The sequence below is a fragment of the Manis pentadactyla genome, chromosome 2 (genome assembly GCF_030020395.1).
Source record: "Manis pentadactyla isolate mManPen7 chromosome 2, mManPen7.hap1, whole genome shotgun sequence".
NCBI lineage: Eukaryota > Metazoa > Chordata > Mammalia > Pholidota > Manidae > Manis > Manis pentadactyla.
Window position 1 is genome coordinate 65,432,763 of NC_080020.1, and position 72,089 is coordinate 65,504,851.

Consider the following 72,089-nt stretch of genomic DNA (forward strand, 5'->3'; position numbering starts at 1 on the left):
CAACTCTAAATAATAAGTAATTTTAAAGGATTTTAACTCTAATATAGATTATATTTATATTATTTTGCCTAAATTAACTAATTCAACATTGATATTTACTTTGAAATGTTGAATGGTAATAAAATGCGTGAACTGTAGGAAGGATAATATTCAGGATGGGAAAATATAGGTTATTATTATTATATTAAGAATATGGTAATGCCTATTCTTTACTTGCTTTTTGCCAGCAGAGTGATTGTTATTTATGTTTCTAAACATTTTTCTTCCTTTATTTTGGGGAGCTTTACCCCATCGTTCCTTTGGAGAATTGCACTTTCCTTACTGAAAACACTGAAATAATGATATGGCTACAGGTCATAGTAAAGCTGATAATCTTCCACTTTCAAACAAAGGTTGGCCACATACCGTGCATCTGGCCAATCACAATACTAAACTTCCTGGCTATAGTAATTGGTCCAGGGTGACTATATTGGCCAAGCCCAGCACCTAGAGTTTTTTCTGGGACTTTCATATTGCGCATGGAAAGGAGGTTGCCTTTTTCTCCTTGTATTATGCACTGGAAAGCTGTAGTCCAAGAAGTACAGATAGCCATGTATTTCACATTGTGAAAAAGACTGAGAAATGAGAGGTACAAAGATACAGAAACTGAGAAGTGAGGGGAGAGACAGAGAGACAGAGAGAACATTCACTAATGCTGTTTAAGTCTCTGGGTCCAGTGTCCTTGGTCAGCTCTCTATTTTTTTTTTCATGCTTTAGTTACATAAGCAAATGAATTTCCTGTTTCTTGCTGAAGCTGGTTTTAGTTAAGATACAGCTTGCTGTCTTTTGAAAGCAAAATAATTTTGATTCATCAAAGAGTTCAGCTTTGATAGATGAAAAGGTCATGTATCAGATGATAATGTTTATACCACTATTACTTGGGGCTGATTCAAGAGGAGAGGACAGGTAATATGGATAAAATCCAATTTAAGAATAAATTCATTCTAAAAAAAAAGGAACAGCTGAACCCATATCAAATATCATGAGCATTAGAAAGTAGAACCAAGGACCACTGCGGCAAAACTGGAGACAGCAAAGAACTCTCAGTTCCAAGAACGAAGAGAAGGTAAGTTCTATGAACTAAATGAGTGTACTGCCATCAATGTCAGAACAAATTATTAAAAATGTGGTATTACTCACAAAGTAAATATTGGTACCCAGCATGACATAGAGCAAGTCATAGTAAAGCCTGTGAAATTCAGCACTGTAGCCACTATATGTCTGAACTTCCATGTATCATGTAACTAGTTCTTTCTGCTTTCCCTTTGAATAGTCATTGGTATGGTAAATTAGTAACTAATTTCTAATGCATAATGATTATTAAATAAATTAACTTGTAGTGAAGTTTCTGGTAGATCTATCTTCTGTTCTTTGTAAATCTTTTTATTAATATCTTGAATATTAATTGAATATCTTGAATAATTAATTCAACAAAATGAATTAATAATATCTTGAAAATTAATTAATTTAATTAATTAATTAAAAATAATTAATTAACTGAATGAAACTCAGCCCCCTGCCTCCATACACATAGATAACAAAACATAAAAACTGTACAAGTCAGGATAGAAATGTGACTTAATAGCAGCATATAGGATTATAAATAGAGAATCTAGTAGACTCTTAGTTCAATAAAAGACAGCTAACTCATATTTAGGCTATCGTGGCAGAAGGATAGCTTCTAAGAAGAGGTGAATTTTTTTATCTAATCAGTGCTGGTTTGACAACTACACTACATTTAATTGTGGGTGCCATATTTTTTAAAGTATGTTTAAAGAACCTTTCTAACTACATGCAAAAGAATGAAACTGAATCACTGTCTTACACCATACACTATACACAAAATCAACTCAAAATGGATTAATGACCTGAATATAAGACATGAAACCATAAAATTCCTTAAAGAAAACAGGCAGCAAACTCTTGAACATCAACATTAGTAAATTTTTTTCTAGATATGTCTTCCCAGGCAAGGGAAACAAAAGCAAAAATAAGTGAGACTACATTAAACTAAAAAGCTTCTACACAACAAAGGAAACCATCAACAAAGTGAAAAGATAACCTACTGAATAGAAAAATACATTTGTAAATCTGATAAGGAGCTAATATCCAAAATATATAAAGAACTTATACAACTCAATAAAAACAACAAAAACAAAAAGTACAATTAAAAAATGGGCAAAGGACCTGAACAAACATTTTTCCAAAGACATACAGATGGCCAACAGATACATGAAAAGATGTTCAACATCATTAATCATAAGGGAAATGCAAATCAAAACCACAATGAGATATCAGCTCACATTAGTCAGAATGGCTAGTCTCAAAAAACCAAGAAATAACAACTGTTCGCAAGGATGTGGAGAAAAGGGAACACTTGTAAACTGCTGGTGGGAATGTAAATTGGTGCAGCCACTATGGAAAGCAGTATGGAAGATTCCCAAAAATCTAAAACTAGAAATACGTACAATCTGGCCATTCCATTTTTGGGAATTTACTCAAAGAAAATCAAATCACTAATTTGAAATGTTTATTACAGCATTATTTACAATAGCTAAGATATGGAAGCAACCTAAGTGTCCATTGATGGATGAACAAATAAAGATGCAGTAAATATACACAATGGAATATTACTCAGCCATAAAAGAGAATGAACTCTTGTCATTTGCAACAACATGGATGGACCTACAGGGTATTGTGATAAGTGAAATAGACAGAGAAAGACAAATACCATATGATTTCACTTATATATGAAATCTAAAAAACAAAACAAACGAAACAGAAATAGACTCATAAAAACCAACAACGGACTGTTGGTTACCATGGGATTGGGGGAATAGGTGAAATTGATAAAGGGGATAAAGAGGTACAAATTTAAGATTATAAAATAAATTAGTCATAGGGATGGAAATGCAACATAGAGAATATAGCCAATAATAATGTAATAACTTGTTATAGTGACAGATGGTAACTATATTTATCATAATGAGCATTTAGTTAATGTATATAATTGTCTAACCACTATGGTGTACATATGAAACCAATAAAATATTACATATCCACTATGTTTCAATTAAAAATTTTAAAAATATATATTGACCAGACCAGAATAACCAGAATACAAAATCATTAAAGATCGGATGTTTACCCTAGAGAAAAAAGTTAGGCAAGACCTAATAGGTATCTGTCATCAAACTGTGAAGAGCTCATATAGAAAAAAGATTGAGACATCAGTATGGTGCCACAGGGCAAAATTAGCATGCTTGACTGGGGGTAGGTAATGAGGGATGATTTGCATCAATATAAGGAAGTCTTTGTAACCATTTGAACAAATGCAAAGAAGCTGGCTATTTTGGGAGACCATGAAATACCTAACCATTTGATAAGAATATTTTAGAGGCATGTCATGTACTTAGGGGGGTGTTAAGTAGATCAATGCCTCTCAAACTTCAATTACATGTGAATAACCAGGAACTGCTGGGAGCCATGCTACTCAAGCTATGTAGCAAAGCTCAGGCTGGAGGAAGACCCCCACAAAGCAGGGGCCTTCGCAGCTGACTCTCTCTATTACCCACCTTGATTTTGTTTTTCTCCATTATACTACTGGTTTTGTTTTTTGCTTGCATTGTTGCCAAAGACTAAGCTAACCTTTGCTAAGCAGCATGGAAAAGATGAGAACATAAACTTCCTAAAAGCTTTTCAGGACAGTGCTCCTGAAGAATAGAACACGCAGGGGCCAAATGGCGATCTTAGCATAAAGTACCGAAACCTGCTGTTAGTTAGTCAAACATTGACCACCCTATTTCCACTGAGAATGCCCCCCTTGTTTACAATGCTAGTGAAACTAGTGTTGGAAAGTTTTATAGAGATAGAGTCATGAGAAAATATTGAATAGAATAACCCTGTTGACACTTAATTAATCATCTCATGTTTTCTTCCCTCTACTACTTCTATAGTTTGTTTTTCTTCTTTCCTAATCACAGCCCTTTACTAGAATTTGTGCCTCATACGTGAAATTACCAAGTACCATATTCCAGGAAGTAAAGATACCTCAAAAACAAGTGCTGGGCATAGAAGCCATGAAGCATAAATCTGCAAAGAAGTGAAAAACTAACCTTTTCAAAGAATATTACTTCTCTCTCACTTACCAGCTTTACTTCTCCCTGTATGGCTCTGTAAGATGGCTGGTTAGCCAGAGACGGGTAAGATTCCTCAAGGGAGGAACAACCTAAGACAGGCACAGTCGCAGGGGGGCCATCAGGTGAGAAAAAGGGGGCCAACAGAGGTGAGGCTTAGAACCTCACACCCCCAGTTTTGAGAGAAATCTTCTACACCTGTGGATGTTTTGTTGCCCTTGTTCAGCTTGGATTAAGACCTGGTCTGTAGGCACAAACCTGATCATCTACACCTGCCTTCTTACAGTTCTAAATCATGCTTTCTATCTCTATCTTGCATTTACCTCCTACATTAATATTTTATTAGATTCACATATAAAGTATAAAAATCAAATGAATAATCATACATTATATTTGATGTGATTGTTTATAGTTTATGGTTTGTAGTTAAAACAAAAACAGTTTCTATGATATGAATGCCCTTGCATTGTTCACCATGTAAGAACTTGTTTAGCCCCTGCAGTAGTGGAGTCTTGGAGACCTGTGTAGCATATGTCAAGGAGATTTTGGTATCCACATTGAAGAAAGAGAAATGTAGATAAAAAGGGGAAATTTAGTTTGCTGCCTACTGTGCCCTATAAAGGAGTATAAGATGAAGATATGAGTTTATGATTTTAGATTGATTATAAATTTATTAAAGCCTCTAAGAATATTTTTGTGGGAAAGAATCCTAGCTAACTGTAGCACTAGGTGACCTGTATTTCACCCTGAGCTGATAGACTCCATAGTCTCTGCTACATACTGCACGCTCCTATGGTCACATGCAATACTTAGAAACTGCGTTACATAGAAACATAAAACACAATAGAGTACATGTTAATAAGAAAAGTTACGGTCAAGGAACAGAAAAACAATCACCTGTCTAACGTTTGACCAACCATGAATAGATTAGAAAGTAAAAGAAAGAAAAAAGCTTGCCTATACTTATTAACCAACTGCCTATACTAATTAATAATTAGAATAATAAAAAATAATCATATCCTTGTGCAAAATGGTATAAATAAAGCCGTCATCGGCACTTTGTTGAGAGACCACCTCCATCTGACTCCGTGTCCTGTCTCTCCATACGCCGACTCCGTCCTCCACCTTCGGGCATCCCAACCCTAGGCTGGAGCTGGACTCCCGCAAGGAACTAATGCAGATTCTGATTCAGAAGTTCTGTGGTAGGGGCTGAGAAACTGAATTTCTAACAAGCTCCAAAGTGGTATCCATCATGCTGTTGTGTGGACCACACTCTGAGAAGCAAATAACTAGATAACTTTTAAGGTAACTTTTCAATACTGAGAGCCTAAATTCTCATAGAAAAATGGACTTCAGAAGCAGAGAAAGCAATAATGTACTAGTAGGTACTAGGTCTTCCATATGAAAACAACAGTGTTTGAGAGCAAAGAGGAAGCATGAGCACTGCCTGGAGACAGAAGCAGAGAAACTAAAACTCACTCCAAAAATGCATATTTTAAAATATCCTGCTCTAAGAAAAGAAAAATTGTTAATAACTATTTATATATGACTACTTTTAATTATCCACTTCCATTAGTAATCATCATTTTCAATAATTGCAATAGCACTGATTTCTTCAAGTTAAATAATTCAATTCTACAATAAATTCAAGACTTTAAGTGTTTTTCTAGTTCACTCAACAAAAGTCTTTCATAATTATTCATCTACTTCACAGCCTTTCTGTGCACAGACTATGCTTTCTTATTCTCTTACCTCCATTTCTATAGGACAGAACTTCCCAATTGATAGAATTACAGATATTCCCTCATGATACTCAGTCTTCTTAGCCTTTAAGAAGGCCAGGCAAGCAGCTTGATCCTGGACTTCTGGGAAGAAGACCCAACCAGATTGGCAATTGGTGAATCAGTGAGCTCAACCAAGCTGTGTCTATCACCTTGATATCTACTTCAGCAACTTGTTACAAGTTCATCCCTTTCCATCATGAGAAAAGGATTTGTGGATCTGCTGGAGGAGATCCTTTTCTAAGTGCTTAATTAGCATAGCATGCCTACCAAAATTCGGCAATGCGAGGACATAATGAGAAAGTGTATTTTTAGGTGGTGGCCCCAATATCAGTCTTCCCACACATTAAATACTTTTATCCATTTGTGGCAAAGTAGGTGCACGGTAACCTCTCTAAAAGTCATGTGTATTTTCCAATTTAGAATTTCAGTATTATTTTGTAATATATAATATAAAAGTTTTAAGTAAATTCCAAACCTATAGCATCCTCTTACGAAATTTCAACTGAAAAAAATTGGCAAGAAAATAATAGGAAGAGTTGCTATATTTAAAGTCAAGTGTTGCAAAATTTTTAATGGTTGCAAAAGTTGTTTGAAAGTTTTTATTCTCTACTTATGCAAATAAATTTTTCATTGATAGCAGCTCTCAAGAATTTGAAAAAATCATCAAAATGTTTTTATTAGAAATGATATATAGGATTTCAAGCATAAAACCTGAGATAAAGTTATATTGATATAAGTCTATTCATATTTCTTAATTTAAAGTTGTCTATATTTGATTTTAATATATTGCCTCAAATATTTATTTCCTTTCCAAAACTATATAGTATAAAGAAAATACAATGGATTTCTTTACCAAGTCTCATACAGGTATCTCCAAATATCTTCCAGTTTACCCAACTGTCCCATAATAAATAGTTTTCTAGTTGGGAAACACTGCTACAGGTAGATTTGCCTCTTTAATATGTTCTGTTACTCAATATCTTCTAGTTCAATTATAGACTAACTACAGACTATAATATATATTATATATAATATGCTATATATATAACACATTATATTATTATATATATTAAGAGAAGTCTTAATATGTATTACTGTTTTCCAAAAGAAACAAGGTAAGTCTAGACAACAAACGTTATCTGGAAAATGTTAAAACTAAGTTATTTCCTTACTCCTCCTCTGCCTCTTGAAAATCTTGGACTATTATTCTAGAGGACTAACACTGTTCTTTCTCTAGACCTGAATGGTTACACAGTATCCCCTTTGTGATAAATCATTGAGCACATTGTTTTGTGTACTTCAGTGTGCATATTTTCACAGTAACAAAAGGTTTTAAAAGATTGTTTTCTAAAACTAAAGAGATATGGCAAGCTACAGATCTTTGAACATATTCTTACTTCCTGCTAGTACTAGCCTTGCTCTTATTACTCATCAAGAAAACTTAATAAATGATTAACTGGGCAGTTGGGAGCAGTCATGAAAGGTCTAACACCCACTTGATAATTTATAATAGAAACATAGTCTTCTTCAGCTTCTGAATTATCTTGTTTTCTATATAAATTATTCAGATGAATCAAATACTATTTAAACTTAAAGGTGAGAATTGGCACTTCTAATTCATGATATAAAGTATGTCACTAATAGGCCTGGAGATTATTACTCTGATCCACGTAACAGGTTAGGGCTAGCCCTTGAAATGACAGAGTTAAGATGGATTTTACATCTATTTGTACCCCTCGCTTTGGCAAACATTCGTTTCTTCTGCAAATGAATTGTGAAATTGTGGCAAATAAGCTCCCTTAGATAAAATTCAGATAATTTCAGAATAAATTCGTGAATATATGTATTTCAAAGTTTAGATGGTGAGATCATCTTCTTACTGTGAGAATTCAGTTTGTTTTATTAAGCTCATCAACCAAATGTTTATTCTGGGCTTGTAGGGTGCTGTGTTTAAGACAAATGCCTCATTAATGAGACAATGGCTTCAATGCCAACGGTGCTAAACTGATTTAATTGAACAATAATAAGAAAGGGGGAAACATATTCCTGCTCTAACCATACGTACCATTATTAAATATTTGCCACAGGTTTCTTATGCTTTGTTAGCACACAGATAGCATCTGTCTGCTGTGATAATGAAATACCATAGGGAGTTTAAGGCCACAACTCAGGCTGAGGCACGTAGGGAAAAGAAGACTGCGCACTCAGCCATCAACACACATTTGAATTTACAGAAGAGCTGTCAGTCTGAGCTGGTTTCACAACATGTCATGAGAGAGTCACTTACATTATCGTAATACAGTTAACTGCATCACAAGGCTTACTAACACTGGCATTTGTTTTTGTTAAGAAATTTTATGTTTAAAGAAATTATCAGCCTAGTCAACCTTTTTGCAAACATGGAGAATTTTGCAAAAATGAAGAATTAGCACTACTCAGTCTCAACCTCCACAAAGTCTCCTCTCATTTGCGTCCTGTAAGGACTGTCTCTGGCTTCCTTTCTCAACAAGCTCATATGCCCTCTCGATTTTAACCTTTTTCTTATCTCTTTCTCTAGAATAGGCTGCGCCCCCCGGCGGTTGGGAGTTAAAAAAAAAAAAACCTTTCGAAGATGAGACTTTAAAGCCACTACAATTTTACTTTTGGTCTGAGTCCAACGCGTTCCCACCAGCTCGACATAAGTAGTCACGATCATAAACCTAATTACATTTCCTCCCTGAGGTCAGTTTCCTATTTTTTTATTTAAAAGACAGGAAAGGCACAAGTCAACAGAGAAACAGCTCGGGTCTGGCTAGATGCAGAAGAGCGGCAGTCCTTAGGACTCAGGAGTAAGGACAACTCCCGCCACAGGCGCCTGTGGCGCTGTCCACTCCTCGGTGCTGAACACCCCCCACACCGGCGTTTCCCGCCAGGTTCAAGCCCTCGGGATCAGAACAGGCTCAGCCATGGCAGACCAAACTCACTACCCTCACGCGGTGGGCGGGGGCGGGTGGAAGGGTTCATTTAGATGTTGCTTAATCTCTTTCCAGGGAAAATATTCTAACGCACAGACATTGTGTATTTCATGGGAAAGTAATGGCACAGCTTCAGTTCAATACCATAGTGAAGAGCTCTACTGAAGGAAAAATGGAAAGTTCAGAGTTGACGAAACCTGCTCTTTCTCTCTCTGAATTAACACAACAGCCTTTGGGTCCCCAGACCCCCTGTTGATGAATAGAGAATATAATTTTCTGTTTTAAAAATCATGTGATTAACAATTTTTCTGATAAGCACTGGGTGATACTGGGTTCTGAATTGTCTGGAATAGAATTACAGATATTGTTTTACTGAGACTGAGAAACAGAAAAGAAGTAAACTTGTTAATTAAAGTGGTTTGAATTAAATACATTTTAAGAAGTATTCTTAAAATTGTCTTCCAGACATGCTCATTTTCTTAGGCAATTTAGATCAGAAACGGGCAATAGAACCTTCCCTCTTCTCTGCTCTACCAGACTGTCCGATTTGAAGGACTTAAGACGCCTGTTCTTAAGACACCTGTTCACAGCAGGTGCTGATATCCACAGGACCATTATTAGAAGACCCTCCTCCGTCCCTCCCTCCACTGACACACGAGATAATCAAGTAAATATAAAGAAAACGGACAGAAGGGAGGGAAAGTATGCTGCACTACCAGCCTCGGATTCTTGGGAGTTACATTCAAAAGAAGCACTTTCTTACAGCTACAGAATTTATGGTCACACAGGGAGCAGACTTAACGGATCCCAGCAAACCCTTCTATCCTTTTCATAAACCCTTGCTTCTTATTTTAGCGGCTTCTCCACCCCGCCGGGAATACCATCCAGATCTTCGTCCAGGTAGATCTGACGTCAAGAGATGGCTTTCGTCGATTTGACGTGTAAACACTCATTTCCATTCCGGCTCGGAAGGGCTGGGGCTCTCTACTCAGCCTGGAGACCGAAGCATTGCACTGAGCGCTCGTCGCCGCCCAGCCTCTCCTCGCAGTGCAGTCCAGAGTGAGGAGTGGTCGCGAGCCGGAGGGTGAAAAGGGAGAGTCTTTCTGGCTTTTCTCTTAGCTTGCTGCTTTTCTGTCTCTCCTCCTACTTTCGCGCGAGCGAGTGTATAAGCCATGGAGCGAAGAGCCTGGACTCTACAGTGCACTGTTTTCGCTCTCTTTTGCGCTTGGTGTGCACTGAATGGTGTAAAAGCGAAGAGGCAATTTGTGAATGAATGGGCGGCAGAGATCCCTGGGGGACCAGAGGCAGCCTCGGCCATAGCCGAGGAGCTGGGCTATGACCTTCTGGGTCAGGTAAGAGTTTGCACTTTCAAGAAACTTTCTGGGGCCCGAGGGGACAGGCGGGACTGAACGCGATATCCCAAGTGGGAGCTCCCCCAGCTTGCACTCTCCAGAGCTCAGGGGCAAAGAGCAGGTGCTTCTCCATCTCCCCGCCTCTGGCGCGCTTGTACAGAGAAAAGGCTTGCATTATTTATTGTTTGGGCTGGGCGCAGCCAGGCAGAACGAAGCCGCTGCAGCTGGGTAGAGCCTGTTCTTGCTGTTGTCCGCTCTGGCATTGAAATCAGTTCCCGCGCGGTTTGGAAGAAAAATCCCTCCACGCTTGTTCACGGAACTTGTGATGCTCGCAGGCTCTTACCAGCCGAGCGCCCCCGGGAGAGGTAGTGCGCTCTGTCCCCTGGGACCTAGTGGGTCTGCGTCAGGCGCCCGCTGTTTCCTTCATTTCAATATGGCAGCATCAGCTCCAAGACCTGCTTCAAGGGCCAAACGGGCCCGGAGAGGTCAGCAGGCAGCCTTTGCGGCCACGCCCATGACTTTGGGAGAGCGCCAGCGGCCAAAGTCTGGACCCAGAGGCTGGGGGTCGGCGGAGTGCCTAGGGAGCTGGTGGAAGAAGAGGTGGGCGACAGAGGGAGCAGCTCTACACGCCTCTACCGGGAGCTCCAGGTTTTCAACCGGAACTTAGAAAGTGCGAGCTTCACAACTTTGCTGGGTCAGTCGCCCTGAAGGGTCAAGCTGAACTGACTGTGAAGATGGGATTTCTTTCTTGCTCCTCAGCTAAATGCGTAATAGCTTCCCTGGGGGTTTCAGCTTGTAATGGCAATTGCTGCCTGTGCGAGCGAGGATTGGGTTAATATATAGACTGTTTTGCTGTGAGATTCCAGCGGAACCACAGCGGGTGTGAATTCAAATCTAAGCTTTTCCTTTCTTTAGCTTAGAATTGAGCTCCCGCCCCTTGCCTTGGAAGTTGGTGTGCACTGGAGCGGGGGAAGAAGGAGTTGTAAAACGTTTTGGCGCGTTTTTTTCTGGAGGTGGTGGTAGAGATGTTGCTGAAGTCACGAATGAGTAATCGGCGTGGGCGTTAGCGATTCCACAGATTCAGTCCCCTGGGAAATACGCCTTTGCTTGCCAGAGGCTTCATTCTCCAACTTTTTGAGCCAAACTGTCTTTGAAACGCTCAGCAGAAAATTCAGTACACAGACTGACTTCTCCGTGTCCCAGTAGCAGACCAAGACTTTTGCTTTTGCCCAGACCTTATTTTGAGCCAGGCTCCGTGTTAGTCTCAGGAATAAGAGGAAGAAAACTTTCAAGGAATCAAGAATCTAGGGGATACTGGTTTAGAAACAAATTACTGCAATTGCACATAATAAATGTAGTAATAGAAGTTATGCCTGGAGTCTCAATACTTTTGATTGAAGGATTGATGATGAAAGGGAACTGGGGAGAGGTGAAAAGACAGCGCAGTAGACAAATCATCTGTGCAGGGTTTAGGAAGAAGAATCAAATATTATCAGAAGAACATGATGAGACTGGAGAAGGCACTCCAGGCTTAGAAAACAGATTGTGGGAAACCAAGAAGATACAATGAAGACAATTTAGTAGGAAATCTGGGAACTACAAGGAATTTTTGGGATCTAAGGAGACAGTGAGTGGAATTGTACTGGTGGGTACTATGTGCATCATGGAAATTGTATGTATTCTATATAGGGGGGAAAAATTGGGGAGCTTATTCTTGCATACGTTGGGCAGCTAAATAACACTGGTAGCTGTGTGAAAGGAGATTGGATGGGAGAGCAAAAAATAAATCCCTTTTTCTTCTCTCATCTATTAGCCCCAGATATACATCCAAACATGGACCATTCAGTATGGCAATTGCTTTTCAAAATCATAAATCCCCAAGCTAAAAAACAATACATCAGTATTCTTGGGGGATGGAATGGGATAGGATCCCTTTGAGAAAGGGATGTCATAGGCACAAGAAGCTTTAATAGTAACACCATCTATGTATCTATGTATCTATCTATCTATCTATATACATATATATGATTTGTATATTTTTACTAGCCATTTCCAATTAAAATGGCATTATTAACAAGTGTTTTAAAAATACTTTTTTATAAAAGACTGATAATGCTTTCCTGATTCTGCTTATTTCTTCCTTTGTTTAAACATTTAGCATCACTATCCTGAGCTCCTTAAAGGTCAGAATAAAGCTAGGATTAAGCAGGGGTGTTCAGAGCAAAACCAGTTGATAATAGAAGCAGAGCTAAGCATCTTTTCTTATGGCTACTGATCTCTCTCCCCAACTGCATCTATAGCTTACAGCAGATTCACTCCTTGAGGTTCAGGCTTGGAGCAGGCCCTAAGCATCTCTATTAAAAAATTATCTAGGTTATGAGAACCACCAACTTAAAGAATGTAATTCTTCTGAAATAACTCATTGCAATAGTTTGTCTCTTAATTTAAAAAAAAATACAGGAATCTAGAGAATTTGGTAGCTTCAAATTAAGTGCTATTTTGAATAAAGGGACACAAGCTTAAAAAATAATGAAGTTCTAAATAATCAAAGGTGTTGATAGTCACTCTTAGGAAGAACAACTATCCTGTATGGGGCATACTAATTATTTCCCCAAAGCCTTGAACTAGTGGAAAGTCAAATGGTCAGTACTAATCGCTTATAACAATTATCAATATGGATCCAATGGCTATATTTTATGACAACAAAATGTTTTAACTGAATTGTGGCACTGACCATATATATAGCCCAAAGGATTTACCTGCTTTCCACAAATTACTGTTCTCTGACAGAATGTGTTTGATAAAATGGGTAATTTTTTTAAGAAACATCTACCTATACCACACTGTCACATAGAAAACAAATGTAGTTCATGAATCCAAGTGATAATATGGTGAGGCTCATCTCACTCAAAACACAGAGAATAGTGGAAAGGATTCTATCAGTGTCTTCCTCATGAAGAAAAAAGTTAACTTCAAGTACAATGAATGGGCTTAAAGTTTCCTTTCTCTAAGTTGGTTGGGTTTCAATCTAATTCTTATTTTGGAAAGTGAACTTCAATTTTAATTTTTTTTCTTTCATAGATTGGATCACTTGAAAATCATTACTTACTCAGACATAAAAACCACCCTCAAAGGTCTCGAAGAAGTGCCCTTCATATCACTAAGAGATTGTCTGATGATGATCGTGTAAGTGTTGTGGATTTATCTTTAAACTAGTAGCCTGGCTTATCTGCTTTCTTTATGATTGTCAACAAGAGCAAAAGCAATCAACTGCAAATATGGTTTTTTATTGTGATCACAATTATTTATCTGTAGTGTTTTTGTTGTTTCCATAGGGTTAGAATCACACATAATAATCTAGTCTAAGAACATGCAAATATTGAAAATCAAGTGACAGCACTAATAAAAATGTGACAATACAACTAATTAACAACTTTCATTACATGTATAGTATGTACCAAGCACTTTAATATCCAATGTGGGGGTATCAAAGAAATACAATATACGTACCTTGCTCTTAGTGACATTTTGGTATAACTGAGAAAACATTCTGTCATTTCTATTTGCTTTGTGTATATATATAGGAAGTTTGCATTTAGGCAGAGCTTTAAATCCATGTCTTCGTGAAGCAAATGTTTCCATTAACTATTGTATTGTTTGATCTAAAGCATTTGATCTCTTTTTATCCTGTTTGTATACATATTCAATGATTAGGCCACAGCATGAAATGTCTAGAATGAATATAGGTAAATAGTGTTGGGACAATTTGAATGTATATCTAATGTACCTGTTGATTTTGGGAGTCTGTTTTGAAGGTTAGTAAATACATCAATAGAAATGTTGACTATTTTGGGAGTATTGAGATTTGCATACACAATGTTGCATTTTCTCAAGAATGTGCCATATACTGGTGGAGATTTATCTTGGCTGGCTTGATACCTGTATGTGTGATCTCTGTTGCCTAGGACACTAGAGAATTATGGAAGCTTTGTGAGACATAGAACATATCCTTTCAACTTCCCAGAAAGAAAAGTGTGACAGAAAGGTGATAAAACTTTTCAGAGTATATGAAATTCATTAACCATTTGAAATAATCTGCTATTTTGTTTGTTCTGCATCTGGTATAACTTTTAAAATAAAGACAACAAATTATGAAGGTAGGAAATGACTGGGCCTGGGTTACTAGTGTTCAAACGTAAAAGCAGCAAGCACACCCTGACAAAGAAAGTTGTTTCAGGACCACAGACAGCAACTGGCCAAAAGACATGGATCCACAGCTCACACACACCTATTGCTAGCTTTTACTCAAGTTAATGGCTATTTTTGGGAGATCAAAGCAGAGACCCTGAAGATTACTTTAAGTTTTTGTCCAGTTATGTCTTCCTTTTGCCATTCCAAGGCAGATGGCTGATTGTATGGGGTCTGAAAAGTAGGACAACTTCCAGCACTCTGGCTAGGCTTAGTCCTTGGGCAAAGCAAGAGAGAGATTTCCTTCTCTGCCTAAATGCATGCTTGACATTAATACATGAGGAAGTCAAACTGACTTCCCCTCTCATCTTCATAGAAGAAAACTGGACAGAGTGGAGCATACTTGTTACTACCCTAAGTATCTCCCTAAAATGAACAGATGACCCAGTTCTACCCTTTAGATATTTCCTTTATAGTTGATTTTGGGGGAAATCTCAAGGCATAATGAAGAAGAGCTGAGAATTTATTCTCCAAAATAATTAAAAAGGAGTCTATATAATCCTGTGAAAAATTATCCCCAGAATAATTTTATCTCAGGAAAAATCCTAGAACCCATAGAAGCTAGCAGTGTAAGTTTAGACTAGGTTATCTTCAATGCTCTTTCCAAATCGAAAGGCTTACTTACAGTACCTGATACCTATTACATGCATAATAGACCACCAATTTGCTGTGCTGTGTTTGGTCTGCTCTTTTAGAGATTAATATGTAATTTGGAGTTAATGACATTAATCATAACACTGTTTCCAACAATTGGATGTTTATTTGATCAGATGGCAGAGTGCCTCCTCTTATATTTCTTTTTTTTTTAATTGCTTTTGATTTTCATTTTATTGCATTTTTTTGATTGGGGATAGTATTCTTTCCAATTAGCCTTCTGAAATACAGCACTAGGCTATCTTTACATGTCTGTTAATGAAATCTCCAACTGTAAGTGACTCTCTCCCTCAAAGATTAGTACTCGTTCCCTAGCAGCCAGCTTCCAAAGACCAACTCAGATAACAGGCAGTATATTCCAAGCATTGATGTATTTTAAGCCAAAACAATTAAGCTTGAAAATACAGGCACTTTAAAAATAAATTATACTGACTAATTTCTAGCTCCCAGGTCCCTCCCTGTGTTTATAATAGGTTTGCAGTATATCTTCTAATTGAAAATTCGGGACAGTCTGAGTGGATGGTTTTATCCTTTAGTTGCAAATTATTTTTCAGTTTTTATTTTTGGATCTGACTCATGAGTATTTTCACATTAGCAATATCCCATGACACAGTAGACTAGCATCATGTGTAGAACAGAGAGGATGGGTTTGGGTAGGAAAGAGTTATGTTGCCCAGCAAAATAAGAGCATGGTATTATCTCATAATGAATACAACTAGAATGCAGCCCCTCACACTCTCAGGGCCTCAAGTATAACAGGATTATGCCATAAATATGGGGCAGGTGATTTTTGTATTGTCAGATCTTTTCATATAATACACAAGACTAAATTCATGGTAAGTGTTAAGTGGTCAGTAGTATTCATCATCCCCCTGGATCTGTTTCTCATATTAAATACTCACAGGCCACAAGTTGAAGCACAAGGGAGCTGGAGTCTCAGATCTGTGTTGACACAGGATCTTTCTTATTTTGTGTAACATTTGCAATTTCTACCTTTTGTGTGTAAAGACAGAGAATTAAGCTGTAAGAGCACATTAACAGCAGTCTCTGGGATCTCTTAGCTTGTTGACTCATTCCATGAAAATGGACACATTTTCAGCTACAGAGCCCTGGAACTTCAATATAAAAATGGGTATTATGGTCCATTTGCTGATTAAAGCAGGCTGAATTTTTACTTCCCTGTAATCACAGTGTAAATAATTTGAGGTAATCATCACTTCACTGACTGTTTCTCCTCCCCCTAAAGGTACAAGAAATATTCATCTCCTCAGTAGGCAATCCCTTCTCACTGGACTACCAGTTTAATCTGTAGTCAAATGAAAACATTGTGGAGCTGCTTGAACTCTGATGGGGAGGGTACTGGAACTGAGGGAAGATGATTACACAGAGATGGCTACTTGTTGATTTTCTTACTATAAAACTCCTTGTAGGTGATATGGGCTGAACAGCAATATGAAAAAGAAAGAAGTAAACGGTCAGTTCTGAGAGACTCAGCACTAAATCTCTTCAATGATCCAATGTGGAATCAGCAGTGGTACTTGGTAAGTACCTACAAAAGGACTGTGTAGGATCTAGTTATTTATTTTGCTACATATACAAAATAGATTTTTTTTAATAAAGGGAATTCATCAGAAGGCTATGTTACTCCAGGGACTAGGACTGATGGGACCTTCCATAACCTGGATCTTTTGTTTTACTAGGTGAGAATATCTGAAACACAGATCTTTATCTGCTATGAGAGGAGAGAGTCTGTTGCCTTCTTCTCTTCTTTAGCTTATCTAGAGTAAGTGCAGATGCACCACATCTTGCAAGTTGAGAGTTCTAAAGCAATACTCATGACCAAATTGCATTTGGTCGAAGTTACTCTTGAGAACTCTTTAAATCACCCAAAGAGTGCAGAGAATATGATTCAGTACATACAGCCCAAAGTGGCAATTCTTACATGTTTACAGGGGAGAATTTCTGAACTAGAAAAAAAGACATCTATTTGTAGATGTCTAGACTTGCAAACCATTCTACCTTTAAGATTGTTACCAAATCCTTATTGGCATGTGGAAGTTGAGTGGAGAAATTGTAAGTGTACCTGCCTGTCTTCAGAGTGTTCTCTCTTCTCTTCTAATATTAAACCTCTATGGTAGTAATATATGTAAGAGAAGTATTTATTATTGAGAATATTATGAAAGATATTTTTCATGACAGCCACAACGTAAGACTTAGACTTCCTTTGGCATAATAGATGGGAAAGGGGATCAATTCCTCTTGACACTCTCTTAACCTAAGCAGTACTCACTCATTATAGCATAAGAGACTCATTAGCTAATATTTGTGTATTTACCATGTATCAAATGCTATTCTAAGTGTTTGGCATGAATTACCTCATTTAGTTCTCACACCATTATGCTATAGATACAGTAATCACACCCATTTAATAGGTGAAGAAACAGAGACATCAGCAAGTTGAGTAATTTGCCAAAATCACATAGTTAATAGTGGTGGGGATATTATGCATGACTCCAGAGGCCACATTTTTAATAACTACACCCTATGAGTGACTTGTGCTTGACAAAGAGGACTTCTCTGGCTTTGGCCAGGGAAGTTGTATGTAGATGTATGTAGTTCCAGTCTCCTGCTATTCAGCTTATGTTGGCCTAGTAATTCCTTGCTTTCCCCCATCTGTTTCTGCAGAGCATAAGCCAGGGGACAATCCATTTATTGATGTTTTTATTATCGTTATTTATACATGTCTTATTGGCCCCTTCACCAGAAACCTGGCACTCTTCTAATGCATTTCTCTCAATTGCTTAGGAATGGGCTCATATCTGTGTTCCCTTGCTGTCCAGCTCTTCTTCCCTACAGTCCCACATACTGTAACTTGGAAAAGAAAACCCAGATCTCCACTCATAAATACTTGCTCCCAAATTCACTCAGACTTGGAAATAGACAATTAATTTGCAAGTCCTGGTGAGACTACAGCCACACTGGCATTCCAGATTTGGCTTTTTCTTTTAGAAAAGTTATCAAAAGTTATAAAAGCATGAATGGCTGTGAACCAGGCAATATAAAGTAGGTTCAATATGGCAATGGAACCTCAGAATTTTGGGGGCGAAACATGGGAGAGCAAAGAAAGCTTTGGTAGAGGAAAAGCTTGAGCATGTCATTATAAATGAAAGAAACTTGGGGGCAAACTTCATTAAAGCCACTTAGCTCACTGAGAAGGAGCATAGGGTGATTCATTGTTTCGAGTGATTTTCCATTGCAACAATTGGGAGAAGGGCAGCGCTCTGATGATTCACTTGGCCCTACCCTCAACTTTGTTTTTTTTTTCACCTAATTACCTTCTAAAGAGTAGAGTGACCCTAGGAGATAGAAGAGTGGGTCTGCAGACTGGAAATTCTTGTCTTATTTTGCATCAAGCAAATCATGATTTTACCAGTTCATCTTCATTTTTCTTTATCAGCAAGATACTAGGATGACTGCAGCCCTGCCCAAGCTGGATCTCCATGTGATACCTGTTTGGCAGAAAGGCATCACTGGCAAAGGAGTTGTTATCACTGTACTGGATGATGGCTTGGAGTGGAATCACACAGACATTTATGCCAATTACGTGAGTCTGGACCCTCCCATGACTGCAACTCAGGGAGTTTTCTACATGGGTATGCAGTTGGGGTTTTCATTCCCCCTGTGGGAGGCTGCTCTGACGTTGGCCTGGGAATGATGGGCCAGTGTTTTGCTACTTCCCTCACCCTCTTGCCAGCCCATATGAACTTGTTTTGTGTCACGTGTGGTTGGAAGAATTCAGTAGAGCCAAGGATTGTACAAAAGCATGTGTGTTGGGGATGGGTGGAGGCACCTATGCCAACTAAATTATTAAAAGCCATTCAGACTCTATGGTACTCAGTATTTTGTACATTAAGCAATCAAAGCATCTCTGACATTGTGAAGTTATATGAATGTGATTCCTTCTGTGAGTTCAAAGTGTATACCACACAGTGCAAAAATGATGAGCTGAGAAAAGGGAATTAGAAATTAGAAATGGGAAATAAGTAAATGAAAACAATTTAATTGTCTCTGAAGTTTTCCATAATATGTTTCATCTTTAAGATTGTCCCTTGCCTTTCTCTCACCCTTTCCACTCATCCACCATTCCCCAGCTAAAGAGCAAAGGAAAAGGAAAAGAAGAGATGAAAAAAATTAGCAGAAAGTAAGATTATTTAAATATATGGAAAATATGAAGAAGTAGCAGTAGTGGTGATTGAATTCCCATGGGAGGAATGTTTTAAGTTCAGCAGTTTGGTTGGAAAATGGGGTGGGACCTGGAAGCTTGTCTTGAATTTCAAACACACTTTTTAAATTAAACTCCATGTTTATTTAGTGTAAGTGGGCAGGCCAAAGGAGCTCACTGCAGACCTGAGCTCTACCCCACAGCCACCTCTCTGCAGACCTATATTGATAAGAGAGATGAGTGTCAAAGTGTTGCTAAGTGTTGCTAACTTCTCTGGGCTTCAGTTTTCTCATTTGGAAAATGAGGTAACTGAACCAAGTAAACTGATTTCTTCTGGTTCTAACATCCTATGAGCTTCCATGAGCTACAGGTTTGGCAGCATTCACTGGGAACTGGATGCTGGCTCGCTTGTCTAGGAACATAATCTCTGCCTGGTTTATGGGTGTAATAAATGATCAGCGACTGGGCCAGAGACTGTAAAATGCAGACTTTTGAGCTATCACCCACAAGTAGGGATAGAAGGATTAGGAAATGCTGCTTTTTTATGATGCTACAATGTTATGTTTGTCATCTCTTTAGGATCCAGAGGCTAGCTATGATTTTAACGATAATGACCAGGATCCATTTCCCCGATATGATCCCACTAATGAGAACAAGTGAGTAAATGTGGATTTGGAGGTGGGGGACACGTATTATAAAATGCTTTTATCTGTTTTTGAGAAAATTATATTATAAATATGATCCATATTTCAGTTCTCAGAAAATATTCATGAACACCATCCATACCACAATATTTTGTTGCTTTTAAAACAGAAACTAAAGCTACTATTTTTATATTCCTATTAGTTGATAGAACCATATTTCAGTTAAACTAGGTTTAGGGAGAATGTTTGGAACATAATGAAAAACCTTCAGACCATAAAAACCTTGAGCCCATCCTCTCTGTCCCCAGTTCCTCTGTGAATAGTTTACTATTAGCAGCACAGTTGTTGTCACTCGTGGAAAGAATACAGATGACCAAGGTGACAATCCGATGACCTCCTGTGGTGGCCACAGCCATGCTCACCAGCCCCTCAGAGGGGCATGGCCAGACACCAGGCAAAAAGAAACATCCCCTGAGGGCTGGCCCTTACTTTACATCTAACAGTGTCTGCATCATTGGACTGGTTAGTAGTCTGTCCAGAGTTCCTGCTGGGTGCTCTAAAGCTAAAGGGAGGAAAAAGAAATGTCTCTGACTTCTAAATTAACTCTTCCAAGCAGCTATGGGTGATGAGGGAGGCCAAGAGCCAGACCTACCAAAGCAAGAAGCCAAATAAAGACCCAGAAGCAAGAGACATTTTAACCTTCTTTCCTTGCCCCCCTAGGCACAAGGCCCCAAGTGTCCATGCCCATGTCAGAACTCATCTTTGTGCATAATGAGATCTCTCCACACTTCAAGGGGACATTCACACTTTCCTCTTCCTTTGGTCCACCCAGAGAAGACCTGCACCAAAATAGATCAAAGCTAATGCAAAATTAGGGCTTGTTGCTACAGGTGGGGATGAAAAGAGCAAACAACAAAAAGCTTTTGTGGGTGCCACATGAAGTGGTTCCCTCTTCTCTCTGTATGGCTTTCACTCTCTTGAAGTATTACCCAATTTGGGCCAGTCAAGTTCTCTCTCACTGTCTCTCTCCCTCACTCTCACTTACCATCTCCTTTTCTCTCTCATTCTGTCTCAGAATTCCCATGTGGCTTGTGCAATAATATTGACCTAAAGTTTTCTTTGGGTGGTCCCCCCTTTTAGAAGGCCAACAAGCCCCAGGAAGGGAGGCTGAGGCTCATGGACTTGGCCTCAACTTCTGGGTATATATTTCTGCCTTGGAGAGAAGAGGAGAATGGAGGAGGGTTCCAAGGTTTTCTTTCAATAGCATTTACCTCTAGGGTTTATTTCTTAAAGGGTTAACCACAAACACCCACTAGTAACAATATAACAGGAACTTCATGGGGCACCCCTGGAGGAAAGCAGTATGTCTCAGGAACTTACAGCAGAACCTCCAGACAAACTTACAGCAATATTTTGAGTCAGGGCAGTGCACGAACTAAAGGAATCACTGCTCTTTTAGAGCGTGACCTATAATGTGAGCCTGGCTGGTAGTCATGGCTTTGCCAATTAGTATCGAGGGTGACCTTGAAGAAATCACTTACCTCTCTGTCTTTATTTTTCATCTCCTAAAATAGGTGACAAAGCACCTGCTCCCTACCTTCCTGAAAGGAATTTCTTAAGGAAATGCTTTGAGGAAGGCGACACCCTTCTTAGAAATAAGTAACAGAAGCAACTCTCATTCCATCCCCTTAGTCAGGATTAAGAGGGAAATCTGCTCCCAACCGCATGGGTACCTTCCTAGGCAGTGTACCCTGGTCTGGCCCCAGAATCCAGTGCAGGTAATAACTTGTGTGGTGTCTACATGATTAGACATGTAGGGGAATCCTTGGTGAAGTGATACTCTCTAGAGTTTCTCTACTCATGAGAAGAGGGACTCAGATTTTCCTCTTCCCTCCCCAAAAGAAGGAATCTTACATGACAGTATTTACAGTAGCCACCTTTCTCCCAACTCATGGAGCTCCAGAGGTCTTTAGGAAGCAGTGCATATAGTGATATGTATTTTGTACCTGAAAACTCAGAACATAGCCTGCCATAGACCTTCCACATAACATAGAATTAGTGTAGCACAGCCCAACAGCCAGATAGTTAAGAGCAGATTTTGCACTTAGATTTAAATCAAATATTAGATCCACCTCTTAATAATTGAGTAGTCTTGAACAAATTATCTTTGTGTCTCAGTTTTATCATTTATTATAAAGGGATAATAATAGATCATTTCATTGAGTTAGTTTGAGGATTAAATTAGTTTATATATGTAGTTAGTTTGACCAGGATAGTGCCTGGTCCATAGAAATAGTTAAGGGTTTGCTATGATGATGACAATGACACTACCGATGGTGGTCTTCTCATTTAGTAACTAAGGTGGACCTCCTTTCAGTGAGAAATCAGCATGACCAGAATATCATCCCACAGGAAGAGAAGCAGAGACAAGTCAATTTTCTGAGCCAATTCAGAATCTGCTGTTTGAAAATTACACAATAAGCAACTATCTTTCAGGGTCCTCGAGGCTGTCAACCAAAAAGATAGCATCCCTATTATTTATCAAAAGGTGTAATAAAAAATAGAGTTACCCTCCTGGCATGTTGTCAGAATAAGTCCCTTAGGTTTGAAAATAAATGGTCTCATTTTATCTCAGCCTTTATAGCAGTTAGAGACCTACTATCTCCCAGTTCCAAGGATATTATCTCTCCAAACTATCTGTGTTGCTGCTGTTTTCTTTATAACTATGTAAATGAGATTAATAGCTGTATTTGAATTTTTCTTGCAAATCAAAAGAGAAATCACTAAATAATAAAATCTTAAAAGTGCAGGTAATGCTTACTATTAAGCTGGCATGAATCTGTATTCAGAATTTCAACACCAATTACATATTTTTTTTCTAGTTAAATAACATGTGTGACAAGGATATTTTAACCAGTATAATAGTAGTCTTTAAACTATCCTGTGGTATAATTTAAAAAAAAATCAGTTTGTTTAAATGCCAGTTACTACCATTGTTCTAAGATAATAGAAGGTTCTTTTATCTCAGAGCCTGATTTAAGGAAAGAAAAAAAACTGCAAATCAATAAACAATGCCATAGAGCCACGTTGATAAAGTCTTCCCTTTTTATCTAGTGTGGAGGTGGGAAGTAAAGATAAGAGGAAGAAAAAAATATCAGCCACCAATTGTGCAGTGATCCTCCTGCACCTTTCAAGATAATAGTCCTCAGTATGTAAGAAGAGATAAATAATAGGTGGTGTCACAATGCATGATTTTTAGGACAGAGGTACAAACACTGGGGATGTTTGCTAACAGGTTGATCCTGTTGGCTCAGGATAGAGAATTTGCTGTCCGGGGCCGTCTCTCCTATTTTGTGTAAATGGAAATACAGGCAGTGATGATTTCTGGGCCCACATTTTCCAGAGGTTGACAACTGAATTTCTCCTTTTACAAAAGCAAAGAGAGCTGATCCATCAAAGAAACATTAAGGTGCCTCTTATGTGTTCAATGTGCACACATTTCTCAGGGAATGGGTGTGTTGGTCAGCACAGCTTCAGTTGCAAGCAGAGAAACCTAGTCAAAGAATAAAATGTGGATTTAACCAAAAATTCACCCAGGGGATGCTTCAAACACGGCAAGATCCAGGAGCTCAAATAATATGTCATCAAGATGCTACTCCGTCTCTATCTCCTAGCACTGCTCACCTCCACTTAGCTTCATTTTCAATAGGGTCTTGCCGGGCAGGAAGATCCACATGGAACTTAAAACTGAAGGTTCTGGAGAAGCGAATATAATTCTGTTCTCCAGAATCTGCATCAGTCCTTAAAAGCTGTCTGGGAGAAGGAGCCTCATGACAGAAAGAATCACAAGAGTGAGGAAGGGCCGTTTCCTAGGAGGAGAAAAGGCTAGGAGACAATGAAGCAGATACCTGCTGCATTAGGAAGACCCCGAATTAAAGATAATGACATTATTCTGACTTAGGATTCCTATCCAGTATTAACATGAAGAAGCAAGAACATCACAATGGAAGAAACCCAGGAAATCATCTTTGGTACTGCAGTTAAAAAAAAAAAAGTTAAGTGAAACAATTATTTTGGATGGCCCAGCCAATTTAGAAGTTTTATATTCCATGCTGAGCTTAATTAATAGGTATCTAGGTGGAAGTGTCTAAATTTAGCTGGTTGAAAGAGTTGCTCAGAGCTAACCATTCTTCTCTTTTCCTGTGTGTCAACATATCTGGTCAATGGCTTCTCCAAGGCACCAGCAGCCTTCTCCCTGCTCCCAAGTGCTTCACAGTGCAATAAATCCTGCAATAAATTCACATTAAGGGGTTCTTGAATTACTGACCCTCCTGAGGTCAGGGGGCTGGTGGGTAAAGATAATAATTATCTCCAGAATTTTAGACTTGATGTTTTCATGTGGACCTTGGTCTGTTTTAGAGATCTGATTTCTCCCAACAAAGTCTGAAATTATAAATTACCCTCTTTCCATGATTGCAAAACCAGTCAGGCTTCTGGACCCAATCGGAGGTGCAGAAGTACCTGGTTTCCCAATTAGCCTTGTTAAAGTAGTGCATTGTTAAAACTAGCATCTTGTTAAAATCCCAAACTCTTCTTGGTACCAGAAAACCATCAATGTTTTAGTTTGTCATATGGTTAGAGCAAGAGAGGAGGGCTGGAGAAGGGACTCTGTTCTGCATTTCCTATTACGGATGGTCCAGGATGACCTCATCCAAGAAAGTCACTGTGGGGAAGTGAGGAGCCACTTCACCACTAATAAGTGTGGTTCAGAAGCCATTTCTCTGAAACGGTTTCTGAGAGTGTCAGAGTTTCTCATAATAGTATCCATAGCTAATGCTTCCTGAGTTTTTACTATACACCAGCTACTCTTCTAAGTGCTCTACATACAATATCTCATGTGATGCCACAATGCATTGAGGACAACTAACTTAGTCAAGGTCAGAATGGTACTTAGTGACAGAAGCTAGAATTTGAACTCTCATGTTTTGGCTCTAGTACCTGTGCCCTTCATCTGAAACTGATGGGAAGAAAACTAGCAACAGTCTGACAAAAGTTAATATATCCATGCACCATGGACTCATGTGCAAAGCAAATATTTGTCCTCGCTTATGTTTCATACTTCTTATTTTTTAATCCTCAGACATGGAACGAGATGTGCAGGAGAAATTGCCATGCAAGCAAATAATCGCAAGTGTGGAGTTGGAGTTGCATACAATTCTAAAGTTGGAGGTAAAGCAGAGGGTTGCTCCTGTAGTTTTGCACTTCAATTTGAGTCTTTCATCACAGGATGTCAGTGGAGAGGGGAGGGGGTGCTTTTCAACAACCAGAGGAAGAAATGAACTCTATGCAAAATTTGCTGCTGGATTGCAGTGTTATTTGCAAACAAATCAATGGATCTGGATTCCTAGAAAATGATAGCTGAATATAGCCCATACATTTCTGTGAGAGAAAAAATGGAAATGTTGAATAGCATTCAAACCAAATCTAATTTCCTCCATGTTCTGATTTAGAAGGGTTTGTTATTGAGTGCTTGCTAAGGGAACAGAAGGAGGAGGTAAATTTAGGAAAAGATACTCCCTGCCTCTCAATTCTGTATTTCTTCATTTCATAGCAAAGAACAGTTTGAAAAAATAAAAAGATATACCTACTTTTTATATTAAGAAGCCAAAGGTTATCTCTGATATCAAGAATCTAGAATGTCTAGTTGTTTCAATCATTGTCTTTATGGGGAAACATATGGTAATTTTCATCGGGGCAATTTAATAAATAAACTATTTATAAGAGTTAAAGGAAACCAACAACAGTCAACAAATGTGGGCAGCTGTTACCACATTTAGATCTTAAGGAGCAAGGGGAAGGAAGGGGCAGTGGAAGATGGAGAGCAAAAGCTGTGGCCATAGGAGAGAACTGCTGGACAGGAGCTGTGGCCTTGAGCACAACAATGGAACTACTTCCAGGCAGGGAGGTTTCCAGGGAATAAGAACCTTGCTCTCCTCTCATCCCCTGAGCTCTTGCTGCTGTCTTCAGGTGGCTGAACCCAGCGGGACGACAAAAGAACCCACTGATGTAGTCCGTGTTCCTACAGAGAAGGGTGGAGAGTGGATCTGCAGAGACTCAGAAAGAATGTAATAATTGTCCTCTTTCTACCACCTGTACCTCAGGCTTTCAATGGTTATGCGATAAACTTTGAGTCTAGTTTGTTTCCTAAACCGATAACAAAAAATCCAAATTGTCATTGACAGTAAAACTTTTAATTCTACATAAATATACCTTCAATCTGGTTATGTATTCCTTTTTAGAGATCAAATGGATATATGCCCTGGCATATATAAGGTATCTCACACTACTAACACAGCACTGTCTTGGATTTTAAGTGTCATTCCTGTTCTTTTGATACCAGCATCATCACAGTGCCATGTTAAAAGAAACTAAGGCACAAGCACAAGTTATGTAATCACCTAGAAAAAGAATTCACTTTCTAAGTCATGATGTACTAGGTAGCTGTCCTTTGTGAGAGAGTTATCTGATCCCTTAATTTTAGAGAAAAGGAATAAGAAGCAAGATTCTTGGGATAACAGCTAGTTTGTGGCAGTGTAGAACTTAAAGACATGACTTCTGGTTCCAAGTCTACTGACCTTTTCTTTTAATTATTCCATCCTTTGTTCTAGGATGGAATAAACCAAGTGTATTTTTATGGTCTAGCCCTAAGTGCATTTTAAAAATAATACTTTTCACTTATTAGGCACTTACTAAATGTCCCTTACTTACCCTACAACGCATTATAAGTGGTGTATCCTAGAAGTTAACAAGATGGATTTGGGTGCCAGATTCCCAGTATTCAAGTCTCAGCTTCCCAATTTCAAGCTGCATGGCCTTGGGCAATTTACTGTCACCTTCTGGCCTCAGTCTCTCCAACTGTGAAGTGGGGAGAATTCCGGCACTCACCTCAGATGGTTGTCATAAGTATAGATGAGCTTACACGTAAGGCCTACAGAGTGGTAGCTGCGGATGGTATATCCTCAGTGCACGTGAGCTGTCATCATCCCCATTTCACAGTTAAAGAGGCTGCATCACAGAGAGGTTAAGCAGCTTGCCCAGGATCACACAGCTAATAAATAGCACAGCTGGGATTGCCCACTCCCCACCCGCCAAATGCATCTTTAAACAATTTTTAAAATAAATATGACTTTCACTAATCATGTCAATTACATGTTCTTTTATTTATGCCTCATAGTAAATAATAGTGTGAAAATCTGAGGCTGTGCCCTCCATTGCATTATCAGCCTGAAGCCAGGAATAACCAGGTAGCTGCCTGTATCTGTCTAAATTACTTTTGCCTTTCTGACTCTTGAATACATAAGTCTGATGATGGGTGACAGTGTGTTGGAAAGCACAAAGAGCTACCATGTCTGCCTTCTCCTGATGAAAAATGATTCCCCCTCAGGAACAAAATCCTTGGCAATGATTTCATCCTTGAGATTATTTAGAAGAAAAGGAAGCATGTTCCCTGAAAATGTTTCTTAGCAAATACACAAAAGAATGGCCTCTGGGTTATTTTTGATCAGTGTTTAGAAACAAGAGTTCTTTCCCTATTTGTTAGTTTCCTGTTGTGGGTAGACCTTTTCAAGCTGCACAGTTTCCCATACAGGGTCCTTTGCATGGCACAGGCTGGGCCACAGCCGTTCATGGTATAGTCATGAGTAGATGTGTTGAGGGAAAGCTGTTTAATGTCTCTTTCTGAAAGCTATCCTGTCATTTTAGCATTATTGGGGTTGTGAAGGTAGGTGAGACACTTTGTAATCAATGACAACCCTGGCCACTGCACAGTACGTACAGTGACCTCAAAGGGGCAAAGAAGCTCGTGGAGGAAGTGATTCGATCTTCTGTGCTGTAGGCAGCTAGGTCATGGGCATTTGGGACATCCAGTGGTAACCCTGTTTTTCACTCTTTTGAGAGTCCTTTAAAAAACAAATATTAAGAATACTGTACCATTCTACATGTATAAACTGACATCAACTTACATATTTGTTTGTTTTGGTGTTCAGGCATAAGAATGCTGGATGGCATTGTGACTGATGCTATTGAAGCCAGTTCAATTGGATTCAATCCTGGACATGTGGATATTTACAGTGCTAGCTGGGGCCCTAACGATGATGGGAAAACTGTGGAGGGGCCTGGCCGACTAGCCCAGAAAGCTTTTGAATATGGTGTTAAACAGGTGAGATGCTTAACATAGACACATCGAAAATGAAACCTGACCATTTGATGTGAGGAGAAGGGAAGAACACTTGGTGTATATAAAAAGAATTCTTTGTAAATTTTTCTTCTTATTGCTTATGATTTGAAATGCATTTAAAGAGGCAAATTGTTCTTCAGAGGGAAGTTAAGGGCTATGAGTTTTCCTCATTTGAGTCTGACATTTGAGATTCATTACTCTAGAATATTTACTTAAAAAGTATTCTGGATGTGTCCTTTCTAATTTTTCTGCTACTTTTGGATTTTTACACTAGGTAAACCACTACTGAGACTTCTTTCCAATGCTCTGCAAATGCACCCTTAAACACAGTAACATGCTACCTCCCACTCTGCACGTGCCTGATGAATACATGCGCCTTGGTTGTGCTGCTCTCATCTGGGGCTACTGCATTCTTACTAGGATTCTAAGGTCTTGTTCTGCACAGAATGAAACAAAAATAGAAAAGTTTGAAGGACACAAATGGAAAAATCATAGAAAGAGTAGCCTTGACAAGTTCCATTCAGTTGAAGAGTCTCTTTTAATGCAGCTGCAAAGCAGATCTGAATAATGCCTGATTTTGTCATTCTATCAGTCAGCCAGAGATTCAAGCAGAAAGAAAGAGAGGAAGTTCAAAGATTCATGGGTAGTGACATAAGCCAAGGGAAGAGTGAAAAAATATGAGCAAGTGCAAAGGGCCAGATTATGAATGCACATAATAAAGAAAAGCACTCACTCAGCCCATCCCAGAGAAAGGAAGACCAGCAGATACACAGCCCAGGGGCTCAAAATATGTAGCAGCCACGAGATGTCCAACACTGAGGCTAGAGGGCCTGCAGGTGAAACAGACTCCAGATAACTGTCTCTGACAACTTCATGCATGTCTTTTTTGGGGGGTCTTATTGCAGCATGACAGTGACCCCAAGAGATAATAACAGATACAATATATTTTGGCCTTTCCTTTAGGGGAGACAAGGAAAGGGCTCCATCTTCGTCTGGGCTTCTGGGAACGGGGGGCGTCAGGGAGATAACTGTGACTGTGATGGGTACACGGACAGCATCTACACCATCTCCATCAGCAGTGCCTCCCAGCAAGGCCTAGCCCCCTGGTACGCCGAGAAGTGCTCCTCCACACTGGCCACCTCGTACAGCAGCGGGGATTACAGTGACCAGCGAATTGTATGTTGCTTTTGTCTAATTCTCCCTGCTGAGGTAGGAGAGCACAGCTTAGATTTTAAAGATCCTTTGACTAGTACCTTTGGGGAACTGACTTGCTGAAGCTTGACGTCTCAGCTGGGAGACTCACCTTTTACTCACTTAAAAGGCTGGCATATACTGGGAAGTTTTCTCAGGGATAATGATGCTTCTGCCAAGATGAGTTGCCACTGTATTGTTTTTAAACTCAACCTTGAGAAGCCACCAGCCTGTCATCACCCGTGGCTGAGATTCCAAATGTCTATCTTGCTCATGTGATACCTCCCTGAAAACAGTCTTAAAGGGGACTTCGGGGTGTGGGGGCTTTATCACCCTTGTAGCTTTGGATCCTTTAATATCAGGAAGATGGTCTGACTTGCCCTTTAGCAGATGATAAAAATACAGAGCATACACCAGTTATGTCTCCTGAGGACAGATGACCTGCAGGAAAACAACAGTCTAAATTTCCCCTGAGGTGAACTTTTCAGCAACTTAATAAGCAGCTCAGGAAGGTTATATGCTCAGAGAGCATCTCCAGCCCACGCTTGGCTGTGCCTGCGCTTCCCTGAGTCAGACTGCCAAGGGCAATTATTGGATTTCCCTTCAAGGGCATGATGAAGAAGGGCCATTCAGGGGCTTTGAGAACAAAGAGAGGCACTTTTAATTTGGAGATTTAAAGCCCCAAATTTTTATTTCCTGCAACAGAAAGAACCAACTAGCTAAAGTAAGTAGATCCTAATCTAAATGAAATACCAGGCCATGATCTAAGTAGATTGTGAGTGAACCCCATAACAATTAAATCTTGGAATGCATGTAAAATTCATAACATGCCATCTCAACAAAATTGTCAAAATGACCATATTGTTCATAAAGGAACACTATTCTGGAACTCTGCCTGTTTCTGCAAACTACTCTAGTTTAGACTAGAAAACTGTGGTCTCAACTTAAAAGTACTATCCTCCTTGTCGTGCCCACATGTCTCTGATGACTCAAATAACAGACAGTGGCATTCTGTCTCAGGGTTCCTCATGGCGGGCACGTTCTATAGTCTTTGAAAAAGGCATATCAGACATTGGCCCCGCAGGTATTTAGAGCTCCTGGCTGCTGTTGTCCCTGTGGGTATCCAGAGCTGCTTTTCAGAAAATGGTCTGTTACACATTTCAGTCTCCATTTTATACACTGCCCCTCACCTGAGCTACTGTGCTCTTAAGTAGAAGGAAAAGCTTCCATCTTTGTAAAGTTCCCTCAGGTAAATCAGCTATAGGAGAGACAGCTGGTGGATTCTATTTGAAACAGTTGCAGTAACACAGCCTCTGTCTTACGCAAACCTCTTCCTCAGCACAGTCATCTCTGGGGGCTTACTTGCGTCAACAGGTAAAAAGGGCAAGCTTGCTCCCACAGCCCTCTGAGGAGCACAGCATAACTTGAGAAATTCAGCAACTTCAAGTGGGAAGCCAAAGGAGGTGATAATAGAACAAATAATTTTTTTACACCTCCCTCCCACACATTGAAATCTCCAGCTGAAAACCGTAATGCAGGAGTCTGGATGGGCAGCTGGTTAGTGATTCTTTGGCCCAACTACTTGTTCAACCAATAGTGCTGTGGTCCTTAAGGCAGACTGATTGGAAGTCTTTTTGATTTCTTCCTTTCATCTAGGCAACCTCTTCATTAAACTAAAATTAGCTGGGTAATTCCTTTCACGCAATAATATTGTGTAAAAATGCTTTCACAGACAGGATCTCATTTCAGTTTCAGAATATGAGTTAGGAAGTGTCAGCCTCATTTTACAGATGTGGAAGCCAAGTGACTTGCCCATGGCTCACATCTATCAAGTAGCAGTTTAGAATTTGAACCCAGATCCAATTCTAGCACACTTCCCATTTGCAAAATACCATTTTTGCCAAGATACAAATGTGGAGACTAACTTATAGGCATCAAATGAGGTTAACAGTGAATGCAAACTTCACACTGAAGAAATTTTGTACACATAGTTCAAGTGGTAAAATCAGGAAGGCTTTACATCCTTGTGCTAAAGAGGGAGTCAAATGTCAATCTGAAGGCAAAAGGGAATTTTGCATGAGGCAGAATTTCTAAATATGGCCAGACCAAACACAATGGACCTGATGATTAATGGGCCAGCATGATTCACAGTGATTTTGAAATAGTCCCTTTTTTACAGACAGCATTTCGTTTGGGAATCTCAGAAGAGAAAATGTTCATAGTGGGAGTACTTCATCCCCAGAAAAGGCATCCTGATGCCAGAATTATAGACAAGTTGCATATAGAGGAGAGTGAACTAAAATATCGGCAGATGGCAAACATCCGCCCCTGGTTTAGAGGAGGAAGTAGGGAATTAAATCAGCTGAGTTTCCTGATCATAGCAGATGCAGCCCTTGGTACAGTTAACCTGCAGGGACAGACTCACACTCCTCACATGTCCTCCCGTGTTTCTTGCCTCACTGATGTCACCCAGACGAGCGCTGACCTGCACAATGACTGCACAGAGACCCACACGGGCACCTCGGCCTCCGCACCCCTGGCTGCCGGCATCTTCGCTCTGGCCCTGGAAGCAAAGTAAGGCCCAGAAAGCCTCTAATCACCTAACTAATCTGTTTCTCCTTCTTACTAATAATCTATAATGTTTTCTCAATACGTACATGGTTACCACCCTATATCACATTAAAAGATTATAATCTGAAAGAAAAAAAAAGGGTGTTTTATAAAGTTGTTCCTAATACTACCTAAATTAGGTGTCTTTTATTATGGTTCTTTACCATATTTAAGTTCAAAATCCCCCTGGAGTTCATTTTAGTGTATGACGTTAAAAAAAGCGATTTAACATTTTTTTTCCTCATAATAGTTGCCCAATAGTTTTAATAGAGAGGAAAAACTCCATCTTGGTTGTGTATCTACAAATTTTATTCATGCTCATTTTTGCTTGCTGATGTGTGGTGAAAAATCTTTAAGTGTCAAGTTAGGTGCTATGGTTGCATGACAGAGGAAGTAATTAAACTTGTAAATGTCTATTATCCTTCCTAATAAGGGGGTTATATTAGAAGAACACCCATATTTTCTTGAGAGAGGACAAGCTGTCCCTCAGGTCATAGTCAGTGGGTGAGGATCATAGTAGCAGAAGAGTAGAACAGCTTGGCCTGTGCCACAGCTGGAAAAGCCCTGAAGTTCCTGAGTCTTTGTCCAGGAGAGACCCGTGTAGCTCCAGGAGCCCTGGGGCCACCTGTGGAGTTTAGTCCATGTTATTTCAGCTGTGAGATGGCCACAGAGGCTAAGCAAGACAGGCCTAGCAAGGCTCATACCAAAAGTCTCCATCTACTTACAGGGGCTGGGAATATGTCTGGTGAGGGAAGAGCAAATCCAGGTGCTTAAGTGGAAACAGAAGGAAATATGAAGCTCTTGGGCCCAAAGAGCTATGTTAAGACTTATAAAAGCAAGGGGATAGACAAAAGGCAAAGCCTACAAACACAAGCTACGACTGGCATCAGAAGATACAAATCAAATTTAAGGGAAAGCAATTTAAGAAGTGAAAAGTCCAAGGAACACCTGGCTTCAAGTTCTAGGCATATCACTAGCTATGTGACCTTAGGCAAGTTAATCCTCAACTGAGGGCTCAATTTGTCATCTGTGAAATGTGGTGGGGAGTCACATCAGACCATTTTTTCCAAACCTTTTCTTTCTATAAGATTCTCTGATTTGAATTTGAAAGTGAAGCACATATAAATCATCTAATATGAATTGTTAAGAGTGGTGGTGAGAGGTCCAAAGTGGAAGTAAATAAGGTCCTATGAAGACAAGCAGTTATACACAGGTGGGGTGTAACTTAAATTTTTAAGTCTTCTCTACTGAACACCTGTCAGATGCATGTAAATATAACTAGCCAGGCCTAGCCCACTATACTGGTCTAATGTACATTGTATTAGAAACACCCATGCAGCTGAACAGATGCAATGTAAATTTCACACAAAAACTGAGATTTCAATCTGATTTCTAAAATTTCAAACCTTCTTTTTCTGTGCAAGGAGAAAATGATCTAAGAATAATCTAGACTCATTAACCACAGTTAATTTCTAATGGACTGTTTATAAAGCAGGAATGCTGTGGATTGCTATGAAATACATGGATGACTTTACAGGGGTCCATGAACTTCTTTGAAACTACATGCAGAATTGTTTGTGAGTGTATGTATGTATGACATTTTTGTGGGAGACAGTTTGTAAGTTCCATCAGATTCCCACACTTTCTTGATTTGAGACATTAAGAGTCTGTGATATCCCTGATGCATACAATCCCTTACATTTTGATTCAATGATCAATAAGATGGACATAATCTGTATTTCATATACTTCCTGCCAAAATACATAGAAATTATTGAGATGTCTGTTCTCTAATGAAGTTTTATGAACTCTATTCATTTGTCTATACCAACAAGATTATTTCAGAGAATCTGAATGCCAGAATTTCTCCAAGTGTACCTAGACAATCAAGATTGGGGGAATCATTCAAGTATGTTCCATTTCTCAAGGAACAAGTATGAAGGCTGAAGAACTGGGCTAAAGAAGTCAAGAATAATAACATTCAGTAGTTATGAAGTTTTTTTTACTATGGGCCAGATGCTCTTTATCTACAATACTAATTCTAATCCTTACAACATCCTGTGGCATAGAAATTTTTAGCTGCATTTTATAAATGAAGAAACTGAGGCTTAGAGAGGTTGAGAAATGTGTGTAACCAAGATCCCACAGAGAGATTCAAACTCAGGTCTGCCTGACCCCAAAGCCTATGCTATCAACAGCTATGCTATGCTGCCACTCATAGCCCTGTGAGGAAGCAGGAATGCTGAATGGCAGTCTCTCATCCCTTCAAAGGGGAGTTAAGAAGATTTATGCTGATAAAGGAACATTATAATTTGTGTTGGTGAGTTTCTCATAAGAGGCTCCTTTTTGAAAGTAGACTACTCACTATGCTGCAGGGAATGGAAAGAACAGTGGGAAGGAGAAAGAGTGGTTTCTGGCTCAAATGTGCATGAAGGAATACTTTCCTTCCCTAGAAGTGTTTCTCAGACACCAGCATATATAATGCTTGGGAGTTTATTTAGTATGCAGATTCTCAAGTCCAATTGCCAGCAACTCAGATTCAGAAATTTATGACATTTGGCCTAGGAATCTCTGTTTTTAACAAGTACCCCAGCCAGTTTTTATGCAGGTAGTACTTTAAATTTTGAGCAACTACTATGAGGAGTTACTGTACAACAGTGTTCTCCTACAACCTCATCCAGTTGTGACTGTGACAATGCCCATTAGGGAACTTAATAGATATATTCTGGAGAAATATAAATATAAATACATATATATCCTCAGACAGGAATTCCTTGGATAAAGTATACCTAGTGAGTATACCTAAAAATGATCGCAGACAATAACCTCAGTCTTCGGAGGAGAGAGCAAAGGAATCAGATTATTTGTTAATAGAGAACAAAAACTGAAGTGATTGAATCCCTCACACCTTTGGAGGTATTAAACAAATAGATAAACTAATCTTCTGTTTTCATTAAAGACTGAAGAAAGGGAAATGGGCTTTCAATGTTTCATGAAATCTTTGGATAAATCACAACAAAGGAATCCTTGACTCAGTGGGTTGTGAAATATTGGAAAGTCTCCAGGGTAGAGTACCTTCAACATCTAGGCTTCAACATGTATCTAAACATCCTGATTAGAGGATGAACGAGGTATCTTCTAAGACATTTTTACTTTAATATTTTGTCTCCAGATTACTTCAACTACACCCTTCTAATTAGAAGCAATGCTTGATTTCTGTGTTTAATTCCATAACCCTTATTTTCTACAAACATATCTTTGATTAGCAATCAATGTAATTTTTAAAAAAATTTAATTATTGTGGATGCTGTTGAGCACTAATTAGTAATGGAAGGCTGTCAGGAACGAGATGTACTATTGTTAGCAGCTCCTTTTCATTTATGAAATGCAATCACACAAATGAAGAATAACTGTTAGGAAAATAGGCTAATTTTCCTAATTGCATGACAATGAAGCCTATTTGAATATTTTGTAAAGAATAGGTAAAAAACAAAACCTGCAACTAAATATAAAATAAATGTTCTACTATAGAAATTCAGAAAGTCTATGCTTTGTGTTTAATTTTCGTGAGGATCAAGACCCTACCTTATGCCTCCTTAATACACTTTCTCACCCCAGCCTCCATCTGCACATCTGCCCATAGGCTGGTCCAAATGGGAAGCTGATATGTTGCCTATTTGGCCACCCTGATAAGAGGCTTTTAGCTAAAATTCTCTTTTAAAGATGGGAAGGAAGCAAGAATTTCAATAAAATGCCTTATAAGATAGAATTAGTTTCTACATGGAGAAAATAGCCATTTCTGTTAAGTTAGTTAATTATTCCTTCATGTGGGTTGGCCAACATTGAAACACAATGTACAATGAGGTATTTATGATATTAGGTAGATGGGAGGTCTGAATAGTAGGGCATTCTGGATATTGTCATTCTCAAACCTTGCATCTTACAGATGAGTCACCTCAAGCCCCGGGAAGTGAAGTGGCTTACTTAAGGTCACACAGGTCTTTGGTAGTAGAATCTAGTTTAATGTGTTCTCTATTTCTCCCTATTAAGACTCCATGACTTGAAATGTCTTCTAATTGTTTTAATTGGTTATATGCTTGTATTCTTTCTTCCAACTTCTATTATTTTAGCTATAACATAGAAATTGGTTAGGCAGTTTTTTCAAATACAAATATAAAAATCATACCCTACCCTCAGATATTTTGATTCAGTAGGTTTAGGAATTTTCATTATTTACAAGTGTACCGTGCAATTACAATGCAAGCAGTCTGGGACCCATGAAAATCACTGAACTGGAGTCTTTCTAAGGTCTCCCTCAGGCACTCTCTGAGGCTAAGTGGCCTGTTTGTCAGAAGTTAGGCTGAGCTGAGTGCAAGCAAACTGAGCTGCCAGGTATCCATGCAGCCAACTAAAGCAATAAACCAAAAATGAAAGAATTAATGCTTTAATACTGAGATGGTATAGATGAGTCTAAAATCAGAGAAAACACTGACTCCCTCTGTTCCCCATGGAACAATGTACCAGTTGAGGGTCAGGTGGAGCCGTGTCAGACGTGGGGGCCATCTCGCTATTGATGGAGCGTCAACAAAAAGTTCTGCTGGTTTTATGGACTCTGGAGTGGGGGTGGAGTGAGGACAAGGCTAGGAGTGGAGACATACTAGGTACTCAGTCACAGTGGGGAAAAAGTGTCCACAAAGTTTCCCCCTGAGCCCCCCGCTAAAGCCAAAGGCCTGAAAAAGAGCTCTGTCCAAGGCCTCAGGCAGGCAAAGGGACTGGGAATGTAAATATGGGAATGCTTGGCCTGGGCGGGGAGCCTAACTCTTTGAGAACAACTCCCTTCAGAGACCACAGCACCTGGACTGTGCACCCAGGCTGGTGTGGGGACGGAACTGTCCTGAGGCCGGCCGGGTAGAGCCTTTGTAATGCCTGTGATGAGGCCTGAAAATCACAGGTGGGTTTTCAACCAGGAGCTGGACTCTTCAATGTTTAGAAATGTACATTATTTCTTTCTTGCCACCAGGGGATTCTTTAACCAGAAGATTACGGGCTCTGGGGAGAAGATAGCACATAGAGCCAGATTCCTCTGATGGTTGTTTGACAACCTAGTGATAAGATAGAAACCTTAAGGACTAAACACTTGGGTATTTATTTATTAAATAATGCTTGACTGGCTTGATAGTAACAATGCAGGTCTCAAAGCTAAGGAAAACCTACATTTTAAAATTATATTTGGGGCTAGTTACCACTTAGTCATAATCAATCATTGAGTCAACCAATATTTACTCAGAATATACCCTGTGCCTGGCATTGTTCTGAATGGTACATTTAGAGAAGCAAAAAGATAAACTTTCAGCCCTTCTCATGGCTAACTCTAGCAAGAGAGACAGACATTAACAATATACAAAACAATTTTTGCGTGGTATGTTAGAAGGTGGTAGGCACCATAAAAGAAAAACAGGATAAGGAAGCTCAGGAGCATGTGAGGAGAATTAAAGTTTTTAAATAGGATGATCAGGGAAGGCTACATTTTCATTATTAGAGACCCAATAATCCCATGTATCTCCAAGTTATATTGCTGATGACCTAATTTTACCAAGACTTTTGATGATATCATTTCTTTGTTCCCAAATCCTTGATTCGTCATTGCCCAAAGGGTAAAGGAGAAGCCCATGTTCCTGGCATTTCAGGTGATCGCCACCTGGCTCAGTACTCCTTACTGCCTCTTCCCTGCTCCAGCAGACAGATCTGCCGCGTCCTGTACTTTCCTCCTCAGAGGCTTTGCTTTATTACCTCATCATCCCTTTTTCTCTCTCCACTTCTTGACATTCTACCCAACTCTTAAAGTTCAGGTGAAATTACTTCCCCCCCAGCAAAGCCTTCATAGGTCTTTCCATCCCAAAAGAATTCTTTGTTCTCTAAACTCCTATAATACATTATGCCATGAATACAGCATTCAACAGATATACATAGATTTAGTTCTTCTACTGGATTGTAAGCTTTTTCAAGACAAGAACCACCTCCTTGAATATTTCCCCAGTGTTCGTATAGTGCCTTGCAAGAGTGATCTCAAACAACTAAGAGTTTCTTGACACTTTACATGAAGAAAAGAGCAAAAAGTTTTTGAGAGTAGGTAGCCAGCCCATGTTTTTAAAATCTAAGTCTTCCTAAGAAGGAAGTCAAGACATCTTCTGGGGGTCCAAAATGCTAAAAATACCAAGGTTATTAATGAACAGAAGGTGAGAAGACACAAAGAAAGTGTGTCATTTACAATTTTTGCTCCACTTAAATATAAATAATTAGAAATCAGGGACCAAGTCCTATAATGCTGAAGACCAAATTTTTCTCATAGTAAGAGCTTAAATTACATGGAATGGGGAAAAGTTTTCAGTACTGTATTTTGAGTTTTGAATGAAAAGACATACCAATAGAAATACACACTAGAATTACATCAATACAGATGCAAAAGGCACTTCATAATCTCTGAATAGAAGATGCTTGCTTGCTTTTAGTATTTGCTTATGCAAGAAAACTTCATTTTGTCCCTGAAAGGTATTTTGGGTCATTTCCCCTCTAGTCCAAATCTTACCTGGAGAGATATGCAGCATTTAGTTGTCTGGACCTCTGAATATGACCCACTGGCCAATAATCCTGGATGGAAAAAGAATGGGGCAGGCTTGATGGTGAATAGTCGATTTGGATTCGGGCTGCTAAATGCCAAAGCTCTGGTGGATTTAGCTGACCCTGTGACCTGGAGCAGTGTGCCTGAGAAGAAAGAGTGTGTTGTAAAGGACAATGACTTTGAGCCCAGGTAAGCATCTCCAAGAATTTTAAACCAATTGTGCCTATGGCACTATTTGATTATGATGTTTGTCACTCTGCTTAATGTTTTTCTCATCTACCCTTCTGAAGTAGATGGAGATAGTGTTTGTCAGTGTTTCTTGTATATCCATGGAAAACCATTGAAAGATAAAAAATCTACAAATCATGTTACCATTTTTCCACCTCCTCTCATAGCCTACCTACCATACAGAATAAAGGTGCACCATTGTTTTATATATCACTACAAAAAAATCAACTGTCAATTAAATGACTACGAACCATTAGTTTTAAGATTCATCCCAAATTCAAAGATGTTAAAATGTTTCTTTAAATACATCTTAAAATTGATGAAATTCAGTACTTGCCAACCAGAATTATCCAAAAGCAGGTTTTCACTTCATGCCACAACGCTGTTCTCATAACTTCTCCGGGAAGGATCCATCATCATAGTGCCTTACAATAGACCACATCAGGCCCACCACAGCTAGCCAAGAAGCAAAATCTGTTAGGACTGATTTGCTGATTCTATCAAGGCAACCCTGGGTATACTGAAGACCCACTCACACAAAATATCTATGGGTGGGAGGTTTGGGAGGGGGTGCATGCATTAGGGATATAAAATCTCAAGAAGGCCTAATGCAGTAAGGGGCCACTTTTTGATGGGTCCAAGGCAAACATGCCTATATTCAATTCCACAGCAAACAGCATTATATTCAAGCATCTGTGTTCCTTATCTTTCCTTTTTATTGGGGTAAGAACACTTAACATGAGATCTAACCTCTTACAATTTTTAAGTATACATTATTGTTGGCCATAAGTACAATTGTTAATTTCTAGAACTTACATTCATCTTGAGTGAAACTTTATGCCCACTGATTAGTAACTTTCCATCCCCCCTTCCCCCTCGCCAACCAACCACCATTCCATTTTCTAAATCTATGAATTTGACTATTTTAAATAATTGATGTAAGTGGAATCATGCATTTCCTGTGACTGGCTTATTTCACTTTGTGTAATGTCTTCAAGATTCATCCATACTGTCCCATATTTCCTTTATTTTAGAAGCTGACTAATATTCCATTGTATGTATTTACCACATTCTTTGTCCCTTCATCTGTTGATTAACAATTTAAGTGTTCCCACATCTTGGCTATTGTGAATAGTGTTACAGTAAATATCAGATCTCTTCAAGATCTCGACTTTCAATTTTGGGTAAGTAGTTAGAAGTGGGATTGCTGAATCATCTGGTAGTTCTATTGTTAAGTTTTTGAGGAATGTCTGTACTGCTTTCCATAGTGGCTGCACCATTTTGCATTCCTACCAGTTGTGCAAGAGTTCAAATTTCTCCAGATCCTCTCCAACGCTTGTCTTTTGTTTTTTTTTTGTAAGTCATCCTGACAGATGTTTTGACTTTCAATTACCTGATAATTAGTCACACTGAGTATTTTTCAAAACCCTTTTGACTGTTTGTATGTGTTCTTTGGAGAAATTAGTAAATTGACTTAAATTAGGTTTATTTAAGTCCTTAGCTTTTTTCTTTTTAGTCAGGTTATTAATTCTTTTGCAGTTGAGTTGAGGGCATTCCTTTTTAGGAATCTTTTTAGATATATGGTTTGCAATATTTTCTTCCATTCAGTATGTTGCCTTTTCATTGTATGGATGGTGTCCTTTGCTATGGAGAAGCTTTTTAATTTGATGTAGTCCCACTTGTTTGTTTTTGTTGCCTTTGCTTTTGGTATCATATCCTTGAAATTATTGTCAAAACCAACTTCATTAAGCTTTTTCCCTGTTTTCTTCTGGGGAATTTATAGTTTCAGGTCTTATGTTTAAGTCTTTACTCCATTTTGACATGATTTTTTTGTTTGCTGTTAGATATTTTCCAACTTCATTATGTTGTATGTGGTTATCCAGTTTTCCCAGCACCCTTTGCTAAAGAGACGGATAGACTACTCTTTCCCTATTGAGTATTCTTGGCACTTGTGTTGAAGATCCATTGACCATAAATGAATGGGTTTATTTCTGGGTTCTTTACTCTATTCCATTGGTCTATATATCTGTCATTATGCCAGTACCATACTATTTTGGGTTACTGTAGCTTTATAATATATGTTGAAATCAGGAATGTAATGCCTCCTTTTCTTCTTTCTCAGGATTGATTTGGCTATTTTTGGTCTTCCATGGTTTCATAAAAATTATACAATTATTTTTTTATATTTCTGCAAAAACCTTACCATTTTGTGTGCATTAAAATTCATTTATAGCTAATTTGGAATGGGGTTCCACTTATAACAGGGAGAGACAACAAGCTTAGTTGAGTATCTAATCAAGACTGATGTATATATATTTGCATAAAGTGCAAGGAAGAAGAGATACAGTTTTGTTCAGTGATATTTCTTTAACATATTTAGAGCCCTGAAAGCTAATGGAGAAGTTATCATTGAAATTCCAACAAGAGCTTGTGAAGAACAAGAAAATGCTATCAAGTCCCTGGAACATGTACAGTTTGAAGCAACAATTGAATATTCCCGAAGAGGAGACCTTCATGTCACACTCACTTCTGCTGCTGGTACATTTTTTTAAAACTTCAAAAATTTCTTCTAAACCATTTGTTTAATTTTTAAGTAAGTGTTTAAGTAAATTGAATGATTTCAAATCAATGATTGTTTCTGTTTATTTATAGGAGTAAGTGTCCCAGTAGATATTTTCAAGTCTTAAAACATATACCTATTTTTTATTTTTCTTGGCTTCAGAACTAAACCCTACTCATTCTTACTGGTTCTTAAATAAACAGAGGATGAGGTCTGTTCATGTAATATCAATTAATAAACCTTTCTGGAGTTACATATTTTCAAACTGTGTTCATTTCTCCAGGTCACTGATCTATCATTCCTTTCTCTCAGGTAACACATAGTGAAAGTTACTCTGATAATTAATTAATAAAGCTGACAAATATATCAGACACATCCAAGGAATCAATTGAAAAACTGGGAATTCTGATCCATGAAAGAAGATTGAGAAGACTAACAACATTTCCATAATGATATGATAAAGGCCCTGTATATGATGTAGGGGTATTTGCCCTTTCCTGAGCAGGCACTAATTCAGGTGCTATTGTGGGTGGGGAAGAGCTTGTGAACCATAAACCACAAGCCAACCAGGAGATGCTGTCCCAATAAATCCAACCCAGAGACGCTGTTCCAATATGCTCATGTCTTGGTAGGATTCAGGTGACTAAATTCAATTTCTATAGGTGAGGAAATATGAGCTATTTCTATAATCTCCTTCCAGGATATGAACTTCCTAGAAGTTTGACTAGGCTCTGTTAACTTTGGAGTAATGCTTTCTAGATATCTTGGAACTGGCCTGAAATATTGGTAGAATGCTTTTTCTTGATGACCCTATAGCTTATTTGACCCATTAGAAAATTTGATCCATTTAGAAATAAATATTATTTATTGATCTATAGATAGCTTGGATTTGAAAATTTAGAGTTACTTTTACTACTAGTTTTTATATGACAAGAGATTATTAATTTTGCTCTCTTTTAGTGTCTACACTAGATTGTAGACTCAGGCGCCTATTAAATTTCAAGATTTCCTCTTAAATTTAAAAATGTTAGTCCCACTAAAATGTGTTTTAGATCTTTGACTCTCTTCTTTCCTATAGTTTGTAAATGAAGTTCTCTGAGTTATCCTTATTCAAATAAACCTTAGTCAATACATTCATTATTTGTTTTGCCACAATATTTATTGAGAACTTATTATATGCCAAGCAATGTGCTAAATACTATGGATAAAAATATTTTTATTCTTGTGAATGTCTTTATCCTGCTCTTATGCTTAGAGGAAATATTAAAGAGCGAATATCTCCTGGTTTTCATTTTCAGTTATCAGATACTAGAGTGTATGCTACTGTCAGAGCTATTAAGACATTCATTGACTTGTATTTGTTGCATGAAAATAGGAACCAGCACTGTACTGCTGGCTGAAAGAGAGCGGGATACATCTCCGAATGGTTTTAAGAATTGGGACTTCATGTCGGTTCACACATGGGGAGAGAATCCCATAGGCACCTGGACTTTGCGAATCACTGATGTTGTAAGTATAAATGTAAGGTCATAGAAACAACTTTTAAACACTTTGAAGTACTTTTAAGGTTGGTTTCATCATTAATCAGGCCCTAAGGAACTCTGATTACTCCTGACTGTAAGTAGAGGAAAGGTATAGTGTTTTAAGCCCTTCCTGCCCACTTAGCTATATAGGGGGGAAAAAATTAGGCTCTGGTCACACCATAATATATATATATATATATATATATGTATATACTGATACACAGTGTGACAGATGATGTGACAAATCAAAGTGTTCCCATGTCAAAATATAACCAGCCACATTACCTACTTAGCCACCAGATTCAACTGTATTCACAAAGATAGCTAAATGCTATACCAGCTTTATTATGATACTCTGCTGGGGTCACATGAAGGAACTCTGACAAATATTTACTGCGGTGACTGTTTAGAAGTAGCTTACTTGTTAGACAAGAAAATATGACTTTTATTTTGTTTAGTTTCAGTCATGAAACAAACTGAAAAGCATTTCTCATTTCTCTTTTCACTCTGTTTACTAACACTGCTTCTAAAATTGTAAGACACAGTTACAAAAATAAAAGCAAAGAATGTTTCAGCAAAAAGCCACCTACAACTGAATTATTTATTTTTGCATCATCATTTCTCCAGAATTTTCTAGAGCTGAGCATATAAATTAATAGTGTTTCAGGCCTAAGTTCTCCAAATATAGAAATGTTATAAGTATCAGCAGCACCACACTTCAATGTCTGGACAACTTTTCAAAAAGAAATTGTTTTAAATTCCTGAAGATGTCAATCAAGTTCATACAAATTCTATAGCCATTATTACTTTTTTTTTCCCCTCTGAGAATAGCTTTCTCCTAAAGACTGTTAAAACTGTGATTTAGAAATGAAGTTGTAAAAATTTTGCTGTCATAGGGAGAACAAGAAAACGTTGTTAAGTAAGTAGTCTTTCTTCAGCTTGGCCTCCACTCTCTCCAATTTCACTTTCAGGAAACTAAGCAAATCTACTCACCAAAATGGGACTATTTTATGTCTCTACACTTGCAGATTTTTTTTAGATATTTTAGATTTCAACATATTAATTTTAATACAATTGTTGGGCCTCTGAAAATTATTACTCTTCCCATAAAAATACAGTTCTTAAGGACACATTAATAATGAAGGCTATTTATAATACTCCACAGAGACTGACTTTTATTCTCAATGGAATGTTTCTACAAGTTGATGATTGGGAAACATAATTCCACTTACAGGTACAGTGAACTTTTCAAGAACATAACCAATATAGAAAAGGAGGTTTGTGTGGAGCATTCTGTCTTTTTAAGCAAATGAAGCAACTAATCAGCCTTTCAATTCCTGAATCTTAAACTGTCCATTTTCATAGCAAGAGTGAATCCAGTGAGTTTCTTGTTTGTACAAAGAGCTCTCTACACATGAAATGCAAAGAATTTTTATATTAGGTTTTGCCTGTGAATCCTTTTTAGATATTTCTAAGGAGTTTGATATTACTTAGAATTCACACTAAAATTATGTATGCTGAATTCATCAGTCTGGAAGAATGCAAAATGAAGGAAGAATTGTCACTTGGAAGCTGATTTTGCATGGGACCTCTTCTCAGCCAGAATACATGAAACAGCCTCGTGTGTACACGTCCTACAACACTGTTCAGAATGACAGAAGAGGGGTGGAGAAGATGGTGGATTCAGAGGAGGTCTGTGTGTCTCTGTTCTTCTTGGTATACTCTGTTTTGAGAAGTTGCACCTAAATTTCAGGCAGGGAGTAAGTCATACATGGATGGGGAAGAAATAGAGTAGGAGTGGTGAAGCATTTTCCTTAGGAAAAAACCCTATTATTTTTAAAATTTATTCCTTCATCCAGAATTTAAAAATTAAAACTGATTAAAATTATGAAATTCTAAAACATGAATTTTCTCCATTAATGACAGATATCAGATTGTAATGAGAGCTGTCTTTATTCATGATCACATATACCTAACATTTGTATTGTACTTAGTTTTTAAGCATTTTTTGCATTGTTTCATTTAATCAATAATCTCTGTAACCTGAAAGGATAGACATTAGCATGTCCATTTTTCAGGAAAAAAGTAAGGCTCAAAGTGAATAAATCCTATAGTCTTTTCTTCACTAATTCCTTACACTTCTTGATAACTCCAAGGGGAGCTATAGAATCACAATTTCTCTGATAAAATTTCTGAGCATAGCTCAAGTCAGTTATTCACATTCCTTATCAGCCTATTGAGGCTGCTGGCTTCTTCCTTATAAGATGGTAGGCAGACACCACATTTTCTTTATGTATCCCTCCCCATCTAGCACAGTGCCTCAGATGTAGTAGTTAGGTTATCTGATTTCCAGAATGACCTTACCTAAAATCTGGCTCTGTGATGGGTATTTTGGAAGATATATAGAATTTATTCAAGAAACTTACAAACTAGTGTGTGGAGGCCCCAGCTCAGATTCTGGCCCCATTTATATCATTTATATTCTATAAAACAACTTCCCCCTGGAACCCTACCCAAGGAGCCTTACAGTCACAGTCCCAGAGGCAGGTTGACCTTGTGGGTATCAACACCCTCTTCCAGGGTATGAATTCCTTAAAGGGTATTAATTCCCTTTGGTTGAAATACTTCCGAAATGATTGACAATGAGCTAATCACCTGATGTCTCTAATTCCCCCCTACCTGGCCTGTCACCCCAGTTCTTCCCTGACTCCTTCTTAAAACTCAGCAGCTGAAAGAGTAGCTCCTGACAGAGCAAGGGGCCTGGAAGAAACTGCTCCCATGTGACAGCACTGTTGGCGCCTTCTGTAGGAGTTGTTAAATATCTGAATATCAGCTCCTTCCCAAAACATGGATGGGGAGGAAAGGGAATGGAAGTAGTAAACTCTTTTTATTTTCCATAGGGTGAAACCCTGTTATTTAAAAAATTTATTCTTTTAGCCAGAATTTAGAAATTAAAATTAATGCATGCAAAATCATTAAGTTCCCTAACATAAATTCTGCTGCAGCAGGCTGAAGAGTTAAGGAGAGAAGCAGGAATGAGCAACTACATACATAATCTCATTCAGTCTACAAAACCACCAGAAATGGAAATGTTCATATTCCCATTTTACACGTGAAGTTCAGGGAGATTAAAAAAGGTCCATCAGTAAGTGGAAAAATGAGGAACCCACGTTAGTGTGGCTCCAAGCCAACTGCCTCTTAAGGGGCAGGCAGTGGGCAAGTACTATAGCTGCCCTGCATGACCCTCAGTAATGAAGCTTCTCCCATTTGTCGGTGGCGTGGTGTGTTTCAGGAACAGCCCACACAGGAGAACCTGAGTGAGAACCTCCTGGCATCAAAAAGCCCCAGTAGTGGAAGTGTGGGGGGCAGAAGGGATGAGCTGGCTGATGGAGCCCCATCTGAGGCCATGCTGCGACTCCTACAAAGTGCTTTCAGCAAAAATTCATCTCCAAAGCAATCACCAAAGAAGTCCCCAAGTGCGAAGCTCAACATCCCTTTTGAAAATTTCTATGAAGCCCTGCAAAAGCTGAACAAACCTTTCCAGCTTAAAGACTCTGAGGACAGTCTGTATAATGACTATGTTGATGTTTTCTATAACACAAAACCTTACAAGCACAGAGATGACCGGCTGCTGCAAGCTCTGGTGGACATTCTGAGGGAGGAAAATTAAAATAAATATATGGTCCTGAATTGGAAATATTCATGCTTCTTCCTTCTGCTTAGATTTTGCCTATGTCTAAAGTGCTTGTTTTGTCACCGATTCTTATGCTTATAATATCCTTTGTGGTACTTTTCTTTTTCTCCCCAAACTGAACATTTGAAAAGGATTAGCTCAAGTAGTACCAGTTTCCTGAACTTATTGTAGAACTTTCAAAACATGTCTTCCCTGCCTGCATGAGTGAGATGTGTGTTCTTTCTGGCGCTGCAGTTCCTATGTGGCCCTCATGCCACGTTAGAATGTCTCTGTGGGCCCTCCTGTTTCATTTTTCAGAAGAAAAGGCATCAGCTGGGCAGTAGATTAATTTGAGAAGTCATCTGCAAAGAACAAGAGGAAGGAAAACGGTTCCCATAGCTGGTGTCTTTGCTGTGCGGTTTTGATGCCAAAGACAGGTTTGGAAAGTCTCCAGTGAGAGTTCACAGTTAGACCCATACTCTAGGCTTTTATTCCAAAGTACTACTCATTAGGGAATTGCCATCTGATCATTCTGGAAGAAAAGCTGGGTTATTTAGAGCCAGAAACAGACCTCGAAATCTGTGTTATCTGGTTTGAGAAGCTTTAGAACATTTTTATTTGCTTATGTGCCATGTGGAGGCTTCTGTGCATAAAAAGGTGACTTTGACTCACGCTGTGCACTCTGGTCTTCCTGTGTCCCCTTCTGAAGGTAGCTTATGTGTCCCTTCCCATCTAGCACAGTGCCTCAGATGTAGTAGTTATCATCTACCAATGATGGCCACAAACTGAATACTAAGAGAACTAATTTATACTGGTTTCTTAGAACAAACTTACACTTGAGGCTTGGCAAATTCCTAGTCATTTGTTTTTAATAATAATAACAGGAAACCACTAATAACATGGAAAATCAATGTAATAACAGGAAAATACTGATAATGGGGAGGAACAATGGGAGGTTTTATTTTCAAATTGTATTCATTATAACAGATTTTTCTGGATGTTACAAACTGAGTGTTCATTCCTTGACATTAAAGGCTCTTCCCCAGTCTTAGAGCTGATAACATCCAAATTCTCATCAAATTGCTTCTAAGCTTCACCTCAGAGGACACAAGCTAACAGTCAGTCCACAGGCTGCATTTGTCCCTCAGGTAGATTTTATTCAGCATGTAAAATGTTTTAAAAGTGTGAGTAATTATTGAAAATATGAGATTTCACATAAAACCTGATTCTCAGACCCACTTTCCCTAATGGCAACAGCTGGCTGGAGCTGAGTAGCAGCCGCCCAGCTGGGCTTGAGTGCCAGGTCCCTGTGGCACCCTCTTTCATGCTGCTTACAGCAGCTTCCTTACTGCTCAGCACCTGACAGGCATTTGATTTTGCCCACTCCTGCAGTAAATAAACATGTACAAAGTGTAAATGCATTAGGAAAAATATATCAACTTCTTTCAGGCAGGATCTGAATGATAATCAATAATAATGAGAATTTTCCAGGGCCTAATTAATTTTTAGGCAAAAAAAAAAAGATAGTATCTTATATCCCTATAAGTACCTCTGAAATCTAGCATAACATATTTTATCTCACCTCACCTGGATGCCCATTCATACTAATTAATTAACCGCCAACCCCCTAGCTTCCCATTCTCTATAGGCTCACAAAGGCCCCGGATACCTGCAATGCTCGCATTCTGCAACTGAGTTTGTTGTAATTCTTCCGTGAAGTTGAACCTTCACAAGCCCACACATGAACTAGACCAGGAAGGGAACTACAACAAACCAGACCAGGGAAGAACACTAGAGTCTGTCACTTGCTTTGGTTTGAAGTATGGTTGGTAAGACAAACTTTCACCCCCTGTCCTATCGTTTGAATTTGTGCAGAACAAGGGTATTTCAGAGCAATAGCCATGATGCTTCCAGGATGTTCTCCCAGAAGAACTGCAGTATCACTTTGTCCTTGCAAGTCTCAGATGTTGTTTGATAGAGAGTTGGAAGGAATTTGGAGAACTGCAGCCTATCAACAAGCATTAAAGTTGAAAAGAACCAGGGAGCCATTAGATAAAGTTTCAACTAAAAAACAAAGCTGGGGTCCAGAGAGGCCAATAAGCAGTAATAAATGGAAGCTCATCCTTTCCCCATTCCTGATCTAGTGCTAAATTGTATCAAGCTTTCTTTTTCATCCTTCTAACAGTATCTTTTCCTGGTTAAAACCACAACCAACTCATTGGATTGTAGCCAAAGGTTCACTCTAGAGAAGCTTTAATATTTAAATGAGGTCATGTCTGAATGTTTCCAACCTGGAGTATATTGTTAAGATATAAGATATTTTTGTCAGTCTTTCTTAGTGACCGTGAATTTTTGTGAAAATGTAAAAGAAGAAACTTATGTAATATTTCCCTTGGAATTTTAAACTATATTTTCTTCACAGGTATTTATAATGTATTGCTGCTTTTATGAAACAGAATTTTAAAGGGCATAATAAATTATATTAAAGAACTAAAATTTTCCTGGGAATAAGAAAGTTTCATCCAATAAAATATTTTTGGAAGACATGTTCTTCTTCAGAGAAAATAAGTATAATCTGTATTGCTGTGCTCTTAAAAGTGACATTTGTTTAATAGCCTAATACGATGTGTAGCTGAGTTTTAACATGTGTGGTCTTAGCATTCTTAAGGGAATTCCCATATCATATACTTAATGTATTAACCAGAAAATGTAAAATATGCTTATAAATCAGAAGAATAAATGGCTTCTAAGTTAAGAAAAAAAGCTCATGTTTCCAATGAAAAAGAATCTGCTTTTCTTACTTAGTGTGTTTCCCAAATGAACCATATAAAAGTAGAAGGTTTACATTAAAAATTCCTTTTTTAGAAAAATGGGTTTCCTTGGGGGCAATTTAAGAATTAATTTGAATAGATATATTTTACTTTCCTTTATAGACTAGTCTTTTACTTTACTGGCAACAGTTTGCCGAACATGCCTTTTTTATAGGCTAGATTAAAGCAGCTAAGCATTAAATCCTTCCCAGAGGCCCCCTCATCAGAAGCTCCAGTTCCCAACTTTGAGCTCCTGTCCTGAGGCCCACTTTTCCTCTTGCTTCAAACTTCAAATTAATTCCATAGCTAAACAAAGACCATGCCCAATCTTTGAAATTTTCAGTTTCAAAGGTATGTTGGTTTAGTTCCTCCTGAAAGCAATGCCTCAGATAATCAATGACTTGTGTGCCGACAGTTTATTTGGGAGGAAAGAGTAGAGAGAACACATACTCAAGGGTAGCACAGAGTAACATTGATCAGCACAGGACTGCACAACTGGAATGAATGTTCCAGCTGATAATGGCATTGGTAGATGATAACTCAGAAGAGGTACCTATGCTCCTCTCACTCCCCATCCCCATCCCCTCCAATGCCTCGATACTTCCATTAGCCTCTCTCAGAAGTTAGGTGCAACTCTATAGTAAGGAAAGAAAACTTGACTGGCTGAGATCAAGTTCACACCATTTATTAGAAAGGCAACTCTTCACATAACCAAGTTCTGTTATAAAAAAGTGCAGTAAATTTTAGCCACCTGGATTTTGGCATACAGTTGTATTGCCTGTATTTTGCTACATATAGATATTATATAAGCATTACCTTCTCATCAACGTCTGGACAAGGAGGTGACCATAGTCATTATGTGTCCACCGTTTTTATGGCCTGTCGAGGGAAGCAGAAATGTCTTTTCTGACTCCTATTCTGGGCCTATACCATGTGCGATACTTTGAGACAGATTGCCTGAAACTCCACAAAGCATATTCACTCTCCTCTACACCCTCGTACCCTCTATCTCTGTATAAGCCCATGTCTTGTGTATCTCCATTGACTATTTACCCAAGGAGGGGGCCACAAGCTCAGAAGGAGTTCTTATTCATAGAAGAGGGTGGGGAAAAACACTCAGATGGGCCCCTGCAGGACTACCATACTGTTCCTTTACCCCCATCTCCAGGAGCCTGAGGCTCAGCTCTGCCTTAAGTCCTTCACAGGTATTTCTTGCACCATCATTTCTCCTTTTCTGGACATCACTGGGGCCCAGCCCCAAACTCATTTCCAGGGAGGGTCCAACGTACCCCTCACTGCTTGTAAGGTCTTCAGTTCATGGTCGTGTTCACAGCAGTAGCACCACGTGAGAGATCCACAGGAGTGGCGTCAGTGCCATTCTGTTTGGGATATGGAAATGTTTTTTGGATGGTATAAATTGTGAACCAAAATTTTTACTATAAGAGGTACTTGAGATGAAAGAGAAATGTATGGGTTGTTTCAAGTTCTCAGAACCAGAATGAAGAAAGTCCCTCTGTGAGATCTTATCCGTCCCAACAGTGCTCTCATAGGTGGATCATGTCCACCTTATTTATCTGAATCCACTTCTGGCCCTGGTCTTTATCAGCATGTACTAAGCTTTCATGACATGAATGAATGGCCCTGAATATGCTATCATCTTGTTATGATGCTATTTTTACTTATAGAAACCAAAAAGCCACAAGCCTTAGGCTTATCAATTAGTTGCTGTAAATTATATGGTTCTGATTATTAAAGGGCAAAAAAAAAAAGTAAAAAATGTAACAGTAACAAAAAGTGCTAGAGGTGTGGTCCTCTGAGTCAGCCTCCAGTGAATGTGAGCCCTGCCTCTGCAGCTCCTAGGAATCCCTAGAGCAGGTTACGTCACATCTTTGCACCTTATTTCCTCAAATTTAACCAAAAGTCTACTGCTTACAGGTTTGCTCTTAAGATTAAATAAGATAATGCAGATAAATAATTTTGTAGTTACTGCACCTAGTAAATATGCCATAAATGTTAGTTTTTATTATTAGTGACACTATTACTATTATTAATGTAATTGTGGTATTGTGAAAAGAAAACAGATATTGGAGTCAAATAGATTTGAATTTGTAGCTCTTATATACAAATTCAATAAAAGAGAAAAATATTGAAATCAACAAAGATAGGAATACTGTAAATTGTTGCTGGTCAAGATGGCCACTGGCATACCAGGGTGAACTTCCTTCCCCTAAGATCACATTGGAAACCATTTAATTGTAGCCAGTGTAGACCTGACTGCAATGAGAAGGGAGTGCTACAAGTGACAGCTGAGACTCAAAGAGCACTAACTGAAGGCCAGGGAAAGCCAGGGGCAACAAGTGAAGAGAAAGGAGATAAAGAAAAAAGGAAATAATTTGTTTAGTTCTGTCTTATGTCCAATCATTTTTTTATGTGATGAGTTGGAGTCCTACTTTTCAAATACATTTTATAAAGCATTGAGAAGTGTTGATATTAACAGTAGTGAAAAACAATGACTTCTTAACTACATCCACAGCACATTAACTGAATTCTCAGAAGAATTGTGAGAAATAGGAGATAAATATTATTGTCCCTATTTTGTAGAGCATAAAGTTGAGGCAGTGAAAGGTAACACTGTTGTTCAAAGTCACAGAGATAGAAAGTATTAGAGTGGAGATTTTAACCTGGCAGTCAACCAGAACTCAGGCTATGCCTTACATTAGCAAGACAGAAGGGTAACAACATTTTAGAAGAGATTTATAGTATGAGAATCGAATGAGTACTGTGTGTCTTATACTGCCCTTTTCTGACATTTGAAATAATAGAAATAGCTTTTGTTAACTGAATGTTTACTATAGGTTAAGCACATATATTCTGTACTTCAAAATGATGAGACAGTTCATGAGAATAAGCTATATTATTTATAATGTTTGCATTATTCTGCAAAAGTGTTTTTATAGATAGAAAAACTGAAATCTAGAGAGGTTAAGTTGCTTGCCCAAAGTCATACAGCTAAACATTTAAAACTGGTCTATCAGGTAGTGTAGCATAGAGAATAAAGTCAGTGATTCTGTAACATCTTCCTATGTTGACAGATAGTAACTACACTAATGGGGGTGAGGATTTAATAATACAGGTAACTGTTGAACCCCTGTGTTGTATATTTGAAACCAATATAAGATTGTATATCAACAATACTTAAAAAAAAAACAAAAACGGGTCTCTTTAACCCCATATTTTCACTATGTCACTGGCTAACTTTTTAGCTTTACTTCCAATTTTTTCAAACTGATATCTCAATAGGTTATCTCACGTTTCCAGGAACAACCAGATAGATTTTATTACTGCTTCCTTACTTCAAATTTTGGAAACCCAAATAAATTTAAAAGTGAGAGGTACTTGTCTGTATCAGTCATCCATGCTTGACCCATCTTGAAATAAACCAAAGATCCTCTCTCAGGGGGGCAACAGGCCAACCTTGCTCAGGCATCCTTTGGATCAAGAATCAACCACACATGAACTTATGTGCAGTGGAGATCTAGAGGTGCCAAAACAGACTGTGATCAGGACGGCACCGTCTGGGCACAGTGAGGAGTTTTCTACTCTGTAAGGCCATTTTGTTTTTTTCCCCATTCCTTGGCCTTCCCACCTTGATGCTGATGTGCCTTTAAAAAAATATATATATATATATATATATATTTTTTTCGAAGTGGGTTCTTCAGCAGGTAGGTTGATCAGTGGTATGTGTGTGTGCGGAGAAAGAATTCCCACATCATGTACCTTCATGAAACACTGACTTTTTCACATTTCTTCATGGTGGTTCCCAGAAATGCTTTTCAGTATATCTGCTGTGACTTTTCAAGGTGTGCATGCATTGCTCCAGACAGAATTCCTTTTCCTAAAACATCTTCTAGGCACAGGATTCTGTCAGCTCTCTTGGGGAGACACGATCTCCCAGCTAACTATCTCCAGTTAATAATTTCCCAGATTGATTCTGGGTTCTATCAGTAGTAAGTCTTATGATCAACACATGCTTGATTATTTCCGAGAGCTTATAGCTCTTGTGCTTTCCTCGCCACAGTACAAAATGTTATGGCGCCAGTCAGCTGACAGAAAACAGGTGCCAACCATTGTCAGTGAGGAGATGAGTCAGAGCCCCCCAACAGTGGTGCAGGGGGAGAAGTGGAGCTCTGCCTCAGGAGGGAAGATGCCTGAGATATGGGGAATAAGAGTGAATCCACCCAGACACTCGTGTCCATTACAGAGGGAGGGACCACTGTCCTAATTTGTTGAGGATACCTCAGTTTATATCTGTTGTTTGAGCACAAATTATTACTTCAAAAGTATCTTGTTGGACAATAATTATATCCTGTTATTAGAGCACAGACATAGACTGCCTTCTTTGCTTGCAGATGATAATGCACTGACCTAAATTGTTTTCTTCACACCACAATCAGAGTCTCAGAACTGGAAGGCATTATGTACTTTTCTACCCAAACTCCTATACTAGAGAGTGAATGTTGGGAAGGATTCTGAGAAAAGTAATGCCCCTTTAAAATAAAAGAGAGATGCAGAAAAGGAGGCCCTGCTCCTCTTCATTCAGACCTCATTGTGTCTGTTGTCTGTACACAATGTCTAGGAGCTTGCCAGCCAGTAAATTCATTTCTACATGAGCTCCCCAATTCCACAAGCTACAGGTCCCATTAAACCTGGATCTGCCACCTGTTCATCTCCCTGATCTAATCACCAAGCCTGTGAACTCCGTCTCTCATGCCTATTCACTGTCTCCACCACCAGTGCCACTATCCTGGCCCGCACTGCCATCATCTTTCAACAGAGTTCTCACTGGTTTCCTTTCACCCTGTGATGTTTCTAATTGCATACCTTATCACATCACTCCCTTCTTTAAAACCACTGTTCTGAGGATAACAGCAAAATGCTTAACCTCCTTTGGAAGGCTTGGAAGTTTTGGCCCTAACCTGTCACTATAGCTTGAGCATATGTCTTGTCATCTTACTGCCTTAGTCTCTGGGTATAGCACACGGGCCCCTTTCCTTTTTCTGCAATGCCCTAAGATAGTCTTGGAGACATCCTAGTATGCAAGAAATGTCTTTGCTCCATTTCTTGTCAACATTTTTTTACTTGCCCTTTCTTGGGGAAACCTTTCTGACCACTGTGCCAAATGAAGTCAGAACCTGTGACATATGCTCCCACATGCATTCATCACGAGGGTGATCACATACCTAAGTAATTGCTCAGCATCTGTTCCCCTAGATAGAGTGTAAATTCCCTTGACATCTCTCATGTTAACTGCTATAGTCTTAAAGATTAGAAGTGTTTTGCTCAAGAAGATGGATACTCAGTAAATACTTAGGGAGTGTTTTGCCCAGCATTTGGCTTATCTGCAGGGCAATGATACGCTTTGGAAATTAGAAATTGGAGAGCCCAGTTCACACTTGTGAGCAGCACAGAGAGCCAGTGTGAGCACTCCCTTTCTAGAGACTCAGATAGGTAGGTGCTACTCTAAGCTGAATCATGCCCAGGTGGTTTTGATCCTCATTCTTTGACTTTTTACCTGGCTAACAGTGGATGAATTACCCTCCCTTTCTAAGTCTCAGTTTTTCATCTGTAAAATGATAAAAGCACTTATATTAACCTCATAAGGTTGGTTGGTTGCTATTAGCACATATTTGTTAAGCATCTACTATATGTCAGGCACTCTGATAGAGGCCAGAAAGAGTAAAGTGCTACATGACATGGCCCCTATATTCATGGACACTGTTCTCTTCATCTTTGTATCTCCAGCCCTAGCACAACACCTGGTATCTAATAGTTAAATATATATTTGTTGAATTATCAATATAGTTCTTTATTTTCTCACCCACTTAATGTACAATTGAGATGAAAGTGCCAATGAATAAAAGCAGAGAAGAATCATAACTGATATTTATGGAGGATTCACTGGATGCTAGGCAGAATGCTCTGCATGGTACCTTGTTTCACTTAACCTTAATTCAGTAATGTAGATCCACTTATTATTATCCCCATTTTATAGCAAGGGAAATAGAGCACAAACAGCTGGAGTCACTTGTTGAAGGTCATATAGCTAGTAAATGGTGAAGATGTATTTGAGCATAGGTAATTTCACTAGACTGAGAGTACCCTTAAGTAATGTCAAACTCTAGTTGAGAATCCAGAGTTCTATCGAGAGGAAATGAGAAATTCGAAGTGCAGAAAGGGAAATACTGACATCAGAAAAACAGCAGGAAAATATCTTTCTTTTCTTTCTCTGCCTATTTTCATCCAGCTGGTTAGTTGTCTTGAAGATCTCACATACTTTTTTCCTGCTTCTGTTTTTATTCCCTATATCTGGTAATAATAGACTTAATAGACTATATAGTTTGATTCAGCTTTACATTATGTCATCAGTTGGAGCACTGAATCCTAAGAATGCCATATAATTCTACATATTTTGATAAGGAAATACAATTAAAACTGACTTGTAGTCTGATTTTTCCTCATACTGATTTCTACATGCCCTGATGAGATAAGATAATAAAAGGTAGACAAAAATACCAGTGATATGTCAGTTCTATTAAACACAAAGAAGTCAGAGAGAAGGCTAGCAGCATCTGAGATCAAAAAAGCGTGCGTATGACATGATAAAGCAAACAGCGTCCCTAGGAGACCACAAGTTGCATTCGCCATCACATGTCAGTAACTGAGTTTAGCAGTCTTTGGTGCACGTGAACAAGGTAATAAAGAGGCCTTTTAAAGCTTTTTTTATTTTTGACTTCTCTTATTTATGTGACTTATGGATCACTACACCCAACTTTGCACTCAAATTAGAGGTCATCCTAATCTATTGCTGAATACATTAACCTGCCTGGTATAGCCTTATGATACTTCTATGCAAAATTCTCCATGAATAATTTATTAGGGTAACAGTTCTCAAGGTTTTTGGAATCAAGTCCCCTTTACACTCAATACCATTGGGTAACCCAAAGACCTTTTGTTGATGTGGGTTATATCCACTGGACCTTTTAAAAGTGAAAATTAAAAAAAATAATTCAAAAATTATAATAAACTAATTGCATATTAACATTAATATTTTCAGGAAAAATAACTATTTCCAAAACAGAAAGTTAGTGAAAAGAATGGCATTGTTTTACATGTTTGCAAATTTCCTTAATGCCTGGCTCAGTAGAAGAAACCTAGATTCTGTTATTTATTTCTTCAACCTGCTACAAATGATGTTTTTAGTTGAAGTACATGAAGAAAATGTAGCCTCACATAGATAGAGTTGGAAAACAAAGTATACTTGTAGATATTTTTCTGATGTAACACCAAGACTCAGTAAGTAGTTTCTTAAAGAATAGACACAGTGTAGATTCTGAAACCATATCAGTAAACTTTTTGCACCATCTTAAACTAAAATGCATTGGTCTATCTTGAACTTTGAATGGAGCTTTTCCCTCACATAATTTTGTAATACTATGTATTGTTATTTGGAAAAGATTGATTCAAAGAGTTATGCAGATATTCCACATGTTGACCCATTTCATCATACAATATTTTTTAAAAGCACATTAGTTAATATGACCACCAATCTCATAAATGTCTAAGTATCAAGAAGTTGTCAAGCTCGTGACAGTAGATGTAAGTTTTCCAAACTGTTAATTTCACCTTAAAGCTCAAATTTTATCATTAGCAACAAATATTGGCAGTTGTTTTTCCTGAAGGGACAGAGTTACTTTATTCATTTTCAAGAATATCTATTTTCTGCCAAATATCTATGTCATAATAACCATATTTTGTCTGCTTGTCATTTTTTCAAGTAAAAATGGTCTGCCATGAAAAAAAAATTTAGTTCAGTTTGCAACACAATTGCACAAATGTTTTCCCTCAAGAGAACCATGATAATTTGGTGTACAGCAAAGTGCTTATATATATTTCCCATTTTGTCATCTAAATTATTAAAAAGGTACATATTCAAGAGTCAATACTTAAATTTTAGTACTTCACCAAAGATATTCTTGAGCGCCATTGGTTCTGTGGTTTTAATTTAGTTTAGTTTTGTTGTGTTTTAACCAGGAGTGCAGGATAGTGAAGCACACAATGACTGCTGGTATAGTTCGGTGCCACCACCTTAGCTCTTGCTAAGGTGCCATTACTGCTTTTTTACCATCCATGCAAAAGTCAACAAAATCCCACATAGAACCACACATGCCAGGAAATGGATTTGTGTGGGACCACACCCAAACACTGCTCCCCTTCTCATTCATATTTTGCCCAGGTGCAGTTAAATGGAGAAATCTAGGTCGTGTAATTTTGTACCTTAAGCAACAAGGGATTCTGATGCAATCTTTTACATCATATGTTGAAAAGGCAGGACCCAAAATGTGGATACTATCAAGACATAAGAGAGTGTTTTCAAAAGATGCTGAGCAGCCATACATGCCTGCTGTACCCACGGGCACATGGATTATTCAGACTGAAGTAAATAGTAAGGTGAGCCACAAAGAAGGCCTGGGACAGTGTTCTCACTGTATAGCCTTCCTACCTCTCCTTACCTGGAGAGTGGAAATCAGAAATTATTTTAATCCATGATGCTTTCCATTACATCTCTGTCAAAAGTTCGAGAAAAGATTAAAAATTCATGGTCATATAAAGGATTTTTTATGTGATGTCTTTTTCTAAAGGACTGGCTTGTTTTCTGGAAATGGATCTGTGTTATATGCTCTTTAAATATTTCCAGCTGTTTTGTCACCTGTCACATCAGCGAAAATCAGATAAAGAAAGAGGAGAACATTTTGAATTAAAAAAAAACATTGTATTTGGATTGGAAAACATACGGTTCAAGCAGATACTGCTTTGGTGCCATGGAAACTCATCTTTTCTCCACCAAGTATATTTGAATGGGTGGCAATTATTCAATTTTGAGTGGAGTGGGACAGGTTCTCTACATAAGATGCCCTATCGTAGTGTTTGTGTACATGTTTTATAACAACTTCATATGCTAAGTGGACAGCAAATTGTACTGCTCACACTCAGAACTGGCAAAATATCAACCCTTTCCAGCAAAAAACAACCAGTTCAAGAAAGGAGCATGCAAGGCCAAGAGGCCAAATTTTCTGAAATCATAGGAGACTGAGATTTCTCAGTTAGACCATTCAAACAGTCAGGAAAATAATCTGTCAAGGTCCTTCCTCCAGTGATTCAGAGACTGACAAGACTTCCATTGCTCTGACAACTCAGATTTCACCAGCAGGAAATCACATGCTCCATGTCCAGCACAGCCAGTTTCACATATGCTAAAACTGCTCATGTTATTTATGCCTTTAAACATTACAGTTCCATTCTTAGATGTGAAATCATACACAAGTCTCTCTTCAAAGGGAGTAGAGTAGATGTTTTTATTTGATATGGAAATGTCCACAGGCTGCAAATCTTCCAGTATATTAAACAATTTTCTGAAAGCCCTACAACTTAGTAAGAGGAAAAAACCTGCCATTCCTGAAAGAGGCATGCTCTCTGGGGAATGTTCTTGGCAAAAGCAGAAAAGTTGATCTACCAGCATTAAAGAGTACTATTGCATTTGTCTACCTATTTTGGGAGAGAAAAATAATATGCTTTTACAGAACCTGAGATAGTTCATGTCCTACTCTGTGCCTTACCTAAAGAGCCTATTACCCAATACAAAATGTCCCTTGGTGCTCTCTGCCTTCTCATTCCCAACACACAAGCAGAAATGATCCTAAAGCCTTAATTGCTTTCCCTAGGTCATCATCACTGTCATCCAGGGCTCTCTGAGGAGCAAAATTTCAAAAGGCATGTAACCTAATCAGCTGTAGCTCAGCTTTTCCCTGTAAGACAATCCTGCCTGTCAAATGGAGAGAAAGTATTACCGCAGAAAGACATGAATGCCTAAATTCAAGCAGATGCTAAGGATTCTCTCATAAGAAAGAAAACAATGAAAATGGAGGCTCAGCTCCAAAGAAAAAGGGATACATGTCCTAATTAGCAAACAATATCCTTTCCTAGCTGTGCCAGGACACTGCAGTAAATAATTCAAAATGAAATTTCACAGCCACTGAGGAAAGAACTGCTACAGTTCAGCTTAGAATAGTCATAAAGAGCAAAGAGAAGGGTGGGCTGAAGTGGGGTTTCAATGATGAGAGGAACTGAGAATTATGTGAGCTTACAGGAAACATCAGTAGTAGCTCTACTTTTGTTCCCCAAAAGCTGGGCAGAGACACAGACTGTCAAGAAATCAGCAAACGTCTGTTTCCCTGGGTTGAGTATAAACAGGTGAGAGAGAATCCAGTAGCTAATCTTTTAAGATGATGACGATGATGCCTTATGGCATGTGCTGACAGGGCCTCGTGCTGAGCGCATCTACACAGCAAGAAGGAAGGGTCCCAAAAGATGAAGGAGATAAAGTGGTTCCCAAGTTGCAGCCTGAGGAAAAGCAGAAATTGGGCAAATTTCCTCTAGGAAGGTGTGAAGGAGGCCCCCGGCAAGTCTGTTGCTTTTATAGAGACAGGGGCAACATTTGAATTTGGAAATAGCCAGGACCTGCTGCCTCTCTCCCCCTGGCATTGGACTGATCATCCTCTGCCTAAGTCTGCCGTGTCCACACCCGTGGCCAGTGCAGCACTCTGGTGAGTTCTAGTCTCTAGACTCAGCTGTGCCCCAGAGCAAGTGGGGTTCATCCTCACAAAATCCTTCTCCTGCAGGCTCTCATGCTTCTGAGGACAGCTGCCACAGTACTCATTGGCTATAAGAGCCAACTCTGTTCAAGATCTAGTGAAATTATGAAGGCCATGGGTACAAATTTAATGTTAAATTCATACTCAAAAGAAAAACTGAAGGATTGAGGAACAAAGCTCTCAGGAAATTCTATCCTAAACGGAATTCAAGAGGTATGTCCAGCAAGCACTGAAGGAACCATCCAATATTTAATAGACAGCATGCTGTAGCAATCAAATAAACCTGAATTCAGATCCTAGCCATTCCATTTATGACCTGTGGGAAAATTACTTAAATTCTCAGAGCCTCAGTTCTTCTATCTCCAAGATAGTGATGCTCTCTGCTTCCTGTAATTTACAGGAGAAAACAAATGTAAAAATTTTCTGTACAATATCCATACTTGATAAGTGTTAGCTTTTAAAAAAAAACTTGCTATTTATTAGAAGGAAAAATCAATGTGAGCTAGAGGAATTTGTATCAGTGATAACACAGGAAGCCAGGTATGCTGCCTCAGTATTAGAATAGAAAGTGCCTTTACCTCTATATTGAGTATAAATCTTGCTGTGTTTAACATCTTTTTTTTCCTGCTTGTCTTCATTTTTTTAAATCCTGTTTTCAGCCTATATATATGGTGTGCTATTAAAGAGTAACATAGATTGGCCATCTAGGCTCATAACCAAAATTCCTTGCAATGTACTCATCCTTTCAGCCAGTGTGCATTTATTGAGCACCTGCGTGTAGATGTTGTGATAGGGCCCAACAAGCAGAACAGTTCCTTCCTTCCTGAAAAGTATGATTCAACAGGTGGAAGGAACACAGAGCCTCCGCTGGAAGATAATTGAAGGGAAGTACTAGTTCACACCTTGAGTCCAGGCACCTTATAAAATACTTCATCATCACATTACAGTCAAAACTGCTTTTGAAAGAGGGAAGAAAGGAAGGGAGAGGAGCAAGTATGCCATCAGAAAATAAAGTAAATGTGAGTATGCTGAGCCTCTGCCCCATATCTCTTTGACATTTGACAGCAATCCAAGAAGACGTACTCTCCCCCACAGTCTGGTACAGGGTTAGTGAAGTATCTACAGGTGGTAGGGAGTTTACTGAATAGCGTTGTTAATCATAGCCTTCCTGGAAACTCTGCCAGAATCTCTGAGGGTTTTCCCCCACCCCCACCTTTGAGGCAATCATGCTTTATCAGCTTCTCTACATAACGACCTATGGAAATGAGCCAACCATGGAAAAATCGCTCCATTTACTTCGCTCTGAGCTACAGATGGCCTGGTGAACACTGTGAGCTAATGGAAACTAACACACATTGGTCCAGGTCAACAGCTGTTCCCACTGTATCTGTGGCCTCTGAAACACGGCTGTATTTCACGGGCCCTTGTGTAGACTGCCATCTGCTCAGTGAATGTTGTTCATTTCCTTTAAATATGAAGATAGATCCCAGGAATTGGAAGTGTAAGTGAGTATATAATGGGCATCAACTTTGCTTCTTTTAGGACAACAGGTTGAGAGCCCTCCAATTTGATTTATATTAGAGACAGGTGAACCTATAACTCAGCTCCTCAAGCTTTCTCATCACTCTTCTATGGGAAAAATAGGAATGGTTTGGGTTTTCTTCCATCATTTTGTTTGAAGATTTATTATTTATGTACCCTCATAACTTCACCACATTAAACCTCCCTAGGGTAACAGTTCACCAGGTAGTAGTAGAAGTCAGGCTGGGCATTTATGATCCAAACCCTTACCATATCCCCAACCCAAACATGGAGACAGCCTGGATAAAGCCACAGTACTCTCAATTCTTAGGCCTACCCTTTCCTGTGAATCAGTGCCCTTTTCTGTGAATTTCCACATTAACATGCAAACAGACTGGCTATAGTGGTGGGGGTGAGAGTTGAAGGACCAGCCTGACCCTGAAGGGGCGTTGGGCAGCGCTGCATTGCTCTTTCTAGTTTATGAGGGTTCGTATTGTCCATCATTCCCAGTTGGGAACCTTTAGCTGAACTGCAAGATAATAACAATTCCATTGAATTTCCTATTATGTTTGCTTGTTTTTTGTCTCTCTTACTCCAGAAATACCTAGCAGAGACCATGTCTGTATTAGTCACTGGTTTATCCCAGAGCATCTAATATTGCCTGCCTGGTACATACAAGATTCTGGTCCTGGTTTTACTACTGCCTAACATAGTCTGACCTTGGCCAAGTCATTGAACTTCTCTGGGCTTGAGTTTCCTCACTAGTTACTGGGTTATTTTTATATGATATACTATAAAAAATACTCAATACTTTCTATATTCACTTCCATATCACTCGGAAAATGGTAATAATCCTTAGCTATACAGATCATCTTTTATTTAATTTGAACTATATGAAATTGCATCTTGAAGGTTAAAAACAGGTGAACAGCAAAAATTTCATGATTAAACCTAAATCATTACATAAATATTTTTGAGTACCTCGTATGTGCGAGGCATTGTTGTCAGATACTGGGGATAAAGCTGTGAACAAAAAGAGATAAAACCAGGTTTTTATTCACCTTAACATTCTAATTGGTGAAGACAAACAATAAACAAATTAACACATGAAAATGTAATGGGTCATGCTGGAAGGCTGCTAAGAAGGAAAATAAAGTGTGATAAAGAGACAGAATCACTTGAGGTTTGGAGTACCACACTGGAAAGGGGGAGTTGGTGAAATCTACTTAATGAATATTGAGACTCTTAGCCATCTTCCCTTGGCTCCCAGATTTCTGACAGTGACATGATTAGACATCAGAAAGGAGATTAATAGGATATCTGTCTCTGAAGAATATGATTACTCCAAGAGAAAAGATCTAAAGATACTAATGTTGGGTGTTTGTTAACAAAGTGAATCAGCCAGATCATGTTAGAATAAAGCCCACCACACAGCTTCCAAAAGAGCCTCTGGCATCCAATATTTAGGCATGAAGTCATCCAGGACTGATGGATATTTGATAGCCACTAATCTCAAGGTCAGAAGACAAAATCAACAAGCAAAAACAGTAATTTAGAGGAAAGAAAGTCTTCATAAAGAGAAGAAAATGTTAAATTTTGATGTCATCAGAGAGAGAAAAGAAGAAATAGATACTTAAATATCTAAAAACAAATTTGGAGAATAAAAGAGTTCTAAGTAGAAAATACTCTGGAAAAAAAGGAAAAACTTCAGTAAGAGGGTTGGTTGCATGATAGTCTTCTAGGAAATAAGTAAAAGATAGAAAATATAGAAAAGTAAGCAAAGACATGAAAAATAAGGAATAGAAAAAATACATATGTAAAAAAGACAATAATCCACAATGTCACTATCGAAATAATAAAAATCTAAAGAAAGAGAGAAGAGAATATTGGTGGGGTAGGGAGGGAAGAAAGGAATGAAATCATCAATGAAATAATTCAAGGAATTCTTGACAAATCATTGTGAAGTTTTAGAATCCTGGACACAAAGAAATGAGCACTTTCAAATGGGGGTGGGGGTGGGAAAACAGGATTCACAGAAGAGCAATACTGGATTTTAGGGAAAAAATGGAGCAAAACTGCTGAAATACTAGGAGACATTCTTTCCAGCTTGAAATTTAATATCCAAGCAATTAAATGTCAGTGTGGAATAAAATTGTTTTTAAACAAACAAGGTTTCAAGCATTATTTTGAATCTTTCTCAGAAAAGTAATACAATAGATATTTTATACAAGGGAGCAAATCAAGACATATGTAGGATTCAAGGAACAGGAGCTTGCTGAGAGAAAGAATCCCAGGAAGATGGTGAAGAAAAATGCCAAGCTCATATGTTCTGCTGCAGGTTTAGAGATCAATCACTCCTGTCTAGATTGGGTCAGAAGGCTCTGAGAGGAAGAATCGAATGTTTCTGAGACTTATGCATAGGGAAGTGAGTTTGAGAATAAGCATATAGAAATTTAAGCAATTTAAAAGAAGATGATTATTGACTCCAGGGAAAAACAGAAAGGAAAGGGATAGAAAGGTTAAATAAAGCATATTATATGGTGTAGCTGTGAAAATATTTATACAGTCATACTATGAAAATGTTGGATATTAATGTAATTGAATTCCATCATATGTGGGTGAGGGAGACAGAGGGGTAGAGTGTATAAAGGCATAATAGACCTTCACCATCCATAGTGGGAAGTCAATGTTTAATGCCTAATCCCAAGAATCAAGAATGTACATGTAAACATACATACACCCAAATAAACATTTATATAAGCTTGTCATTCAAAAGGGCTTGTTCAACTGCATTATGTGAGAAATGTGGCACCCATGTTTCAGTGCAATAAGAGATCTGGTCTTAACTTTTTCTCTAAGTAGTAAGTATCTGTTTTCACCAACAGAGTTATAACATCCCTTTTAATGCAATATCCCACATAAATACATATTTATATTCAATTCTGAGACACACTTTTTTTTTTACACTTGAACATCTCCAAAATCAGGATACATCTCAATCCAAGGTGTGTCACAATATAACTGGCAGCATTTACTGCATCAGACAATCATGGGTATTGCTGATTTAATGGAAAGTGGTCAATATCAAACGAACCAATTAAAGGAGTTGAAGGCCCCCTCTTGTCCCTGGGAAGCAGTGAATGGGAGGGAGGATGGTGGTAAGGCATTGCAGTTTTAGTAAAACCTTCTGAAATTATATCTTTAAGTTATGTATATGTATACTTTATTTTCAAAAACAACTTAAAATTTTCCTGTTGGCTGCTTTGTGGAGAAGTATCTCTATGAACACGAGATTGGGAGGAAGGAGATGTAGGGACCCTTGCCTAGTACACAAGTGGGCCGGTCATGGCTCGGACTAGGCTGAGAATAGGGAGGGAGTGATAAGTGGTCAGATCCCAGATGTATATTCAAAATAAAGCTGACCAAATTTACCGATGCATTGAACGAATCGGGTGAGAGAGGAGGAGAGTCAAACATAACTCCTAAGTTGTTGGCCTGGGCAGCTGGAAGAGTGAAGTTTCAGTTCCCTGAGAAGGGGAAGAGTACAGGAACTGCAGGTTAAGGAAGGGGGCAGATCAAGAGTACACTGGGCATACAGGTTTGGACGCCCATTGGACATCTGGGTGGAAATGGTAAGTAGGCAGTTTACTCACACAAATCAAGCTCTGTCCTGGCTAGGATAAAATCTTCATCTAGCCGAAGATAAATTTCAGTTTGTTTCTTCACTTACTTACTCCCCCTTTAAGCAGTATAGTCATTTTTGCTTGCTTTGATAAAGAGTAATAAGCTAAGTCTCAGTTTTTGTTTATGCACTTACTCAAAAGTTGTTCAGTATTCTTTTTTTTTTAATCAATCAATATTTATAAGTGTTTGCTTCTCTCAGGTATTGTCAGCAAATTCTGGCCATGGCCAGACAAGAACTACATACCTGTCCAGAAAACCTAACATTTCTTACCTAAAGCTTGGTTCTTTTAGGCAGAATTAATTCTATCCTAGGTATTGTGTTAAAAAGGATGTTATAACCCCATTGGTGGGAAAAGATACTGCCTACTTGGAGAAAAAACTAAAACCAGATCTCCTGTATCACTGAATCATGGTTGCCATGTTTCTTGTGTAACACAGTTAAGCCCTCTGAAGCCCCTGGAAACAGCTGACTGGTACATTGTTTACCCACTATATTATGCTTAATACTTTGGAGCGCCCTATACACACACACACAAATAAATAAATAAAGCTAAATACTTTCAAGTCAGGTGAAGCAACTAGTGCTTACTTTCTTCAAAGTAACACTTAAGTCAGGCCCTGATTTTAGCATTCATCAGATTTGGGTTTTTTAATTGAGATTTAATTGACATATAACATCATATAAACTTAAGATGTACATTGTGTGGATTTGATGCATTTATATATGATTATAGTGAACAAAAATCTGTATTGTAAACTTCAAAATTGCTAAGAAATTGATCTTAATAGTTCTCACCATAAAAAAAGAAATGATAACTATGTGACATGAGAGGTGATAGCTCTTACTGTGGTAATCATACTGCAATATGTCAATGTATCTCATCTGACTTTTTAATCTACATTATGCATTTCTCTCTTTGAAGAACACTCCAACAGACACAAAGGAAACCCTTCCTTTCTAAGCAGGAAAATATATATCAACCTTATAAAGTTTAAAGAACAGTGGAGAAGGGATCACTGGGGATTTCCTTCTTAAGTTCTAACCTGTCTTTGGCTATCACACTCTGCCCAGCTCATGGGTGATGGGCAGAGCTGCTAGGCCCTTCCAAAATGCCACATGTCGGAATAATCACCAGATGTGGGGCTGGCAGAGCAGAGTGGGGAGCACACACCAAGAGTGATCTCTGATGAGAAGTCAGGAGAACAACTAACCGGCAGTTGTTTTGGTCTCTGTCATTAGAGGCATTTCTGTTCATTCGTTCTTCTTTGATCCTTTTAGAACCTCTAGAGAACTACTCCTTCCCTTGTACATTTATTAGTTTGAAGTTCCAATTCCTCCACCTCTTTCTCTACCCCTAAGCACTTAAAACAAAATATTTCATCATTTTTATAGCAGTATATAGTTAAACATAAAAGAACAAATGGATTATTTTCACCAATTTATACTGACAATTTAAAGACTATTTTCTACCAATTTTACACCCACACCTTTCTCTCCAGTGTCTCTTTTAAAGTGACTCCAGATATATAACACAGGTGTGCAGTAGAAATGCACGCTCTGTATCAGTCAAGATAGGTTGATTACGTTGTAGTAACAAACAACTCCAAACCTCTGTGGCATGAAACAACAAAGGTTTATTTCTTGCTCATAATATATTTCCCTCACAGGCCAGCTGAGGGCTGTGCTCCACAGGGCTTTTTCCTCATGCAGGAACCCAGCCTGAGAGAGCAGCCACTGGCTACACTGCCAGCTGCCAAGGCAGAGGGAGGAGGCTGTTGTGCAAAAATGCACTGGTTCTCAAATTCCCACTGGGAAGGGACATGCATGTCACTGCCATTTCTTTGGCCAGAGTAAGTCATATGACCAAACCTAACTTCAAAGGGTCAGATATGTACAAATGTTTTTGCAAGTGGGACACTGAATATTAGTAAACAGTTATATAGTCTATTATGTACACTCTACTACGGTTATAATGCATCTGCTCTTTATCAAAATCCCTAGTAACAAAGGACACTTCTACACATTTTCCCCAGATGTTGTTTAGAAAGAAATCTAATTTCTGAGCTTCAAAGTCCTAAGTCATTGTCTCAGCCTCACTCTATGTGTTTGGTTAATAGCTAATGGTGTCACATTCTGTAGATAAATAAAGGTCATCATCTCATTAAATGAATGTGTTTCAGATCACAGGAAAATGTGTGACATGGTTATTAAGGTTCTGCACCTCTAATGAAGGTCTGAAAATGTCACCAGGGGAAACCAAGAGCCAATTTCAGGCTGGAAGAATTAGTTTCATTTGTGACTGTGTGATAATGGTAACGATGCGATAGTTTTCCATCCCTCCTCACTAACGCTATGGACATCAGGAGACATGTTTCTTTTAACACAAATTCTACATGGCTCAGAAAGATATTTGGGGGCACATAAGGCAGGATGAAGCTTGAATGGGAGTAGTGAAAAACAGAAAGTCAGGATCATGACCTTTCCAGTATAATGCGACCCAGCAGGCAGGTTAGTTAGCTGCCAATTAAGTGTGGGTTGTATATCCAGTTTACTCCATTCCCATCTGTGATACTGTGGTATATAATAGAAATTTTGTCTTTGTCTTTAACTTCTGGCACAAAGCTCCTAAAACCCTTAGAATTTCTTGAGTAAGAGGGGTAAGTAGAGCATCTATTTTTATAATAAGCCACTTCCAACCATACCTGAATTTATGCTAATGAGGCTCCTCTTGGAGGATGGGGCTGGCTGCCGGAGGAACCAGCCATGAGATTAGAGGGTTGGAACTTTCATCCCTAAGCCCATACTTCAGGGGCTGGAGGTTGAGTTAATCACCAACTGGAGGCCATGACTTAATCAATCATATCTATGTAATGAAGCCTCCATAAAAAGCCTCACCAAGGCATTTTGCAGAGCTGCTGGGCTGGTGAACACATGCAGGTGCTGGGAGGCAATGGAAGCTTCACATCTCTTCTATATCTTGCCCTGTACATCTCTTCCATCTGGTCATTCTTGAATTGTATCCTTTTATAGTAAACCAGTGATCTAAGTAAGTAAATTGTTTTCCTGGGCTCTGTGAGCTATTCTAAAAATTATTGAATCTGAAGAGGTCACAGGAACCTCCAACTTATAGCTGGTTAGTCAAAAGCACACATGACAACCTGGATTTACTTGTGATTTGCATTTGAGGTTGAGGGGGCACAGTCTGGTGAGACTGAGCTTTTAAAATCTGGGATCTGAGCTAATTCCAGGTAGCTAGTGTCATAATTGAATTGGAGGACATTTAATTGGTATCTAGAGAGTTGGAAAATTGGTTGGTGTTGGAGAAACTCTACTTTGGTGTCAGAAGTGTTGAAAGTAGAGGAGAAACAGAAAAGTTTCCTTTTAGCATTTTTGTCTCCTGGTCATTTGTGTAGATTATACTTACAGTATTTCTCACCTATTCTATTGCACTGGCTTCCTACTTTTCTTTGGCCTCTAATCTCTCTGTTTGGCTTCCACTTCCATGCAGCAGCAAGAGCTACCTTACTAAAAACCCATTTGTGTTGTGATGGTGACAGTCATCATCTGAAAGGAGTTCATGAGTGCCTCTTATTGCTTATGGAACAAAGTCCAGTGCCTAAACACACTCTTCTATCAACAACCTGAAGCCAACCTATTTCTCAGTCTTCATTTATCAATACACATCCTCAGGTTTAAGGAGGTATGCAATTGACAATAGTGAAAACATCTCAGGTGCAAACATGCCCTTATTTTGAAAGACGTAGGTATGTCTATTCTCTGTAAGTTTATATGTCTCTCTGATCCAACTGGTCTTTGAAAGACTAATGATAACAGGCCTCCTGATAGAAATGAAAGACAAAAATATCTACAGGCAATTCTTGATGAACAGTTGTATATGTTGCATTTCAAAACAAAAAGTAGACTGTTTAAAATTACAGCAAAACATTGCATTATGGCAGAGTGAAGTAGAAGAAAAAGGAGATGATCATATAAGTTATAATCATGTAAGTTTGTGTAATGCTCTGTGTTTTCTCCTCCCTGACCTAATCTATGCTCCAATCCTTGCTCCCAACTCTTTCATTTTACTCTCCAGAAAGCTCAACTCTATGATAAGCAATTCTGTATTCCCAAACTTACCTTCCTTCTACTTTCTGCTCATAACTAAACCTAACTTCCTCTAGTAAGTACCATTTCCCATATAGCCCTTTCTAATAGCAGTTGCATTTTACCTAGTTTCCCAAGTACCTCAAGTTGAAAGTGGGTCCATGTTCCAGACAAATATTTTCCACCTTCTTCAAACTCTGGACCTGCAGAACTTTATCTAGCCTTTTTGTTTTCGAATGCAACATACATAACTGTTTATCAAGAAAATTGGCTGTAGAGATTTTTGTCTTCCATTTCTATCAAGAGGCCTAACTGTTGTCATGAGTCTTTCAAAGACCACTTGGATCATAAAGACACATAAACTTACAGAGAAGAGTAGACAGACCTACATATTATCCCACCTTCCACTCTATCCCTTTCATGTCCCTCTCATCTGCCTGCCTTCTGTGTATTAGCTGAGATTTCCTTAAGACATTGTCCACCACCCTCACATCTCTTATTTTCTCTAATCCACAAACTCTTATTAAATAACCTTAACTCCTGCTCAGGGAAAATAAACCATCAGATTGGTACTGTGTAGCCTCAACTTCCCACCACCAAATCCCTAAAATATCTTTTTCTCCTTTCTTGTTTAATGTGGAGATTGTTTCTTACCATCAAAAGCAATCTCTCTCTCTCTCCCTTCTCTTTCCTCCCAACTCCTTCCTACTAGCATTTAGTCATCCTCATGTCTTTCTAAACTTAAAAACAAAAAGACCTGCCTTTACTCCATAGCTTTCCCAACCATCATCTCATTTCCCTCCTTCCACTGTTAATTTTTTTATTTGGCTTCATTTTCTTTCATTTCTTCCCTCCCACTCTTCATTCTAAATCTGGCTCCTAGGCCCACTATCCCACCTGACATTGCTGCTACCACAGTCATCACTGCCCTCCACAATATTACATCCATTCAATGCTTTTGGCTCAGCACCTGCCAGTTCAATGGAATGATCCCTTTTTCAAAGCACTGTCAGGTCATCATCTCTTTTGCAACTCCTTTCCTGCTGCATTTGTTGGTAATTCCTTCTCATGAACCACTGGCTACTGGGGCCTTGTAGGCAGGGCTCTGTCTGAAGCCCCTGCCCTTCTCCCTTCACCCTCTCTGCACATCTCCCACTCCTATGGCTTCGTAGTCAACACCAGTGGTGGTCTGCAGGTCCCCTCAAACCTTTACCAGTCTGTGGGCCTCTCCCCTGATTTTTGTCTATTTTTGCCTTCAATGGTCCCCATCCAGAGGATTTTCCTTGGGCTTTGAAGCTGGCCTCATGCATTCTGGGACAGCTGCCAGGACCATAGGTGGAAAAAACTGGTTCACATTACGTGAGGTGAAGATGTCAGAACAGCCTCAGCAGAGTTCTGAAGAGATATGAAGTCCCAGAGATGTGGGCATGCTAGGATAGTTCTGCTGAGTAATATCTGAAAACCCGTTCAGTGATAGAGGAGGAAAAAACCCAGGCCTGGTTCATGGGTGCATTAGCTCGGTATGTTGGTACAACTGCAAATGGATTGCTGCTGGTCTCCCACATGATGCATTCCCCAGACACTGGTGTCCTGACAGGGAACGGAACAGCCTCTTGAAGGGACATCTAAGGTGCCAGCTTGAGATGACACCCTCTGTATGAGGTTGTGGTGTTGCTCAGTACATAGCACACACTTCATGTCAGTGGTCATTATTTGTCTCTACCAGGTAGAATATATGAATCTGGAAGTATAATTAGAAAGTATCCACTTGTCTTATTCCCAGTGACCCACTTATCATTGGGGAAATTTGTACTTCTGGAGAACCAGACCTAAAGCAGACTGTAATTACCATCTCTATGGTGACTAATGCCAAATCTATCATCTGACCCATAACTTTCTCATGAGCTCCAAATCTGAATATATAACCACCTATTTGATATTCAAATTAAATATCTCGGCACAAGAACAGAGCCACAGACCAATGGAACAGAATAGAGACTCCAAACATTAACCCAAACATATATGGTCAACTAATATTCGATAAAGGGGCCATGGACATACAATGGGGAAATGACAGTCTCTTCAACAGATGGTACCTGCAAAACTGGACAGCTACATGTAAGAGAATGAAACTGGATCACTGTCTAACCCCATACACAAAAGTAAATTCGAAATGGATCAAAGACTTGAATGTAAGTCATGAAACCATTAAACTCTTAGAAAAAACATAGGCAAAAATCTCTTAGACATAAACATGAGTGACCTCTTCTTGAACATATCTCTCCGGGCAAGGGAAACAAAGGCAAAAATGAACAAATGGGACCATATCAAGCTGAAAAGCTTCTGTACAGCAAAGGACACCATCAATAGAACAAAAAGGTATCCTATAGTATGGGAGAATATATTCATAAATGACAGATCCGATAAAGGGTTGACATCCAAAATATATGAAGAGCTCACATACTTCAACAAACAAAAAGCAAATAATCCAATTAAAAAATGGGCAGAGGAGCTGAATAGACAGTTCTCTAAAGAAGAAATTCAGATGGCCAACAGACACATGAAAAGATGCTCCACATCGCTTGTCA

General features: G+C 38.7%; 1 protein-coding gene across 1 annotated transcript; it reads left to right on the plus strand.

The window, feature by feature from the left end:
• Window positions 1-10,059: 10,059 nt before the first annotated feature.
• PCSK1 (proprotein convertase subtilisin/kexin type 1) lies at window positions 10,060-49,435 on the plus strand. The gene is made up of 14 exons (XM_036925740.2): window positions 10,060-10,265; window positions 13,347-13,451; window positions 16,598-16,708; window positions 18,625-18,771; window positions 19,969-20,045; window positions 25,174-25,262; window positions 28,079-28,251; window positions 29,233-29,445; window positions 31,934-32,034; window positions 38,644-38,877; window positions 41,297-41,454; window positions 42,852-42,985; window positions 44,530-44,691; window positions 46,292-49,435. The coding sequence occupies exons 1-14, from the start codon at window positions 10,086-10,088 to the stop codon at window positions 46,667-46,669; spliced, it is 2,262 nt and encodes a 753-aa protein (XP_036781635.2). The 5' UTR covers window positions 10,060-10,085; the 3' UTR covers window positions 46,670-49,435.
• Window positions 49,436-72,089: the final 22,654 nt, after the last annotated feature.

Bases quoted from the DNA above. Each gene is read 5' to 3' on its own strand.
- PCSK1 (XM_036925740.2), top strand. From the start codon at position 10,086: ATGGAGCGAAGAGCCTGGACTCTACAGTGCACTGTTTTCGCTCTCTTT. The intron at 13,452-16,597 runs GTAAGTGTTGTG...AACTCCTTGTAG, and splicing joins GATTGTCTGATGATGATCGT to GTGATATGGGCTGAACAGCA. The intron at 28,252-29,232 runs GTGAGATGCTTA...CCTTTCCTTTAG, and splicing joins TTGAATATGGTGTTAAACAG to GGGAGACAAGGAAAGGGCTC.